Source organism: Antechinus flavipes, chromosome 5, assembly GCF_016432865.1.
Source record: "Antechinus flavipes isolate AdamAnt ecotype Samford, QLD, Australia chromosome 5, AdamAnt_v2, whole genome shotgun sequence".
In the NCBI taxonomy this organism is placed as follows: domain Eukaryota; kingdom Metazoa; phylum Chordata; class Mammalia; order Dasyuromorphia; family Dasyuridae; genus Antechinus; species Antechinus flavipes.
This window is the reverse complement of record NC_067402.1, coordinates 287,020,876-287,092,012: the sequence shown is the minus strand read 5'-3', so window position 1 is coordinate 287,092,012 and position 71,137 is coordinate 287,020,876. Positions and strand designations below refer to the sequence as shown.

The 71,137-nt window shown below is 45.6% G+C and overlaps 2 protein-coding genes and 1 pseudogene across 4 annotated transcripts in view; 2 read left to right on the top strand and 1 right to left on the bottom strand.

Moving 5' to 3' along the window:
- Nucleotides 1-16,531: 16,531 nt before the first annotated feature.
- Nucleotides 16,532-16,614, bottom strand: LOC127539534 (uncharacterized; annotated as a pseudogene).
- A 13,573-nt stretch (nucleotides 16,615-30,187) lies between these two features.
- Nucleotides 30,188-58,981, top strand: CBX7 (chromobox 7). Of its 3 annotated transcripts, none has more exons than XM_051962002.1 (6): nucleotides 30,188-32,184; nucleotides 34,949-34,992; nucleotides 43,167-43,232; nucleotides 51,510-51,576; nucleotides 56,121-56,311; nucleotides 57,882-58,981. In XM_051962002.1, exons 1-6 carry the CDS (start codon nucleotides 31,778-31,780, stop codon nucleotides 58,034-58,036), a joined length of 930 nt encoding a protein of 309 aa, XP_051817962.1. In that variant the 5' UTR covers nucleotides 30,188-31,777; the 3' UTR covers nucleotides 58,037-58,981. The 3 variants fall into 3 exon arrangements, with proteins under 3 accessions (XP_051817962.1, XP_051817964.1, XP_051817963.1); XM_051962004.1 differs by having other exon boundaries at nucleotides 32,034-32,184; nucleotides 55,918-56,311; XM_051962003.1 differs by lacking the exon at nucleotides 30,188-32,184 and having other exon boundaries at nucleotides 34,287-34,992; nucleotides 55,918-56,311.
- Nucleotides 58,982-70,453: 11,472 nt separating this feature from the next.
- The window catches only part of CBX6 (chromobox 6), a 19,575-nt gene continuing 18,891 nt past the window's right edge, over nucleotides 70,454-71,137 (top strand). The window contains exon 1 of the mRNA XM_051962000.1: nucleotides 70,454-71,137. This exon is cut by the window's right edge and continues 643 nt beyond it. The gene's annotated coding sequence lies outside the window, so the exon portion shown is untranslated.

The following is a 71,137-nucleotide window of genomic DNA, read 5'->3' as shown; positions in this document are numbered from 1 at the left end:
TCCCCTCTCAAGGTGATGGGAATTGAAGGGAACTGTTTGGAGACCTTCCCTCTGCCTAATCAGTTTGGTGACTTATTATTCAAATACTCTTTTCTTATCATCTCCCCCAGTCCTGCCCCTTTGTTGGAGCGTGACTTTTTGGTGAAATTGAGGAACCCAACTTTCTTTTCTCAGAGTATTTTTGGCTGGAGCTGCTTAATTGCAGCCTCATTATCTGCAGCCTAATCCAAGAGTTTTCTCTGGCTGCAGCTATAAAAACCCTAAACTTTCCAGGCTCCCGAGGTTATAGAGTTTATCCCTTTTTCATGTCTTGCATGTTCATGGACCTATATGGAAAAAAAAAAAGATTTTTGACAGCCAAACATTCCCCCTTTAGGAATGCAGGGAAACAAGCTGTCCATGGGCCTAGAAAGGTTTCTGAGGTGTTTTGGCCATGAGAAACTTCAGGCCTGCAGATGCAGCCGCCCGTGCTACCGCCCAGGTGCCCCCGAGGGCACCTCTGATTCCCCACTTCCCCGACTCCAAAACTCCCTCATACAGCTCCCAGGAACAGGTCTTTGCTAAAGAAAGGGGAGACACCCTTTCTCCTTCTGGGTGCTTTCAAACACCCTCAGGCCAGTTTCTAATCCCAGAGCCCAGCTAGTGGAAACTTCTTTTTAGTCTACACCAAGCTACTCACGTGGGAAAGAATGCCCTCCAATCCCTTGGGAAACCTATTTTCATTGGTCACAAACTGGGAGAAACAATGAGGCAAGTCTGCCTCATTCCAGCTTTCTTTTTTATTATTAGTGTAAAACTCCATTTTCTTCAAGATAATCGTTTTCTCCCCTATCTTCCAGGCCATGAACTTCCCTACCTGAATATCACCCACTACTTAATCCTAAAACTCAACACCCCCTGGAGACTGCTGCTAGATCCCCCTAATTTCAGTAGCCTAATTTCTTCTTGCTTCTGCCCCTTTGCTAACTCCTTCGGAACTTTAGTAGGCTGTCAAGAAGCAGAATAAATCTTTGCCCCTTATCTTGGAAACTGAGGATGCTAATTTTTTCACCAAACCATGACATCAATGGGTAATTACCCATCAATGGGTAATTGTGTCTTTCTCCTCCACAAAAGCAGTAATAACTGGATTCTGTCCTTCCTGTCCCCCTGCAGCACCATTTCCCCCTCTCCAAAGCCTCACTACCCCCTTACTCTGGAATAGAGTCTTTCAGCAATAATGAAATTCAATGAAATGAGGGCTACTTCTTCAAAGTTCCTGTTGGAGCACCATCCTTCCTCCTTTCCCAGCCCGAGACCCCCTCCCTTAGAGTCACTCATCAGGATTAGGCAGCAAAAGTGAGGAGATTCGTATAATTATCTTAGAATTAGGTGCTAATGTGCTGATCTGTGTAGGCAATAATGAAGTCACTTAAGAACTTAACTGTGTTCCTGGAAGAGCACTTGAAGAGAGTCCCCATTGCCTGAGCTCACACCCCTCCTGGGAAAGCCACCCATTTTCAACTGAGGCCTTCTGGACACAAGAGCCTAACTTATTTTAAGAGCTTTGTGAAAAGTTTTTATTATTTTTGGCAGAGAAAATTGGTGAGATGCATGTACAAGTTGTTTTGTGATATTCCTGGATAATAAACCTACACAGATCAGCACATTAGCACCTGATTCTAAGATAATTATATGAATCCCCTCACTTTTTCTGCTTAATCCTGATGAGTGACTCTAAGTGAGGGGGTCTCGGGCTGGGAAAGGAGGAAGGATGGTGCTCCAACAGGAACTCTGAAGAAGTAACCCTCATTTCACTGAGGAGGTGGCTGTCCTCTCCCTCTCCAGAGACACTGCCTTTGGCTTCTCCTCAATCCAAATAGGATATCACAGTTAGGTGGCCTTCTTCACTTAGACCTGTGCAAACTAATCCCAAATTATATGTTGAGAGACCCCAACTCAATAGAAGCAAGAAAATAGAGCTTTTCTACTAGATTGTCTGGTAAGGACGAGAGCTCCCCATCGAGGGAGTATCCAAGCAGGACCTGGCTGATAAGTGTCAAGGAAAACGGGGCCGTGACAGAACAACTTCCCTTCTAACTCTAACAGTGAGATTTTAAAATTCTAAGATATGGAGCTTTCATGAATCTAAATTTTTGTGATTCTGAAATTCTAGGAAACTGTAAGACTCCAACCCTCTGCGAAGGCGCTGTTTCTCACCGGGATGCCAGCCAGACTCGGCTCAGGTCTCTCTGCTCACCCCAGGTGAGTCTCATCCCACACAGAGAGACTTTCCCTGCCACTCTGAAAGGGTCCATGGCTGCGCCCATCCCCCTCCGCCATTACTAAGTTTTCCCATAAATTAGAATGGACTTGGGTCACTTTGTATTGGGAATATCCTGTCCTCTCTTGGACTGGGAGGAGCTTAGAGGGGAAAGGGGGGGGGGCTGGAGAGAGGAAGAGTGAAGGGGAGGACACAACAGAGACACATTCCTGGGATTCTTGGCAGCCTGCCCATCCAGCTGCCTTGGCGCTGCCTGGGGCACCTGGCCTGGCGCCTTTCCCCACTCTCCACGAGGGGAAGGCCCCCCCTCTCCTCCTTGGTTTAGGGGTGCCGGTGCTCCCTCCCCTCTGGTCTCCCCCAAACCTTAAATAGAGGCTCAGTTAGGTCCTGTGAGTTTAGCTGGAGGGAGAGGCTCTATGATTTCAGCCCAGCTTTGTCGGAGTGGTCCCCTGTGTACCATGTCCCTACCAACCTTGGACAATCTTTTTCTCATGGAGGTACCGGGATTGATCCCATTTCTCCAGCCTTTGAAGCGATTTCCTCCTGATAGTCCTGGGGGCAGGAGGGTGGACAGATGGGTTAATGAGTCCCATTTTACAGATTAGGAGACAGGACCAAAAAAAAGAACTAAGAATTAAGCCAAGGATTTTTCCATGACTCCAAGGAAATGGATCGATTGGGAGTCTCCATCATCCATGGAGAGGAACAGGGTCCAGTGGACTCCGGTTCCATGGAGTCACTGCCTTCTTGGAGCTTCCTACTTATACAAGGAGAGAAGACACAAATACAGAAACTAGAAGATGCAATAATAATATTAGCAGACCCTTTAATGTTTAGTCAGTCAACTGGCAGGTATTAAGTGCTTCCTGTGTGCACTGTGCAGAGCTCTAAAGGGCAGGACTCCTTGCCCTCAGGGAGCTCACGTTCTAATTCAGGAGACAACTGACATCTAGACTAGAATCCATAGGGTTCCAGGATCAAGAAAGATGGAGAAAGTGGATTTCTAGGTGCTATGAATAGAGAATTCTGGAAAGACCTGAGTTCCTCAGACACTTAATAACTGTGTGATCCTGGGCAATTGCTAGCCAAAAAAAAAAAAAAAAAAAAAAAAAAGGGAAAAAAATAAGAAGGGGGGATTTTTTCTGGGACTTGAAGGAAGCCAGGAAAGCCAGGAGGCTGAGCTGAGGAAGGCGGCCAGCCAGTGAAAAGGCTCTATTTGGTCCAGCCCTCTGTGTCATACCCGAGAAGTGTTCAGTGGATTTGTGCCGGATGGGAAGTTGACTAACATTTTGTTGTTTGTTGTTTGTTTTAAAATTTGAGAATAATCTCACATAAAAGGAGACAACTGAAACGAGTACGATCTGTACAAATCCACATTTGTCATAATAAAGATGGCAAAGGACAAAGTCAAAAGCTCTCGCCACTTTTATGAAGTAAGCCTGTCTCCTGGATCACAGGCACTGTCTCCCGGCTTCCTGGAAATCTGTCTCTCTGGTCCTTCCACTCATTGTTCTTACGTTTGCCCTATGGGACAGCCCAGTGAACTGAGGGCTCACCTACTACTTCCTGCTAAGTGCACTGAGATCCTCAGAGGAAAAACCCCTGGGGAAGTCCTGGCATTTGTGCTTGGGGGGGGGAGGGGACGTCCAGCCCGAGACAGGGAGGGATTTCATCTGTTTGTTTCCAAGAATGTCAAGAGGGTAGCAGAGAGCCTCAGTCCCTCCTTTTTACATCTCACCTGGACACATCCCGGAGTATCCATCAGAGCATCAGAGTCCTTCAGATTGAAACCCCAGCTCTGTTCTTTACTGGCTGTGTGACCTGGGCAAGTCACTTAACCCTGTTTGCCTCAGTTTCTTCATATGTAAAATGAGCTGGAGAAAATGACAAGCCAGTATCTATATCAAGATGCAATAATATCTATTCTATTATTATAGATAATAGTATCTATATCAAGAAAACCTCACATGGGTTAGAAGAGTTAGACATGACTGAAATGACTAACATATTCCAGTCTCCATGCTAAGTCTTGGGGATACAAATGAAGAAAAAGTAAAAACAATGTTTCTCCCCAAGGAACAGTTTATTCTAACAGAGACAATATAGATATGTTGATAGTCAGATGAATGAATGGATGGATGGATGGAGGGAGGGAGGGAGGGATAGAGGGAGAGAAGGATGGAGGGATAGACAGACAGATAGATAAATAGACAGATGGATCGGTGGCCACCCGAAACTCCTCCTTCCCCACTCCCGCTTGGGTTTTTAGCTCCAGTGATCACATCAACAAACACCCCCATTGCAGCCTAGGACATGTCTGCCATTGGCAGATACTGAGATGGCCCAGCGGCGGCGGCTTGGTGGGTCTGGGCCTGCTAGTTAGGGAGAACTCAAGGACCCAGGGTGGGAGCTGGCAAGCCTGGTGGAAGGTCCCGAGATGTAGCGCGAAGGTGTCCAGAGCCAGCTCTTAGCCAGTTCTCTCATCTGTAGAAAATGTCGGGCAAGCAGAGTCTCTATAAATTCTGCTGTGTGATATGTATTTAACACATGGGTAGCTAGATGGTGCAGGGGATAGAGCACCAGCTCCGGGCTCAGGAACAGCAGGGTTCAAATCCAGCCTCAGCTGGGTTAACCCCGGGTAAGTCAATTAACCCTGTTTACCTCAGTTTCCTCCCTTGTAAAATGATCTGGAGAAGGAAATGGCAAACCACTCCAGTATCTTTACCCAGAAAATCCAAAATGGAGTTATAAAGAGTCAGTCATGGCTGAAACGACTGAATAATATCAACAACATTGATACTATATGGCGATTAAGTTCAATATCCCATCCTCAGAGTTCCCACCGGCTGTGTTCGCTCCATCTATCTCGTCCCCGTCCCAGCAGGCCCTCTGCTCATGGTCCTCACACGCTGTTAGCTCCCCTCCTATCTCTCCTTTTTCCAAATTTCCATTCCCAATGGCTCCTCTGGGTCACTTCAGAGCCAGCCCACATCGCTTGACTCCTCCCTCCCTCCCTCCCCGGACCGTGGTCACCTCTCCCCCATTCCCCTTCCTGGGTGTTTTCCCTCTGTCCTTCAGACTGTCTACCCATCCAGCTGTCTGTCTGGGACAGTCAGAGGAAAAAGGGCAGGCCCCCGCCCACCTCCCTGTCGGTCCTGGTGCTGAGGGAGTACACTAGGTCATTGTTCACTCTCAGCTAGGAAATCTTTACCATTGTGTGTTTCTGTGCCCCCGGGGCTGTCTGTTTTCATGACTGTATGTGTCAAACATTTTTCTATTGTTAGCCTTGGGGTGATTGTGGATTCTGGAAAGAGATATTCCCCTGGGAGAGCCGCAGAAGGATGAGTCATCCAGAGCACCTGGGAATGGGGGTGAAGGGAGCTGGTTCAGGGACCGCCATCATTCACAGCCCTCAAGCAGCCGCTGTCCCCTCAGTCCTGTCCATTTTCATCAGTGTTACCTAGTGACCCCTTCCCATAATCTCCTTCCCATCAGCAGGACCAGACAACATTTGAACTGGGATGAGAAGAAAGGAGAGATGTCCTTAAAACATCACAGGATCTTTGGGATCATCGTTAGGGCTTCGGGTAGTTCAGCTAAGCTCCAGCTAGGGACAGGAGCAGTGAAAGGGACAGTGACAGATGTGAGGTAAGAAATCCTTAACCCTCAAGCAGCCCCAAGCTGGTGGGACTGCCCTGGAAGCAGGCAGGGAGCCTTCTGTCCCCTCAGGGGCTTGTGAGTTGGAGATCGCTAGTCAGAGGCCCTGCACAAGAGCTGGCACTCGGACGGGGTTGGACGGAATCGGTTCCAAGTTCTGCGTAGTGTCTGTGCCGAGGAGCAGGGACCCTGCCCATCGTACCAGGCTGTGCCAACGGGGTCAACTGCGGCAACGTCAGCCCCCGGAAATCTTAGATTATATGGTCTTAGATGTTCTTTTAGGGTGTTTTCTTCACTGGGACATAGGGAAGGTCAAGCTGGAGATGAGAGAATCGTGAGATATCAGGGTCAAGAGGGGCTTAGAACAGGGGATATCAGGGCTGGGAGGGAGCTTAGAACAAGAGATGTCAGGGCTGGGAGGGAGTTTAGAATAGGGGATGTCAGAGCTGGGAGGGAGCTTAGAACAGGGGATGTCAGAGCTGAGAGAGGCTTAGAACAAGGAAGGTCATAGTCGAGAGGAGCCTTAGAAAGTTAGAGCCGGGAAGATACTTAGAACATACGTTTATGAGATAATTTTACATGACCCCATGTGGGGTCTTGACCTGAAGTAAAGAAGCTTTTTAATAGATGAAGAAACTGAAACATCACACTCAGGTAGGTGATTTGCCCAAGATCACCTAACTAGTAAGGGTCTGAAGTGAGATTTGCACCCAGGGCTTTCTAATTCCAAGGCCAGTGCTCTGTTCACTACATTATGCAGCTGCAATAAATATTCTAGATACATCCTTCATTTCTCCACCTGTCGGTTCTTATTCAAACTGCTCTTTAGTCAGAAATTCCCTCCTTCCCCATCTCCATCTGTTGAAATCAGATTCATCCTTATTGATCAAATTCAAATACCTCCTCCTCCAAAAAGCATGCATGAATGAATGAATGAGGGCCTTATTGAATAAGTGAATGAGTGAGTGAGTGAATGAATGAATGAAAACTTAAGTTCTTACTATGAACCATAAATATAAAGTTCAAGAAGAGAGAGTACCAGCCCTGAAGTCAAAAGGACCTGAGTTCAAATCTGCCCTCAGACACTTAACACTTCCTAGCTGTGTGACCCTGGGCAAGTCACTTAACCCCAATTGCCTCAGCAAAAAAAAAGAAAGAAAGAAAGAAAATGAAGAAGAAGAAGAAGAAGAAGAAGAAGAAGAAGGAAGAAGAAGGAAGAAGAAGAAGAAGGAAGAAGAAGAAGAAGAAGGAATAGAAGAAGAAGAAGAAGAAGAAGAAGAAGAAGAAGAAGAAGAAGAAGAAGAAGAAGAAGGAATAGAAGAAGAAGAAGAAGAAAGAAGAAGAAGAAGAAGAAGAAGAAGAAGAAGAAGAAGAAGAAGAAGAAGAAGAAGAAGAAGAAGAAGAAGAAGAAGAAGAAGAAGAAGAAGAAGAAGAAGAAGAAGAAGAAGATGATAATGAAAGAAGAGGAGATTTGGCTCAGGGGTTCAGGCTGCTATAATGTTTAAGTTCTTGATCTGTTTTGCAGCATGGATCCTTTGGGCAGTCTAATGAAATCTATGCACCCTTCTCAAGGCAATAGGTTGTTGCCTATATTCATAATTAAGGAAAATGCTATAATTTTAGTTAGATGTTACTGAATATAGAGATGCTATTTCCCCCCATCTGAGTTCGCAGATGCCCCTGAAATCTGTTCCCAGACTTCAGATTAAGAGCCTCTGGTACATCAAAGACAGCATTAGCCTGGAACCACAGAGTCTGAGTTCAAATGCTGGCTCTGACATTTATTACCAGTTGATGCTGAAGTCTTTCTCCGAACATCACTTTTCTTTCTTTTTTTCCCACTTTTATTTAAGCTTTTTTATTTTTCAAAACATATGTGTGGACAGTTCTTCAACATTAGCCCTTGCAAAACCTTGTGTTCCAATTGCTCTCCTCCTTCCCCCACACCCTCCCTAGATGGCAAATAGTCCAACATATGTTAAACATGGTACAAATATATATTAAGTCAAATATATGCATACATATTATACAATTATCTTGCCGCACAAGAAAAAGCAAATCAAAACCAGAAAAAAAAGAGAAACAAAATAAATGCAAGCAACAATAAAAAGAGTGAAAAGAACATCACTTTTGTAATCTATAAAATGAAAGTCTATACTTTCTCAGTCCTTTCCAGCTCTAATTGAGGCAGGGATTTAAAGCAAAGACTCTCAAATGGCCCCTGAGGCTCACTGGCTGTACCCAGCCCTTTTATTTTTACTCTCCTCACACCTCTCTTTTATTTGCATGAAAATCCCCGGTCCAGAGCATTTGAGGGAAGAGTGACTCACTGGCCCTGACTCATGCCTTGGGGCAGCTAGATGATAGCCCAGAACAGTTCAGCACATATCCAGCAGAGAGCAGCAGAGAGCAGGACCCATATTCCCAGAGGACACTGGCTGTCCCTCAGTTTTGGAGGTGTTCCTGCCCTCCTGGGTCCTGGCCACACTTTGTCTCTACATGGATGCTACTCATGCATGCAACCAGACCACCCGTATTCTCTGTGTGACACTTCCCCTATGGGCTCTGGCCAGGCTGTCTTGTATGTTCCTCGGTCACCTATATGACTCATGGGTCTAAAACAATTCTGTCTTGTCACTTTAATATTTGGCTCTATATCATTTGCTTTGAACTACTATGTCCTTTCTGATTGAGTTTTTTGAAAAATCCAACATCTATCCAATAATATAATAATATTTTTGTTATAACATAATAATACAATATTATTATTGTATTGTAATAATCATAGCTTACATTTCCCAGGCTCTTGCTAAATATCAGGCACTTGCTAAATGCTTTAACAATTATTATCTCATTTGATCCTCATTGGATCACAACAACCCTGGGAGATAAGTACTATTATTATGCCCATGTTACAGATGAGAAAACTGAGGCAAACTAAGTGACTTACCCAGGATCATGCAGCTAACATATATATGTATCATGGAAAGAGGGACTGGTGCATACCCATGGTGAGAGTGAGGGATTTAGACAACCACAGCACCCCACTGCTACTTTCACAGAATTAGGATAGTTTGAATAAGGCCTCCAGCATCTTTGGTGAATTTATGGGAAGACAAAGAAAAATGGACAGTCAGGGATAGATTGCTATCTGCATCTCCAGAGGGAACTTATGAGATTGCAGAACCCCTGGAGGATTTCGGTATGTGTCCAATGCTTAGTCCAGGGCCTGGAGCATGGTAAATGCTTAATAAATCCTTGTTGATTGTCACTCAATACTGTGTGACCCCGGTCAAATCTCTTCTCCTCCCTAGGATGCCATATCCTCCTCCATAAAATTCAGGGATTGGACTAAATGGGATTTGAAGGAAATCTTTTCTTTTAAAGTTAATTTTAATTTTTTTCAAGTAAAAACCTATTTTCTCTCTCTCCTATCACCCCCCACACACACACACACATTGAGAAGAAAAAAAGAAAAGCAAAAACAAAACCTTTGTAATAAATATCCATAGTCAAGCAAAATTAATTCCCACATTTTGTCTGAATCTCCAGCTAAAGATTACCACTAAAGAATTGTGTGAAGGTAAGAGATGGAATGGATATTGATATGACAAGAGTGAGAAAAATATATATAAAAATAAAGAAAAAAGAATAAATAAATAAATATATGTGTGTGTACACAAATATATATACATATATATGAATAAAACCAAAATACAGTGTGTGTATGTGCATATGTGTGACTGCATCCTGAGTCCATCAGCTCTTTCTGAGCATGTTTCCCCCTTGGTTCTGTGAAATCATGGCTAGTCATTGCTTTGATGATAATTCTTAAGTCTTTCACAGCTGTTACTTTCAATATTGTCGTTACTGTTGCAAACATTGTTCTTCTAGTTCTGTTTACTTCCCTCTATATCGATTTCCCGGGTTTCTATGAAACTATCCCCTCCATCACTTCTTACAGCACACTAGTATTTCATCACATTCATACATCCATAATTAGTTCAGTCATTTCCCAATTAAGGGACGTCCCTCTCAGTTTCTAATTCTTTGCCACCACATAAAGGACTTCTTCTTCTTTCTTTGAACTCTTTGGCATATAAGCTAGTGGTGGCTTTACTAGGTCAAAAGGGATGTGTGAGTCAGTGGCTCAGGGGGCAAAGTTTGAAAGTATTTTTCTAGAATAGGTAGATTGGAGCTTATCTTTCAGAGACAAAGGAACCCAGGCTATTTCCACAAAGTGAGAAAGGTATCATTTGTATGTTGATCTCTCGTATTAGAGAGATTAATAAATCCTTGTTGATTGTCACTCAATACTGTGTGACCCGGGTCAAATCTCTTCTCCTCCTTAGGATGCCATATCCTCCTCCATAAAATTCAGGGATTGGACTAAATGGGATTTGAAGGAAATCTTTTCTTTTAAAGTTAATTTTAATTTTTTATTAAAATATAAGTACTATTATTATTAATATAATAATAAGTATAATTAATATAACTAATTGTATGAGTTTCATAAAGGTAAGGACTATTTTTGTCTTTTTTTTTGTATCCCCATCATTTGGCACACAGTAGGCATTTAATAAATGCTCAATCACTGAGCTTAGTGATTGATTGATGAAACTCAGTGAGACCTATAGGGAGGTGAAATAGTTTCAACATTGGAAGAAGAAAAGAGAGTTGGTAGGAAAGGAAATAGGAAGCAAAAGTTATAATAAGCAAGAGCCAAGGCCAAAGAGATGTTTATTTGGTAGGCCTGGGCTTAGAGGCAGGAAAGCAAATGGCTCCTCAGCTGTGACCCACCCCTGGACACCTGGGTTATATCCTGTGTCCAGATATATAAGGCCTTCCTTCAACCCAAGGGAATTCAGAGAAATCCCTTTGTAGAGTTCATTCCTGTCACTCCTCTCCTACTGTCCCCACTCCGCTTTCTCCCACATTCTGCCCTCACCTCCTCTATCCTATTCTCTGTAATGTAGTCTCATTGGAACTATTTATTTTTCTTATTGTAGTTAGCTAAAATGTTAAAAAAAAACTATATGAAACATTGCTCCAAGTGAAAATAAGACAAATGCAAATCAAAACTACCATAATGTTTCATTTCAAAAGTAGTTAATTGGCAAATATGACCAAAAATGGGAATAGACAATATTAAAACTGTTGTGGAATGATGGGCACGCTAATACATTATTGGTGGAACTGTGAATTAGGCCAATCCTTTTGGGAAACAGTTTCTAGTAATTAAAAGAAAATAGCTAAAATGTCCATACCTTTTAATCCAGAGAGTAAGTATATATTCCTAGGAAATCAATAAAATAGGAGGAGTTTCCTATATATAGCATCACTTTTTTTTTTTTTAAGTAGCAAAGCACTGGAAACCTGGTAGAAATTGATTTGAAGAAAAATTCTATACTTCGTGATATTTTATTAAAATGCAAAATGATTGAACTGTAAGAACCAATGAAGATGGGGAATATATAGAATATATAGAAGATCAAGAGAAGATTTGTATGAACTAATGGCAAGTGGAGTAAACAGTGAAAGAAAACTGTACACAATGAATACAATGTTAGAAACTGGGGGTTGGAAACAGAGGGTTGTGAAATAATAATGAGCAAGCCTGGTCTCAAAGGAGATGGATGAGAAGGTACATTATACAGTGCTAGGCTATTGAATGTTTAACAACCAGCCTAGGGGGAGGGGGAGGGTACATATGACACGCTTATAAATTTAATCTGCATTATTAACATTTTCCTCAGCATTTTCTCAACTCTAGATATCAACAAAACAATAAATCAAGTCCTGATTTGGAATTGACTGATTTCCAAAGTATCAATACCCACATTAAAAATTCAACAATCAGTTTCCCAAACTGTTTAGAGCTGTTCCAACAAATCTCTGAATTCTCATCCCTCTTCTCTGCAAAGAGGTAGGTAGCTATGGATATGGAAACAATGACCATAGAATCAGAGTGTTTTTTTTTTCCCCAATCTTTTGGTTACTTTTGCTGCATTGGGTTTTATTTTTTGCTCCTTTCTGTATTCTTTGTTATATGGATAGAGAAATAAGGATGAAGTATAAATAAAAAAGTCAATAAAAATATATTGATATCAGCAAAAGTTATTTTTTTAAAAAGGAAACAAGAAATCTTGGAAGAGTGGATGAGTGGGGAAAGCATTAGGTCTGTATTTAGGTTCTATTGGCAGAGGTGCTTAATAAGTGCTTGTGGGTCAACAAAAGTATGACTTTTCCCTTCTCTTAGCTTTAGTGTCTCCTTTAAAATGAAAGATTTAGCATAGACCATGTCTAAGCTCTTTTCTAGCTCAGACTGTCTATTTTTTGGAAATATTCCTTGGAATATTCTGACATATGCTTTGAGAAAAGGACATGCGTGGTACAAATATTTTGATTTGTTTTTACTCGTTTAATTCCATTTCTATCCAAGCATGGAATGGTTTTCCTGAGGGACATTTCATTTTATGACATGTATATATAAAGACGTGACTCCTGATCCTCTGAGTTGACAATGCTGCCTATCTGAGTATAGGACAGATACTATAGAGAAGGAGTTTCAGAGACATGAGCTGTGAGAGTAAAGTGAAGATTTTTGAATGGTTGACGGAGATTCTCTTGGAGCTACAGTCAGGAAACTGATTTTCTTAGCCTACAGGCTGCTAAGAATGGATTCTCCCTATGAAATTATTATCCCCTTGGTTGAACTGAAGTATTGTCTCATTCCCAAGTCAAAGAGTGTTTTATTCTGTTCGGTCCCATTGTCTATCCTAATATGTAGAACTTCTCTGATTTCTGCTTACTTTAATAAAGATGGGTAGTCGCTAAAAATACACACACGTATATGTGGAAGTGTGATGTATATACAGCTATAGATATGAATTTCCTCTCCCAAAAACATACTGACTATCCCTGACAGTTGTCTGTATGGAAGGAATTATGAAATTTTCTCAACTTTTTTTTTATAAGGCAGAAAAGACAATAGAAAAAGAAAAATCTTTTCCTGAGTGGGGAAAGACAGGCTTATGGTCTTTGGGGACTGGCTCCTTTTATCTTTACTATCTTGGTTTAGCCAGAGCTCCAAAAAGAGTTGGGTAATTTCTCTATTCCTTTCATAGGAAGACACTCATTTCCCTCTCTGCTCACCAGTCCTAAAGTTGTTGAGGCCAGAGAATGTGTAAGTACATTTCTGTCTCATAAATTAGCCCCAGAAAACCCACTTTGAGGGTCTGGAGGAAGAATGTGGAGACAATAGGGAGAAGGAAAAGATGCTCTGGATCTAGGAACAAAACTCAGGCACCATCAGTATAGGCAGATAGATAGACAAACAGACAGATAAGTAGATAAATAGAGAGACAGGTAGCTAGATCGATCGATAGATAGATGGATGAATGGATAGAGAAAGATGAATGGATAGATAGAAAGATAGAGAAAGATAGACAGATGGATGGATGGATAGATCAATAGATAGGTGGATGAATGGATAGAGAAAGATGAATGGATAGATAGAAAGATAGAGAAAGATAGACAGATAGATGGATGGATAGATCGATAGATAGATGGATGAATAGATAGAGAAAGATGAATGGATAGATAGAAAGATAGAGAAAGATAGACAGATAGACAGATGGATGGATGGATAGATAGAAAGATAGAGAAAGATAGACAGATGGATGGATGGATAGATCAATAGATAGGTGGATGAATGGATAGAGAAAGATGAATGGATAGATAGAAAGATAGACAGATGGATGGATGGATAGATAGAAAGATAGACAGATAGACAGATGGATGGATGGATAGATAGAAAGATAGACAGATGGATGGATGGATAGATAGAAAGATAGAGAAAGATAGACAGATAGACAGATGGATGGATGGATAGATAGATAGATAGATGGGTGGATAGATAGATAGGTAGATTTGTCTGTCAACAGACAAATGAATAGACAAGTAGGTAGATACATGGACAGACAGGTAGGTAGGTAGTTAAGTGTGTAGATAATTAAATAGAAAAATAGATAGGAAAATAGACACAGAAAGACAGATAGGTAGGTAGGTAGGTAGGTAGGTAGATGGACAAATAGAGAAAGAGATAGACAAGTAAACAGACAGACAGATGAATGGATGAATAGATAGACAGACAGCTATATAGATAGGTAGATAGATAGATAAAGCATTTATTCCATATGCCAGATACTAAACTAAAGAAGCAAAATGCTTCCTGCCTCCAAGGAAGGTACATTCTAATAGGGGGAAACAATCCAGTCAGAGGCATTTGGAAGGGGTAACCGGTATCCCACTAAGGGGGCCAGGTGACTAGTGAGGAGACGCGTAAAAAATGGGCCAAATCACATGGGCACTGAACATGGCTGGATGAACCCAGTGACATAAGTGATTTGAATGTACACCCTCTGATTTCAACATCAGAGCCAGAGGGGTTGGGAAGCTTTTTGAACCCTGGGAAGCCAAGCAGATTCATGGCCTTGAATTGTCCTTTAGGGATCAGCACAAACTCGGGAAGGAGTAGAATGCCCAGGGGCCAAGCGCCAAGGTCTCTGGGATTGGTTCTAAGGAGAATTTGATGCCCTTTCCCTCACTCAGCTGGGACTAAGTCCCAATTCTTCTCAAGTTCTGATAATGAAGGGTTCTCACTTTTAATCTAATACTGTCAGAAAATGAGAAATAAACTTAGGATTCAATAGTAGAATCTCTTTGAGATCCCAAAGTACTTATCATTCATGGCTATTAAACAGGTGCCAAAAATCATGCTCAGGACTCTGAACAAGAGGGGCCCTAATGAGCAAGGCGATAGTGAGAAGGTAAATAAGAGATGTTTTGCTAGAGAACTGTTCTTGTGAAAAAGATCTTGGTGTCTCAGTGTACCACAAATCAAACCATATTACAGGCAGCCAAGCAAGTCAGTGTCATCTTAGACTGCATTCATTGAGACATAGTAGCCTGAAAAAGGGAAGTACTTATCTAATGATGTTCTTCCCTGATGAAACTACATCTGAAATATGATTATTAGTCATCATTCATTGTTTTAGGAATGAATGACAATGGCAAGTTGGAGAGTGTTCAGAGCAGGAGGATCAGAATGATTGGAAGCCTCAAGACCAGGACATTAAGAGGATCCAGGATTATTTAGTTGGAAGAAGTTGATTGAAAGTGGATTTGGTTGTCTTGGAGAAAGGTAGAGAGTTCATCAATTTCTGGGGGAATTCAAAAGGAGGCTGAATGACCTCTTCTTAGAGATAATATGGAAGGGATTTGGGTTTGGGTAAAATTGCCCTCAATGGCCTCTGAGGTTCTTTCTAACCAAGGGAGTTTTAGTAGATGTTTAACAACCAGCTTTTTAAAATGTGCTCAGGACACATCTTTAAATGTAATTTACATTATTAAAATTCTCTGCATCACTTTTTTATTGTTTTATTTTTTCTGTTTATACATGTATATTAACTTTTTAAAATACACATTTCTTTATGAATCAAATTGGGAGAGAAAAATCAGAGCTAAAGAAAAAAAAAACATGAGAGAGGAAAAAAAAACAGAAAAAAGTGAACATAGTATATGTTTATTTACATTCTATTTTCATAGTTCTTTTTCTGGATGCAAATGGCATTTTCTATCCAAAGTTTATCAGGATTGCCTTGGATCTTTCACTTTTAAAGGTCTAGACAGTCACTAAAACAATCAAGCTCTGATTGGAGTCATTTCCATTTCCAAAGTGTAAAAGTCCATATTGAAAATTGAAAACCTACTTCCACCTCTTAAGGTTCTGTGAAGAGAGGAGAATCTGAGGTCTGATTAATCCATCCATTTTATATCTAGCTCCCAGACAATTGAAAGAACATTATATCCACCCCCTTCTCTCTTTCCCTTGCTAAAACCATTGCCTTTCAGTCATGAGAACTTCAGCGGCAAAGAGAGAATCTTGCTGGCAGCCAAGAAGAAAAAGTAAACATTTGACCCAGGCTATAATACTCAATAGCAATAATAAATAAAAGAAAAGTTGGAATACGTTAAACCAAAGGAAATCAGTGCTTCAAAAGAGCTCCATTATCCTTCAGGTAGGTAAAAAGCCAGATTGACCAGAAACGCACTTTTAGTAAGTCTTCCTGAAAAAAAAAAAAAAAAAAAAACAAATCTGAGTTGAGTGGGACCTTTGACCTATAAAATTATCAAAGCTCAGAAACTCAAGAAGATTAAAAAAAAATTCTGTAACAAGCAGTGAGTATGGACTCGCTCTATGTTTACATACTACAGGAAGAGAAGCTAACTGTCTCATAGAAGTTCCTGCTTAGCAAAGGGTCATTAATGAAACAAAGGAACGGTCTCTTGAGAACAGGTACAATTGTGTTTTGGGATTTTTGTCTTTTTGTCTTCTGTACATAGGTCAAAAACTCTCACAAAGGAAGAATTTGATGGATGTTTATTGCATTGTTTTGTGCTGAATTGTAAGACTAGGAATTTGAGGTTCTATATCACAAATGAGAAACGATTAGAAATACGTCACCTGGAGGGGGGAAAGGAAAATATGGGGGAAGAAATTATTGTCATTTATTTTTTTCCCTTTATTTTTTTTCTTTTTTTAATATATTTTCTTGGGAAAAGTTTTCAATTAGCAATAATCGCGCCTCGGATAAACCTCATTGGCTACGATACTGCCACTGCACAAAGCTAATATATTTTCTTTTATTTTATAATAACTTTATATTGACAGAATGCATGCCAGGGTAATTTTTTTTACAACATTATCCCTTGCACTCGCTTCTGTTCCGATTTTTCCCCTCCCTCCCTCCACCCCCTCCCCCAGATGGCAAGCAGTCCTATATATGTTAGATATGTTGCAGTATATCCTAGATACAATATATTATCATTTCTTGAAAGGGGAAGTGAGAGGATGGAGGAAGAAGGGCATCTGAACTGCACTCTTGTCCGGAGTTGGCAAGGAAAATCTATATGAGTGTGTCACATAATTTTACTTATTTATCTATTCGTTTGTTTGTTTATTTATTTATTGCTGAGGCATTGGGGTTGAGTGACTTGCCCGGGGGTCACCCAGCTAGGAAGGGTTAAGCATCTGAGGGTAGATTTGAACTCAGGTCCTCCTGACTTCAGGGCTGGTGCTTTTTCCACTGCGCCACCTAGCGGTCCCTATGTTATCTATTCTTATGGCTGCATCCCTGGCTTTGAACCCAATGGGTGCGCAGTGAATGTTGATGTCCTTCAACTGAGCTGAGTTGGTCTCCCCTACAGAAGGGACAGGATGTTTCTCTGGTGGGGGAAGGGAAAGGGATCCCAGAAAAGAATCGCAGCCCAGATGCTCCATCCTCCTTCCACCCCAGGGAAGGATTTGGCTCAGCCTAAGGACTAGTTATTTCTTGCCCAGCGGGAAGAGGTGGGAGGAGGCTGGAGAGGGACATTCTGTGCTGGACAAGAGGATGTCTACAACCATCTTCGGCACTGAGCCTGGAGAGCGGCAGCCTGGGGATGTATCCTCTCTCCTCCCTACCCCCCCACCCCCATTTATGGTAGAGTGTAAGATAGAATATGAAGGGGTTTGACTGTCCTGCAGAAGAACTAGTATATTCTCCTAAAGCTAAAAGGGCCCCCCAGGAGCCCTAAACCTAGAAATCATGGAACGCCATGATCCAGGAGCTGTTAAGCTTGCTGGTGACTCAGTGCAATATTGCATTGTATATTATTGTTGTATATTGTTGTGTGTGTGTATGTATGTATGTGTGTGTATACACACACACACATACATACACACACACACATATGATATATATATATATATATATAATCTATAGATAGGTAGATAGATGATAGATAGATATCCAGGAACTGTCAAGATTGCTGGTGACTCAAGAGGCAAGACAAAGATTCTTAGATGATACAAACAGGTTACGGAGCCAAACAGGGATTAGGATTTGAGGAGAGTAAGAAAAATCATCCAATGAGCGTATGAGGTAGACCAGCCAGAGTAACATCCCAAGCCCTGCCTTGTGTCCAAGATCCAAAGGAAGGTCCCTCCCTTCTTGGCAGGACTAGTAGAAGACCATAAACAAAATGGGGAACAGAAGAAGTACAAGGGTTAGAAGCTCATGTACCCCCCAGAAACAAAGCCCCCCTGAGGAAATCGGAAATTCAGTAGAGTGAATTTGAATCGAGAAGTCTCAAGCTAAAGGAATGAATTTATAATGGTGGAATATCAATTAAAGAATCTGAAAAGTCTCAAAGGAATGAATTTATAAAAATGCAATATCAGGTAAAGAATTGGAAGTGAGAAACTTCAAGCTAAAGAAATGCATTTATAATAGTGGAATAAAAATCAAAGTTGTTATCGGGGTAGAAATAAGGGTTACCAGGGAGCCCTTATATTTCTATGTGTCTTCTCAAACAGCTACATGTCCACCCCCACTCCCAAGGGATAAGTGGAATTCTGCTCAGGAAGCTTTTCTGCCTGGACAACTCCTCTGGAAGTCCCCCAGCAGTTCCACGAGGTTGGTTGAGTCCTGACCCACCAAAATACCCAAACAAACCTCTAGGACCTGGTCTTAGACCTGCCAACCCAAGTGGACTTTGAGCGCCATCTTGTGGTCACAATAAGGCAAGTGTCCCAGGCCTGAGCCCAAGACTTCAGTTATAGTCCAGGCTCTTTATCTCACTTCCCCTGGGCTGGCCAAGGAGAGCACCTGAGCCTGCCTGGCTACTGAGGCTGGGCCAGCAGCAGCTCTACCTTCAGCCCAACTGGAGGTCACTCTTGAGTCAAGGAGGATAATTTTTGTATCAACTTCCTTTTTTTTTTTTTTTTTTTTAAACCAAGGAAGCCTCTAGTCATTTAATTCCCCATTACTATTCTGTAGGACCCCAGAATGTCAGAGCTGGAAGGAACTTCTAGCCTCCCCCAGACCTGAAGTAGACATCATACCTATACCATATCCCGTGAGCTTCCTCTTGGAGTCCTTTGGTGATGGAGAACTTGCTGTCTGCCATTCCACTTTTGGACAGCTCTGATAGTGGGGACATTTAGTTTTGACCTGAAATCTGCCTCTTAGAAGCTTTCATCCATTGCTCCTAATGATGGATAAGCATATTCTAATTTGAGACCAAACAATAGATGGCATACAGTAGGTGCTTAATAAAAGTTTATTGACTGTCTTTTATATATTTGAAAACACAGATGATATCCCTCCTATTTCTGTTTTCTCTTCTATATCCTTGACCCTGTAACCAATCTTCCTTTGGAATGGTTTATAGTGATTTCCCTGTCATGGCTGCCTTTTCTCTAGCTTTTTGACATCCTTCCTAAAATATGGCAATCAAAGACACACATAAAACTCTGGATCTGGGACACAGATGCTCATCTGTGAATGAGCACAGCCAATGATCAGCATTTTGGGTTGGCCCCCAAAGCTAATTCTCTCTGGATTCATATTGAATTAATATTGGTTCATTCATTGTATTTGTAACCCGAATGCCTGATACACAAAAGAAGATTAAAAATGGTTTGTTGATTGAGAGGAAATTTTTCCTCATGAACTTTTTTTTTTTTTTGGCCACGTCTTTCACATTCTTTATATGTACAGTTGATTTCTTTTTTTCCCTTTTTTTCCTTTTTTGCAGAGGCAAGGTAGTTGGGGTTAAGCCCAGGTCATATAGCTAATAAGTGAGGCCATATTTTCCATAAATAATTTTTAAAACAATTAGTTCTCATTTTAAGAAATACAAGTCTCTTTTAATCTAATTCACAATTAACTTTAGCTTTTTTCTTTTATTCATAATAATCAAAAGTATAAAGCTATTACACAGGTAAAACTTTTTATAATTATAAAATTGGAAGGCCTCTTTGAGGGTTTACAAAAGTTCACAGAAGAAAATAAAAGCATAATACAATACAAGTAATGAATACATGCCAAAATGTAGATGAATGATGATATTCTGAATAAGTGTGCTGAAGTACAAATTCTCCAAAAAATGGATAATTATGGAGATAAGAGTGATGGAGGTGAGCAAACATATCAAAATTCAGGAGATGCAGCTTCTGTTTGCTCAGTTCTAATTTTTAAGGAATGATTTTCTTCAATTAGCTTTTGTACATCTCTTTCATACCAAAATTCAGGCGATGCAGCTTTTACTTGCTCAGTTCTAATTTTTAAGGAATGATTTTCTTCAATTTGTTTTTGTACATCTCTTTCCATTTGGCCAATTCTGTTTTTATGTAGTTATTTTTATCATGAATTTTGGTACTATTTTCCCTTCTATTTGGCCAGGTCTATTTTCTTCCTATCTTTTTAATGAGTTGTTCACTTCCTAAATTCATTTTCTCTTTCAAATCCTCTCATTTCAGTTGACAATTGAGATATAGACCCCCAACTGTGGTCCCAAAGCCTTCATTTTTCTAGATTCCTTTAAATGGCAGCATTTGCCCAAACATGAATCAATAGAAGTGGGTAGGGCTCACCAGCCTTAATAAATTTCAGAAAGTTCTTCCTGCCTTGGCTACACGCACTGAGGAAATAGCATTCTTCTCAACTGTTTGTGCCAGGCACGAACGTATGACCTCCCTGACGTGCCTCAGCAAGGAACTGCCAACCAGCGCTTCTCAGATCTTCCTGTAATAAGGACCGTCGCCATTCCTCAGAGCTTAGCAATTTGTTTGCTCCTGAAGTAGGGGAAAGGAGAGGGGCGAGGGCTCTCGGTGCACATGTACAGAAAGAGCTTGGTACTTCTCATGTAGAACCAAAGGTTCTTTTGCATCCCAGTACTCTAACCCTCAACTTCCCTCATGATTTAGGAGTCTTCTTGGGACTTTTGGATTCCTTTTTTCCTCTTGATTCTTGGTTCTTGGTTCAGTCTATCAAAAAAAAATGCTCTTTTCTCCATAATTTAGTGAACCCAGGATAATTTTTCTCACCTTTCCCTTTCTTCTCTAGGACAGAGACCATCTCCTACTTTATGCACGTATATATTCTCCAGTTGTCTTGATCTATATCTGGCCACTGGACTCAGATGGCTTTGAAGGGGAAAGTGAGGCAGGTGACCTTGCAAAGCCCTCCCTCCCTCAGATCCAGCTCAATTGCACATCATGGCATCAACGCCCTGATATCGTGGTCCTCTTCGAGAACGAAGGACAAAAAACAACAACGTATATAGCTGTTATCTGGATATTGTTACTCGACTCTAGCAGGAACATGAACACACTGTCTGAAAGTTGCAACAAAATGCCCTAAGAGCTGCACATCTGCCACAGCTTTTGTGACCATTCTGCCTCCTTTGTTCCTGTATTTGTTTATAATTTCTCCACTTGTCTCTCCATGCGACCTTGCTCTTTGACTCCAACTTAGAACTATAAGGTGACTGCCAACATCCCAATTCATCAACAAGCATTTATTCTATGCCTACTGTGTGCCAGTTTTGTGCAAAAGAGAAGCTGTCTTCATTTTATTGGATGCTAGAAAGTCATATTGACATTTAGCTTGCAACTCCTTCTTATTTGTTCCTTTCCCTACTTTCCCTACCTTTGCCAAAAGGAGTATAAAATTTGATAACTGAAAAATCTGTAGATACCTTAGAATTTATAGGCTGGATTTTTTTTTTAAAGGGTATGTCTTAAGCCCAAATCACTCTGGCTCTCATTGATTGGCCAACTATAGATCCCAGCCAAAACCTCACTGGGCCATCATGTGGACCCAGACTGACTCAGGGTGAATGTAAATAGCAATAGTTTTTGTTTTGACCAGAAATCCTCAGAATCTTTCACTCCAAGATTTATTTTTTTTTTTGGAGGGGGAAAGTTGTTTGTTTTGGGTTTTTTTGCCTCATTTCTTACCTACTCTTAATAACTGCATAGCATTATTTCAGTCAAATTGAGACCTGCTAAAAGCCTTAGCTTAAAAGGGTCAAGGTCTTCCACTGCACCCAGGGCTTTCTTCAGTGGTCCTGATCTATATCTGGCCACTGGGTCCAAATGGCTCTGGAGGAGAGAGACTGGTGACCTTGCACAGCCCTCCCTCCCTTAAAGTCAATTCACTTGCACATCACAGCATCCCCTTCCTGATGTCATGATATCTTTGAGATGAATGAAGGACAAACAATGAATGAGCAAATCTCTACACACTTAGTTAGGACCTCTTGGACCCAGAGGCAAGGAAGGTTGAGATCTACAGCATTTATTTATTCCTTTAACAATTAGAGTGTCTACAATATAGAAGTGAGGATCAAGAAGGACCTTCGAAGAGGGAATGACAGGGGGAAGCTAGGGGATGCACTGGATAAAATAAGTCTTTAAATTAGGAGCATCTGAGTTCAAATCCCACATTAGACACTTACTAGCTGGTTACCCTGGTTATCAATTAATCCCAGTTGGAGAGAGAGAGAGAGAGAGAGAGAGAGAGAGAGAGAGAGAGAGAGAGAGAGACACAGAGACAGAGAGAGAGGAGAGAGACAGAGAAAGGAGAGAGGAGAGAAACAGAGAGAGAGGAGAGAGGAGAAAGGAGAGAGATAGAGAGAGAGGAGACAGAGAGAGAGGAGAGAGATAGAGAGAGACAGAAAGACAAAGAGAGAGAGAGAGGAGACAGAGAGACACAGAGAGACAGAGAGAGAGGAGAGAGGAGAGAGATAGAGAGACAGAAAGACAGAGAGAGAGAAGAGAGAAACAGACAGAGGAGACAGAGACAGAGAGACACAGAGACACAGAGAGACAGAGAGAGAGGAGAGAGACAGAGAGAGAGGAGAGAGGAGAGAGACAGAGAAGAAGAGAGAGAAGAGGAGAGAGAAAAGAGAGTCAGAGAGAGAGGAGACAGAGACAGAGAGACAGAGAGAGAGGAGACAGAGACAGAGAGACAGAGAGAGAGAGAAGAGAGAGACAGAGGAGACAGAGACAGAGAGATAGAGAGAGAGAGGAGAGAGACAGAGAGAGAGAAGAGAGGAGAGAGACAGAGAGAGAGAGGAGAGAGGAGAGAGATAGAGAGAGAGGAGAGAGAAGAGAGGAGAGAGATAGAGACAGAAAGACAAAGAGAGAGAGAGAGAGAGAGAGAGGAGACAGAAAGACACAGAGACACAGAGAGACAGAGAGAGAGGAGAGAGGAGAGAGATAGAGAGACAGAAAGACAGAGAGAGAGAAGAGAGAGACAGACAGAGGAGACAGAGACAGAGAGACACAGAGACACAGAGAGACAGAGAGAGAGGAGAGAGGAGAGAGACACAGAGAAAGACAGAGACAGAGACAGAGAGACACAGAGAGACAGAGAGAGGAGAGAGACAGAGAAGAAGAGAGAGGAGAGAGAAAAGGAGAGAGAGAAGAGAGAGAGGAGAGAAAAGAGAGAGGAGAGAGACAGAGAGACAGAGACAGAGAGAGAAGAGAGAGACAGAGAGAGAGGAGACAGAGACAGAGACAGAGAGAGGAAGAGAGAGAGGAGAGAGACAGAGAAGAAGAGAAAAGGAGAGAGAAAAGGAGAGAGAGAAGAGAGAGGAGAGAGAGACAGAGACAGAGAGAGACAGAGAGAGGAGAGAGACAGAGAGAGAGGAAAGACAGACAGAGACAGAGAGAGACAGAGACAGACACAGAGAGAGAGAGACACAGAGAGAGGAGAGATACAGAGAAAGAGGAGAGAGGAGAGAGACAGAGAAGAAGAGAGAGGAGAGAGAAAAGGAGAGAGAGAAGAGAGAGGAGAGAGAAAGAGAGAGAGAAAGAGAGAGAGGAGAGAGAGAGAGAGAGAGAGAGAGAGAGAGAGAGAGAGAGAGAGAGATTGATTTTAAAGTTGGGAGCAGAATAAAATGTCAAAGCTGGACAAGAGCTTAGAACAGGGAATATCAGATTTCTGAGGGAACTGAAAACCAAAAATTTCAAGCCAGTATACGTCCAGGGAAGGATTTGAATCCAAGTTCCCTGAGTCCAGCTTTCTACCTGATAGGCCACCTTGCCTCTCAAAGCCTTTGAGAAATCATAGATCTTACTTAGGAGGCTCTCCTGGGTTCCCAGGCATTTTTGGAATCTGCAGAATGCCATTTGCAAGCAGGATCATCTGGAGGATGTCACCATCAATTTATTATGAATACAAACCATGCAAATTAATAACAACTTTGACATAGCAATCGCAACAGATTATAACTACAACTTATAAAAGAAAAGGAGCTCAGAAAGGAACAGGGAAGCAAACAGGATGTTTTTGCTACTCTTTTAAAAGTTATCTTAATTTTATTGAAACATTTTATTTGTATAGCACCACCATTTCCACATATATATCCATTTTCTTCTCCTTTACAACAAAGAAAGAAAAAAAGCCATTTAGGAAAACTCACCAAGACTTCTCACTGTATGCAGTACTTCATACCTGTAGTATCCCACCTCTTCTCCAGCTAGGGGACACTAGAGTGCCTAGAGAAAGACCTGAGTTCAAATCCAACCTCAAATGCTGACTAGCCCCTGAACATCTCTGTGACTCAGTTTCTTCATCTGTAAAATGGGGATAATAATAGCGCCTACCTCTTAAATGAGATTATAATAGTAAAATACTTAGCATACTGCCTGTCACACAGTAGGTACTTAATAAGTACTTGTCCCCTTTCCCTTACTTGCCTTATTGTGATTGGCTACTTGCAAACTAGGGTCCAGCTCAGAAACCAGTCTCAAAGCTCTTCCTCACCAAGCAATAAGACCAAAAATAGTCACAAAATATCTGTGTATGCTCTGAAATCCACCTGGATGTACAGTAAGCCGAGCACACTGAGCATGCTCATAAAGATGGCTTACATTGGCCAGTCCCCTCCCCCAATAAATACATATGTATTTAAAATGCTATAACAGAAATTTACAGTTCTATGACACAACCCATACTTTCACCTTTCTTTTTATGTCAAAAAGTTTATGTTTGTTGATGGTCATTAAGTTTATCAGCCCTAGCATGATTATTATAAGATGAGGAGGATAATAGTCTTCAAGGTCAGTCATTATCTTACAGAGGGAAAAATGATTTTTTTTTTTTTTTTACTTCCAATGTTTCCTGTTGAAAATACCAATGCTGGCCAGGAGCTTTGGAACACAAACACAGCCAACAAGGGCAAAATCAAGCAAAGCGTACAAATCTGACGGGCCTAAATAATGAGCAAGCGTTTATCTCTTAAGAAGAGGAAAAAAGACAATTGTCTCTTCAAAATCCTACCATCTTCAAGGGTCAAAGAAAAGGCAAAGAGGGAGAAACTCAAGGATAGTATGGGGAGGGGGATAGAAAAACACAATAAAATAGGTCACAAAGAGACTAAAGGATTGGAGATATGGAGATACGTAAAGACTCATTGATTCAAAGTGGGTTATCTCCCACTAAGAAACCCTAGCTTGGAGCTCACAATAACTGGGTTCAATCCTGAAGGAACCTAACATTTATAGGTAGGAAATTAAGTTTTTTTTGTTTTTTTTTTTAAGCCCTTGGCCCTTATGTCTTCATCCTTGATTCCCAGGGAATATCATCCAAAGCTTAGATACAGATCAAGTGTAGGATCTCTTCTAGAAAATTACTCAACATAGAAAGATCAAGTATAGGACAGCTACTCATTTCTTCCATCAAAAAAGAAACAAAAAACAGCTAAAACACTGATGCTCATAAGAATGCCTGACATAGATCTAAAACATTGAACTCCAAGGACTAAATTCTACTATACTTTCCCAAATTGGTGATACATAAAAATACAAGTTATTTGTGACACTGCTTAAGAGCCATTTATCCTCTTTCTTGACTCTGCCTTCACTGAGCACTTTCCTCAAGGTCTTGTGACCATCCAGGGCACGGCCTGGGGTCAGTCTCCTCTCTGGGGCCATCTTATCTTTTTTTTCTTCTTCTAAACATATTTCTGTATCGTCATGCTGCACAAATAAAATCAAATCACAAAAAAAAAAAATGAGAAAGGAAAAAACAAACAAGCAAACAAACAACAACGGTAACAAAAAGTAAAAATACTATGTTTTGATTCACATCCAGTCTCTGGATATGGACAGTACTTTCCATCCCATTGTTTCCAGCCCACTCTATTGGAATTACCTTGACTCATCTCATTGTTGAAAAGACCAAGTTTATCCCAGTTGGTCATCACATAATCCTGTTATTGCTATGTACAATGTTTTCTCAGTTTTGCTCAGTTCATTTAAGTCTTTCCAGCCTTTTCTGAAATTAGTGGGGCCATCTTTTCTTAAAAATCTTTTTATTTTCCAAATACATACATAGATAGTTTTCAACATTCACCTTACAAAACCTTGCGTTCCAAATGTTTTTTCTCCCTCCCTTCCTCCCACCCCCTCCCTTAGACGACAGGTAATCCAATATAGGTTACACATGTGCAATTCTTCTGAACATATTTCCACATTTATCATGCTGCACAAGAAAAGTCAGATCAAAAAGGGAAAAAGTGAGAAAAAACCAAGCAAGCAAACAACAAGGAAAAAGGTGAAATTACTATGTTGTGATCCACACTCAATCCCCACAATCCTCTCCCTGGATACAAATGGCACTTTCCAACCCAAGTCTATTGGAATTGGTCTGAATCATCTCATTGTTGAAAAGAGCCAAATCCATCAGAATTAATCATCATATAATGTTGAAGTTGCTGTATGCAATGATCTCTTGGTTCTACTCACTTCACTTAGCCTCGGTTCTTGTCTCTCCAGGCCTCTCTGAAACCATCCTGCTGATTGTTTCTTACAGAACAATAATATTCCATAAGACATATATCAAAACTTATTCAACCATTCTCCATCTGATGGGCAGCTACTCAGTTTCTAGTTCCCTGGGGCCATCTTTTCATAAGAGATACATTGTAATAGAAGGAGGAAGCATTTTCCATCACAAGTCTATTGAAATTTTCTTGAATCACCTCATGATTGATCAACACCGCTGATCATTGCATAATCCTGTTTTTAATCCTTGGTTCTGTTCAATTCATTTAGCATCAGCTTATGTAAGTCTTTCCAGGTTTTTCTGAAATCAGTGGGGCCATCTTTTCTTTTTCTTTTTTTTTTTTTCTGAAGCAATTGGGGGTTAAGTAACTTGCCCAGGGTCCCACAGCTAGGAAGTGTTAAGTGTCTGAGACCAGATTTGAACTCAGGTCTTCCTGACTTCTGGGCTGGTGCTCTATCCACTGCTCCACCTAGCTGCCCCGAGGCCATCTTTTCTTAAGAGATAGCACTTCTTGCTCTCAGTAACCTAGACTTTCCAACTGCTCTAGACCTCACGAGTCCATGGAGTAGCTACCAAAAGCTGTAAGTGTCCTTTTCAGGATTGAGGACAGAAACACAAATAAAAAGTAGTTCCAGTATCAGATCACTTAGAGAGCACCTGCTCTCCCTGCTCTCTGGGCAAGCAGCTGCCACAGCTGTTGGGGAAGGGAGGAAGTGGACCCTCTCCCCCACTATAAGAAGTTCAAGAGAGAATTATCTCAGTCCTGAGCCACATATTCAGATGAAAGGAAGAAGAGAGCAAGAACAACAACTCTCCCCCTAAAATCTATTGAGTGGGTAGTTCTTGATACTTGATACTGTGTCCTGTCCTCTTTGACATAGTCCCTTGTCACGGGGGATGGGGTAGATGGCATATGGGGATCAAAGAGAAACCTCTGGTTGTGTATATTTTTTTATAGCGGGATAAAGAAATAGGGCAAACTGGGTCCAGAAGGGACCCAGTTTCAGGGACAATACATATGGCACCAGAAGAGGGCAGGCTCCAGGAATTCGTCCCAGAAAGGAGGATCACTGTGACAGAAATAGTCACAAGCAAAACAGCCTTTAGCTATAAAGAACTGATTATGTAGGAGGATTAAAAGGAGATAAAGAAAAGATAAGACTCTGAGGCTGTTTGGGGTGATGCGGGGCGGTATAGTGTGAAGAGGGAAAGGAAAGAAGAAGAGGATTGGACTTTTAGACCCCTCCAACTATAGACTACAAGGATTTATTTCATTCCCTTTCTTTTCTTTCCCTACCGGTTTTTCCTTATAAAAAGAGAGTTGGGGGTGGGAGGAGTGTACAAAGAGAAGAAAAACTATAATAGGATATGATGGGAGGTTGGGAGGAACATAAACAGAGCTATTGTAATTGATAGATGAAGAAGGGTAGCAGATTAGATGATTAAGGAGAGCCCAATATATTGCTTGCAAAAAACATCCTTTAAAAACAACTTCCACAAGTCAAAACGAGGGGTTGGAATTCAATCTATGATGCCTCAGATGAAGGCAAAAAGAACAAGGGTATCAATTATTAATCCTCCAAAAGCATAACAAAGAGACCAAAAAATAATATTAGGGTTAAAGGCATTATATATACAAAGGAAACAATACCAATACTAAATGATATTCAATTATTGGCAAAACATCTAGATAATTAAAGGAAAGAATAATCCAACTACAAGAAGAAATGGATAATGAGACAATTATTATTGGTGATATAAAAATGTGTTCTTTCAGACTTAGGTAAATGTAACAGAAGGATAAATGAGAAAGAAGTGAAGGCCTGGGATAGAATTTTAGAAAATTCAGATATTGTAGCTCTCTGACAATGACTGAATGAGAACAGTAAGGAGCATGTATATTTTTCTTTTGGGAAAATCTTTTTAAAATTTGACCATGTTTTAGAGCATAAATAACTCGTAAGCAAATGCAGAAAAGGAGATATATTAAAATATCCTTTTTGGACCACAGCACAATGAAAATTATAATCAATAAGGGGAATCTAAAGAATTTTGACTTCGTGACTAAGTAAAAAAGTGCCTAAAGAATAAACAAAATAGAGAGCAAATCAAACAGACAAAAACAAACAAAATAACAATGAGACAATATACCAAAAATGTAGGGGACATGGCCAAAGACTTCACTGGAGAATGTTCTCTTTAAAATTTTTTCATAAGAAAAGAGAGAAAGAAAATATTAATTAATTGCTCATGCAAGTAACAAACTCTTTAAAAATCAACAAATTTAAAACTTCTAATAAACAGGAAAATTGAAAATTTGAAAATCAAAGAGGAACAAAATTAAAAACAAAAATCTTTTGAATTGGAAAAATTAAAAACTATTTAAAAGATCCATTTATTGATCAATTTTGTTTTACATTGCCTAGATTTTCCCTTCTATTTCTCATGCTTCTCTCTCCCAGATTACCCTTCTTTACCAAAAAGATGAAAAGAAAGAGAAAAAAGGTATTGAAATCAATGAAGTTTAAAAAAAAAGCAGACATTATATGCAATGATTCACACCTGTGGACTAGATAGCTGCAAAAGAAAGTGAAAGGGAGAGATGGGAAAACTTTTAAAGAATATAGTAGAGCATACCAATCATTAGTTAATTTGATAGAAGAGAGGGAGACAGAGGAAGAAGAGAGAAGAGGAAAAGAGAGACAGACACATAGGGACAGAAACAGAGGTTAGGAGAAAGGCAGAGAAAGAAGCCAAATCATTAAAATAAAAAATAAAAAGGGGGAATTTAACTACAGAGATGAAGTAACAACTGAAACTATTGGAAACTATTGTATTTAAGTACATACCAACAATAGCTGACTATTCACAAAAATATAAAAAGTCTCCCCTTCCCAGCTCTGTCAGCTAATATTCTAACATTCCTTCCTGGAATAGGCAGGGAATGGCATTTATTTATCTATTTCTATTTTTGTAAATATTCAACTCATTAGCTTTCAGTTTTGTTGTTATATTATTATTGTTCCCATTTTTCAGTTGAGGAAACTGAGGCAGTGATAGTAAGAATCTGAGGCTCAGATCTCCCTCTCTTGAGGCTCAATGTTCCAACCATTACACCACCTAACTTCCTTCCTAAGCTGTACCGACTTAGAGCAGAAGTACACGGTGTTGCTAGATATAGGCTTACATATAAAATAAGAAGAGTTCCAGCATTGTTTTTTATTCCAACTTCTTAAATAGAGGGGAAGGGATTTTGATACTGGGCAGCAGTATCTTGGGATCTAGTTGTCCTGGAAGAAATGGTTCCAAGATCAGACACGACCCACGTGAGTCCAAAATCCAACCGTGGGTTATACTAACAAAACCCAGAAAGAAGTGATAAAATAAAAAAAGAAAATACGTTCAAAGTAACTACAAAATATATCAAATATCTGGGAATCAACCCACAAAGACAATCTACAAAAATATCCCTTTGCAGATATAAAGAAACACAAATTAGAGAGAGAGAGAGGAGTGATTGGAGAGAGAATAAACACGGCAATTGTTCTTAAATTAATTTACAAATTTAGTGCCATAGCAATCAAATTACCAAGGGGTTACTTTGTGGAATTAAACAAAATAACAAAATTCATCTGGGGAGAGGCAAACTCTCAAAGGAGATAATCTATCAACAAGCGTGTGTGTGTTAAGTACCAAGCACGGGGACAGCAGGGGACCCAGACCAAAATGAAGGGGTCCCTCTCTTTTCTGGAGAGCCTAGCCTACATTCTAGCGGAGGACGCAGCATCCACGTGTATAAGGGCATGTAGAATAAACAGGTAGACATGGAGGGAGATGATCAGCGGTTGCTGAGATGGAGAAAGGCTTCAGGGAGATGGTGTCTGAGCTGAATTCGTCGTGGGTTCTAGATGCAGAGACGGAGGGAAGGCAATCCAGGCGGGAGAGGTGGCTTGGGGTAAAGAAATAGAAAAGGGAAACGGCTTTTCCTCTGGGAAGAACGGAGAAGTCAGTTTGGAAGCACCGTAGAGCGCAGGAAGGGGAATAAAGTAATGGAGCCGGAAAGGTAGCGCGGGACCGGGCTGGGAAGGGCCCCAAAGAGGAAGTTTCGAATTTATCTTGAGCAACGGGGAGCCAGAGGAGTTCATTGAGAAGGGGAGTGAGAGGGTAGCTCAACAGTGAAGGAAAATCCCTTCGGCGGTTAGGTAGAAAATAGAGCGAAATGGAGGGTGATTTTAAGTAGGGAAACTAAAGGAGTCCCGCAGTAGTCATCAGTCTGAAAGGTGAGAGAGGGCTGAGGCGGAGGAGACGAGAGAAGGAAGTGCGTGGAGAGATGGGCTGGAGGTCCGAGAGAGAAAATGTGGCAACCGACGGGGCTGCGAAGCGCTCCGAGGCGGGAGAAAGCGAAGGCGGCTAAGCCGGGGGACTGGCAAAGGGCGGGGGGAGTGCGGGGCTTGGAGGAAAGAGGGAGAGTCCGAGGAGGGAGAGGCAAGGGTAACGAGCTCGGTTTTGTACGTGTGGAAATCGAGACCTTCAAGGGGCACTTCAAAATGGATGTCCCGTAGTCAGTAATGATGAGGGAATAGAGTCCGACAGAGCGACAGGGAGGGGGAGAGGGGGAGAGGGGGAGAGGGAGAAAACAAGAGGGGGAAGAGGAGAGAGACAGAGAGGAAGAAGGAGGAGAGAGAGAAAGAGAAAGAGACAGAGAAACAAAGACAGACGGAGACGGAGAGAGACAGAGAGAAGGGCTTTTCACATAAAGATGATAAACCCAGAAACGCTAAGGTCCGCGGGAGAATAGAGAGCACACCTACAAGAAGGAGGCGGGCTGGGGATGACAAGCCAGGTGGGACGTTCTAGACTCTATTCCCCGCCAGACCTTCGGAGGGCAGGTGCCTCCCCGGCCGAGGGCCCGCGAGAGCCCCCTAGTCCCGGTCCTCTCTAGGTCGCCCGGTTCCCTGGGATGCCTTTGCCGCATCCCCCAGCCTCCGCTCCCGGCCGGAGCTGGCGGGGATGCGGCCCCCCCTCCCCTGTCTCCCCCCACCGGGAGAGGAGGGTAGTCGGGCTCGGGGCGGGCACCGGGAAGCCGGGCCCCCAGTGGCGGCTGGGGGCTCGAGGCTCCGCCCCTCCTCGCCCCGCCCTGGCCTAGGGCAGTTCCGATAAGGGGTAACCGATGTCACTGGGCGCGGGGGGCGGGGCCTGGGGCAAGGGGGCGGGGCGGGGCGGCTCGCGGACGCGCGTGCGTCCCGGGGAAAATGTTGCGCAGGTTCTAAAATGGAACGTCGGCGGCGGCGGCGTGAGTGAGCGCGAGGGGGTGTGTGGCCGTGACCGTGGCCGTGGCTGTGGCTCTGCGGGCTGTGGGTGCGTGTTTGTGTGCGAGTGTGCGCGCCTGCCCGGGACCCCGCGCACCCTCGAGTGGCAGCGGCAGCCCCAGCCGCCGCCGCCGCCGCCGCCGCCGCCCGCTCCCGAACTCCGGGGTTTTCTGGCCGGCCGCCCCCGCCGCCCTCCCGCATGGAGCTGTCTGCTATCGGGGAGCAGGTGTTCGCCGTGGAGAGTATCCGGAAGAAGCGCGTGCGCAAGGTGAGCCTGGGCAGGGGGCGGCGGCCTCTGCTTCCCGCTTCTGGCCGAGGCAACCCGCGGCCCGCCGCCAGTGGCGAGGCTCGGCGAGGGCCCGCCAACGGTCTCGGTGCGAGGGGGAGCTGGGAGGAGCGGGCACTTTCTCCGGCCGCGGGTCTGGGCTCTCCTCCCTGCCCCTTTGCCTCGCTTGCAGAGCTGGCATCAGGGAGTCCGAGGAGGGGAGCTGGGCTCCCCTTGGGCCGGGGATCTTGGAACTTCCCAAAGGCTGGCTCAGCGATCTCAGCCGAGTACCCGCCTCAGTTTCCCGCCTTGAAGAATTGGGAGGAGAAAGCGTTTGTCCTGTGTGGCCAGTAGTGGGCTTTGAGATCTTCAGCTCCGGAGTAACCCCTAAGTTCTCAAGTTGGGGGTAGAACTTTGCGGGAGGAAAAAAAGTACTAGTCTTGCGTGCCTCCTCCCCCCATGTCTGCTGCAGGTGAACTTGACCGTGATTCCTCGGGCACCACTTCCTCCTCTCCCCCCATCACTCCCCTCACCCTTCCCCATCCTTCCCCACCCCCCTCGTGTCCTGAGACCGCATGTCCCAAGACCGCGTGTTCAGACTTCCCTGGAGGATCCCAGCTCGCCAGGGCCAACTCTTTGGAGCTCTTCTAGGTCCTGGGCCGGCCCCCAAACCCCGCCCTCTCGAAGAGCCCGGCCTCTGGGTGAAGAGGGTTGGGCCTCTCAGGTCCCGGGCTGACCGCGAGAGGGGGGGGGGGGCGGAGCTGGGCTCTGGTACCCCGTCCTTTGGCCGCCCCTGATCCTGGACAGAGCGAACCTGCTTAGTAAGGGCCTCTTTAGGAAGCTTGGAGAGCCCGAGTAAAGTCTTCAAACTCCCCTGGCTTCCAGTGGCGCATCTCATCCCGTCCCATCTCCTCGAATCCCTACGCATCCCATTGCATCCCTTTCCTTCCCTTCCTTTTCTTCGCTTCCCTTCCCATCCCTTCCCCTTCCATCCCTTCCCTCCTGCTGCCATTCCAGCCATTCTTTCCCCTCCTTCCCGGGGCCCAACAGGGAAATGGATGGATTCTGATCTCCTGGGCAAGGAGGTCCAAAGATGAGGGCTTCACTCTAGTCCTACTTTCCTTCATTTTCCATTTGGAGAAAGTGAGCCTTGGGAGGGGTGGGGGGGTGGGGGGTTTGTTTTATCTTCCACTTCACCTTGGTTCCAGGTTGACCAGAATAAACAGCAAGACAGGCAATCAGGGAGCATTCATTCCTTCATCTAGGGCATGCAAACAGAGGCCACCAAGACGCCCGTCTCCTAGCAGAATCCCCTGGCCCTTTAGGATCAGATTTAGAGCTAACAGGCCAGAGGCCATCTAGTCCAATCTCCTGATTTGGCCCAGAAGTCCGAGAGGTTAAGCCAAAGGTCGATCCCCATCTAAGTTCCCTAGTTCCGTCTTAAAGAAAGAGACTCACTGTAATTTAGCTCTTAAGGACACCCTGTGATTGTCTGTTGTTTCTCCACTTCCTTGGAGCCACTGAAAGCCTTTCCTTTTGTGATTTCAATTTCATGGGGAACTCCCAGAGTGGACATCACCTTCATGGGAGCCATCACCATCCATCTGTAACTTAGTATTTCAGACTTGCCTAGGGACTTGCTTTCAAGTGACTTGTCAAGATCGTGAAATCTATAAAGGTGGGATTGGCCACCAGTCTTGTGACTCAGAGACTGGTTCACTTGCCACCATAAGCTACAGTCCCTCCCTTTCTAATGAATATACAACCGTGTAGTAACTAGATTTGGATCTGGGTTCAAATCCTAGCTCAACTATTTATTTCTTATGTGACATTGGACAGATCGTTTAATTTCTCTGGCCCTCAGTTTCCTTGTCTATAAAAATGAGGAGGGTTGGATTAAATGGCTTCTGAAGCAACTCCTGCTCAAGAGCTTAAAACCCAAGTAACTTAACCTCCTTGTGCCTCAGTTTCCCCATCTGTAAAATGAAGGAATTGGACTAGATGGTCCCTGAAGTCCCTTCCAGTCCAGTGAATAACTCACAATATGTATGGCTTTACAGTTGCCAAAGCACTTTCAGAAATCTCATCTCCATGTTCAGGTATGACTGCGGTTTTATTTATGGTTAAGAAAACTGAAGTGTCCCCAAAAACTAAGTGATTATTCTGTGTCACTCAGCTACTGAATGTCATTGCTAGGACTCAACTGGGGCCCTTCAGATGCCAAGCCTGAGGTTCTTTCCACTGTACCACACTTCCTCTTATACAAGAATAAGGAATTGAGTTCCAAACCACAGTCTGAGTCCCCAAAGTCTCCAACGTTCAAGGTCCCCAACTCCTTAGCCTGTCACTTCTCCAAGAGCTGAGTTTGGTGTTGATGAGATCCCAAGAAGAAGTTTTTTCCTGTTAGAACTTTAAAAAAAAGTTTTTTTACAAGTAGTTTTGAGGTGCCGGAGGATAGATGCTTTCATCCCAAAGCTGTTTCCTGGTCAAGAGAAGCATAAGGAGGGTGGCATAGGGTGCCATTGTTCCCTTGGTATGGGAGTCTGGGAAGGACTGGAGGGAGCTCCACACCTTCTGTGAGCCGTTTGAGGGAGGGCATGTTGGCGATCAGCCGGCACACTCCCACCACTTTTGATCCAGGAGCCTGGGTCCAACCCTCCCTCAGCACGAACCACCTGTTTGGCCAAGGATGTGTGGCTCCAATTCAGGGCTCACTGTGTTCTCTCTGCCTCCCCTCTTGTTTCTCTCTCTCTCTCTTTCTTCCCAGGGTAAAGTGGAATACTTGGTCAAGTGGAAAGGATGGCCCCCAAAGTAAGATATGTTTGCGTGTATGTGTCTGTCCTTGCGTCTGTCTGTCACAGTAACAATAACAGCGTATCCCAGACTTAGCCCTAAACTCCAAGACCTCCCCTCAATCCATCCTTCCTTTTCTTCCCTTCCCCGCCCCGCCTCGTATAGAGTCAGTTACTTATGGATCACCTAGCAAACTTCAAGGCACTGTGGGTAAAAGAGGAATAAGGCCTTGTTCTACCCTCAGGGAGCTAACAGCCTAATCCAGCTGGTCTGCAGGTATGAACAGGATCCAAGCAAAGGGGCAAGGAATCATGGAATGCTTCGTGGAGGAGTTAGGCCTTCAGCAACAACAAAAGGCTTTCCAATAACAATAATAACACTTCTGATTAACATTAATTCTTCATTTTAATTTGAAGAAGATATTTCTTAATATGCTTTATGATTTACAAAGTAGTATATAAATATTATCTCATTTGATCCCCACAATTGCCCTGGAAGGTTGATGCTATTATCAACATCCCCATTTTAAAGATGAGGAGATTTGAGGCAAAATTGAGATTAAGTGACTTGCCTTGCGTTACCGTTAAGAATTGTCTGAAGTATATAATAAAGATGACAATACTCCCTAAACTAATCTGTTTATTTAGCGCTATGCCAATCAGACTCCCAAGAAACTATTTTACTGACCTAGAAAAAATAATAACAAAATTCATCTGGAAGCACAAAAGGTCAAGAATTTCAAGGGAACTAATGAAGAATTGTCTGAAGTAGGATTTGAATTCAAATCTTCCCAACAACAACAATCTTGAAGGAAATTTTAAAGATTTTTTTTTAATTGACTTGTTTGTGCATCCCTTTTCTTTCCCATTATATTCCTACCCCAAACAACTAGGTGGTTCAATGGCTAGTCAGGAAACCTGTGTTCAGATTTAGCTTCAGATGATTATTAGCTGTGTGTCCCAGCAAATCACTTAGTTTGCCTCAGTTTCCTCAGATGTAAAATAGGGATAATGACAGCATATCCCTCTGAGGGTTGTTGTGAGAATCAAGTGAGATAATATTTGTTAAGTGCCTAGAACATAATAGGTGCCTAATAAATGCTTCTTCCCTTCTTCCTTTCCCACTATCCCCAGTAAAGAGTCAAATGTTGAATAAAGAATTAAAAAGAGGGGCAGCTGGGTGGCGCAGTGAATAGAGCACCAGACCTGAAGTCAGGAGGACCTGAGTCCAAATCTGGCCTCAGATACTTCCTAGCTGTGTGACCCTGGGAAAGTGACTTAACCCCAATTGCCTCAGCAAAAATAAATAAATAAGAAAGAGAGAGGAGAAAAGGTAATTCTGCAAAAACTAACCCACACTCCATCTAGAGCTGACAAGGTATACCACATTCTGTTCCCATAGGCCCCCACCTCCACAAAGCCGTTGCATTCTTATTCCCAGGGCAAGCCCCTCACACTCAATCCATCCCAATATCTCCTTTACCAAACCTTTATTAAATATATACCATGCTCTGGAGGAAAGAGGACCAGCTTAGGGCTCAGGAAGGCTTGGGTATCCATCATGGCCATGTGACCCCGTTATCACTATATTTTTTGCCTCGGGCAATTTTCTGGAACTAAGCTGAGGAGGTGCCATTGGTAGAAGGAGATTCCACATCCAGGCTTAGTCCCTATGCTGGTGCAAATACATGTCTAAGCCCAACCTTCTCATTTTACAGAGCAGGAAACTGAGGCCCGGGCAGGTTAAATGGTTTACCCAAGGTCATACATCCTGGGCAGTCAGTGTCAAAAATGGGGTTTCCCTGTCCCAGACCTTCATTCCTGTCCAGGAGCTTCCAATCCCTACAAAGCTAAATGATTACATAGTATAGACACTTCCTTGGGGAGGGCCAGATTCAGTGTAGCCACAGCTAAGTAAACACAAAGTGTATACAAAGTAGTTTCCAGGGGAAAGAGAATGGTAACAAGTAAGGAGGAAGGGGCGAGAAAATGGGTTTCTCCTCCTCCTTCTTCTCCTTTTCTCCGCCCCCTCTCCCCTCTTTGCCACTTGCCTTGGTCATCTCAGAGGTCTAGGGCCTGGGCTGCCCAGGGTGATGAACTCAAGGACCAGAAATCTTTGAGGAGGAGCTGGGATTCAAGAATAGAGTTATTCCAAACTATTCCTTTGGAGAGAGAGCAGAGACTGGACCTGCCCCTCCAAGTCCAGGGGGAGTCCTGGATTTCCTGGAGAGCCTAGGGAAGGATGGGTAGGCAGGCCAGGCCCAAGCCTTCATCGTAGCTAACATTCACCAAAAATGTATTAAGCACCTACTATGTGCCAGGCTTACAGCTAAAAGCCACAATGTGTTCAGTGTTGCCCCTGCAGTCTGGAATCTTCCAGAGTCTGCATCTTCCTGAGTTCAAATCTACCTTCAGTCACTTCCTAGCTGTGCGATCCTAGGTGAGCCCCTTCATCCTGTTGGCCTTAGATTCCTAGTCTGTAAAATGGACTGGAGAAAGAAATGGCAAATGACTCCAGTATCTCTGCCAAGAAAACCCCCAATGGGGTCGTGAAGAGTCAGCCAGGATTGAACAATAATAACACGTGCAAGGTCTTGCAAGGGTCAGTGTTGAAAAAGTTATCCTTGCATATGTTTTGAAAATAAAAAGCTCCAATAAAAAAAAAAATAACACGTGTCAGGCACTGTGCCAAATTCTGAGAATATAAAGAATGATAAAAATCAGTCCCGGCCCTCAAGGAGCTTACCTGGCTTCATAGGATTTTTTTTTTTAGGTTTTAGTTTTGTGTTCATTTTTTAACCAGTCATTTAATCAGTGAGAAGTAGGACCTTCTCTTCTCCTTACCCGTTCCCCACTTTAATGAACTTTCCCTTATGAGAGAAGCAGTTAAAACCAAATCCCATTTCCCCTTCTAATATTCCACACCCATGATCTAACCCCTTTCCATCTGGAAAGAACCTTGGAGATAAAACTAATACAGCCTTCCCCATTGTACAGAGGAGGAAACTGAGGTCCAGGAGATGTGGATTAACTCCCAGGTCTTTTGACTAGAAATCCAGTGTGTTTCTTCACTCCATAGGCCCCGGTAATAAATCCTCTAAAGGGAGAGATTATTTTTCGATTGTTTCAGCCTAAAACATAGTAAGTACTTAATAAATATCAGTTAGATTGGATTGCTTTCTGCTGAAACCAACTTGGCAGGGCTAGCCCTTTATCCTCACGTGTCTTAACTCCCAAGCAGCTGGAGCCCCTGCCATAAGGAAAATTGTGTTGTTGAAAGGGCCAGGAAGAGATTAAGCATTTATTAAACACCTACTGTGTGCTTAGGTCAGGAGGCACTGAAGGGTAGTGGTAGCAAACTCAAATAAACCAACTGCATTTTATAGACTTAGAAAATCACAAACTAACATCATCTGTGTTTTGTTGCATTTTTATTCATTTGGTTAAACATTTTTCCAGTGACATTTTAATGTGTTTTGGGCAGCTGGGGAGTTTTGGTGGAGGCAAGTTTGATACCTCTGCTGAAGGGGATAAACAGGACCCATGCTAAGGATTTCCAAGGGAAAAAGCACTTATTAATTTATTAATTATAATTATTATTGCTTAAGCATTTATTGAGCACCTGCTATGTGTAGGTACTTTGCTAAGTGCTTTACAGATGGTCTCTACTTGATTCTCACAACAGTATCAGGAGGTGGATATTATTCTGATTCCCATTTTACAGTTGAGAAAACTGAGGCAGAAGGGGGTTCATTGACTGGCCCGGGATCACACAGCTAGTACGTGGATGAGGCGGAATTTGATCTTGGGGCTTCCAGCCTCCAGGGCCAGGTGCACACGGCCCGGCTGGGCAGCAGCCACAGGAGCCTGGGGATACCTGGGGCCAGGAGGAGACAAGGACTGTCTCCTAGAGGTGACAGCATCAGGGGTAGCTATCCTGGAGGCGCCCCCTGGTGGGATAAAAGGGGATTGACATCCCCTCCTTGAGATGGGGCTGCCCCGGGAACTTGTCCTTAGCTGGCCTCAGCCTTCTTGTATGGCTTAGATACCCATTCTGGCTGTGTGACCCCGGCATCCTCCCGACAGCCAGGGAGCAGGGAGGCAGGCCCTCCTGGGCAGCAGGTCCTGCCTTTGGCCACTTACTACCCACTCCCTCCTCTCCTCAGTTTCCTTGTCTGTAAAATGTGGGCTGTGGACTCAGTGGCCTCTGAGGACCCCAACTCTCAAGCTAAATCTCTTTGAGTATGAGGAAGGGTCTCTAGAACTTGACCTTGAACGATTTTAACAAGTGGAAGACCAGGCCAGGGTACAGAAGGCACTCCGGGAGGAGGGCACCTCAGTGAGCAAAATCTCGGAGGTGAGAAAGGGAAGGCAGGAGTTGAGGGAGGAGAGCACCAACATGGACATGTGGGTAATTAGCCCTTCACCAGGATGATGAGGCTCCTAGAAACTCTTCACCTGAAGGAGGGGGTATTTGGAAGGCTAGGGGCAGGAAGGGATGTGATCTCTTTCTTCCAGTATCTGAAGGGCAGACTTAGGCCCTTGGGGTGGAGGTGGGAAGCCACGGGAGGCAAATTTAAGTTTGTGATAACATGCCTGAATCTCCTGTCCATTTCCCAGGGAGACTTCAATGAGAGTTGTCTCAAAGTGGGATAGGCGACCTCGTGAGGTAGTGAGCTTCCCATCTCTGACAGTCTTCAAATAATGGCTAGATGACCTCTGGTCAGCGAAGGTCTAGCAGGTGTTTCTGTTGAGTAATGGCTGGGCTAGGTGACCTCCAAGGTTCCCATTGCCCCCACCTCCTGGAGCACGTGAAGGGAAGCTAGAAAGCTAAGAAGGGGGCATTTTTGTGCAGGGCCTTGACTGCTAGGATAAGAAGCAGGATGTTAGCTCGGGACCTGGAAGAGACCTTTAGTATCTCATCCAAATCTCTTGTTTTTCTAATGAGTAAACTGAGGCAAAGAGAGGGGAAGGATCTGAGGTTACACAGTAAGGAAGCATCAGAGGCAGTCTCTGAAGGGAGGCTTGTAGGCTCTTCCATCTTCCCCAGTGACAAGGGGACAGACATGGGGCCCAGTGGAAAGGTGGCCAGACCCCTCTGCACAGAGATGTCCCGCTCTATCCTGGGTTTGACTTGGGATAAATCAGTGGATGTCTCTGCCCTTTGGCAAAGGGAATATGAAGGATGGTCCTTGATGACCCCAGTGTGTCCCCACTCCAAAGGGCACTGAAGGCTGTCCTGCCCCCATCCGCACCCCCTGGAGCTGCACTGGAGTGCGCCCCCTCCCCTTAGCGCCCGGGCCTCCTCCCCCTCCCTCCCTGTGAGTTGGCACTCATGCCAGGCTGGGCTCTGAGTCAGCTCCTAGCACGCTTGTTTACGAGTTCCTACCAGAGGTGGGGAGGGGGAGGAGGAGGAGCCCGGAGGGAGCCCAAGTCACGTGGCCTACTGTTTTCCGGCTGCTCAGCTTCTCCCACGCCCTCCATCTATCACTGAGCCTGATGTAGCCTCCCCCACCCCAGCCCGTCCCCCTGCTCAGATTGGTCACACAGGGTGATGCTCCATGGGATCCTGGGCTTTGTGTTAGGGAGGCTGCCCCACCCCATGCCTCAGAGAGGCTTTGACCTGGAATGTCAGAACTGGGAGAGCCGTTAGAACATGGGGTGTCAGAGCTGGAAGAAGCTTTAGAACAAAGGATGGCAGAGCTGGGAGAGACTTTAGAACATGGGATGGCAGAGTTGGGAGAGCCATTAGAATATGGGATGGCAGAGCTGGAAGAGGCTTTAGAACATGGGATGGCAGAGCTGGAAGAGGCTTTAGAACAAAGGAGGGCAGAACTGAGAGAGACTTTAGAACATGGGATGGCAGAGCTGGAAGAGGCTTTAGAACATGGGATTCCTGACCTGAGAGGATCTTTAGAACATGGGATTCCTGACCTGAGAGGATCTTTAGAACATGGGATGCCTGACCTGAGAGGATCTTTAAAACATGGGATGCCTGACCTGAGAGGATCTTTAGAATATGGGATGTCAGACCTGGGAGAGGCTTTAGAACATGATATCAGACCTAGAAGAGGCCTTAGAACATTAGAGGTGGGGAAGGGGTCTTAGAATAGAAGATGCATATACTGAGAGACCTTAGAGATTATCTAGTCCAACTTCCTTACTTCATAGACAGAGAAACTGAGACCTAGAGAGGAAGAATAACTCGCCCACAGTCACACATCATGTCACTGGCAGAAGCAGAGCTTGTAGCCAGGTGTACGGGGATCCTTCCCCTCCCTGCTCTGCAAGTCCCCAGATCACCAGTCCCCGTCCCCCTGACCTTTGTCCTCCCCTCCCCCAGCTCCTCGCCTAGAGCTTGGTCAATGTTTTGCTGAATTGCCGCCTGGTCTCCCAAGCTCACCGAATCCTGCCTTTCTTGACCCAAAGGGAGCACATATGATGTGCCAGGCACTGTGCTAAGTGTTTAACAAACTTAATCCTCCATCCCCCAGGGCTGCTTTCTCAGCCTCTGGAGGAAGAGAATGTCCTGCCTGGAATGATCTCCTTCCTTGGGGGCTGGAGGGGAGGGCCATGGATGAAAAGATCCGGAAGAGAGGTGGGGGATGGAGGAAAGCCAAGTCCAGGACAGCTGACTCATTCCCGCTTGTCTCAGCCCATCGCCTCCTTCACAGAACTTGGAAGAAGTTTCCAGTTTCTGCTCTGGTTAACCTTCGGGATGCTTCCCTTTGGGCAACTCAGGAGCCCCTGTTGGCCTAGGATCCTCCTTTGCAAAAGGGTTGGATGATTAGGAGGACTAAGAACCTCTTGTCCAGCTCTGACATCCCCTGTTCTAAGCTCCCTCCCAGCTCTGACATGCCTTGTTCTATGCTCCCTCCCAGCATTCTAAGATCTCTCCCAGCTATCTCATCCACTGTTCTAAGGCCCCTCGCAGCCCTGACCCTCCCTCTTCTGAGACCTTGCCTGGCATTTTTCTGGAAGCCAGTTCAGATCAGGAACACTAGGGGTCCCTCCCAACTTCTCCCAGGTAGCATCTTCCGGGCCCTGATCTGTCTCGCGATTGCCTGGGACAAAGGAGGACGGGCAGAGGCAGTCACGTCCCCCAGAGAGGGGCATAGATCTCCCTACCTATAAACAGAGAATTGGTCCCAGTGACCCCTGGTATCCTGTTTGTCTCTATCCTGCATGATTCTGAGGACCCAGAGGCCCAGGAGTGGACTCAGGCAGACCTGACATCCAATCCTTTCTTAGACCCTCCCCTGATATGGGAATGTGAGCCAATCACCTTAATTCTCTGAACCCTAGTTTGGGCCTCGGTACAAGTTTATAAAGATCTTTTTAAAAATCTTATCGATCTTTTGTTTTTCATCAGCTGCGTCTCCCACTGGGTCTTTCAGTCCCTTCCAGGGAGGCAGCCCTGATAAGAAAGAAATTTAAAAGTTAAAAAAAAAAAAACAAGCAAAACTAACATTGAAAGAGTAAAACCTCTTGAAATCTTATTTTATTTTCAGTTAACAAACTTTTATTTTTCCCTCCCTGTCATTGGGGAAAAATCAAATGTGCATTAGAACAAAACAAATTCCAGTGCCATCCCTGTCCACAACTTTGTCTCCTTCTGTTCCAAGTCTCATCCCTGGAACGGGAGCCAACTGGGAAGGATCTCAGAACAGGGAATGTCAGAGCAAAGAGAGGTGCCTTAGAACAGGGAATTTTGGGAAGGGGAAGGACTTTGCTCATCACCTATTCCAACCCCTTCTTTGTGTGGAGATTTCCCAGAGTGACAAAATTGACTTGGCCAGAGTTCTATGCCCACTACTAACCCTCAGGAAGCTTCAGTCTAGGAGGGCGATAAGACTGTAACTCACTCCACGGGCAATCTTGATACAAATAGAGGCCATAAAAAATAACTCCAGGGAGCTAGGGAGTGTTCTGACATTACTCCCATCCTGGACATGTTCTAAGAATGAAGTGGGGCTTCATTGAAGAGTTAGATTTCTAGGTGGGCCTTGAAGGCTGCTGCCGCTGAATTGGCAAACACATTCTTAGATAGGAGAGGGCCAGTGAAAGAAGGTATATCTGGGTAGGGGAACCACCAGATCACAGCCATCCCCACCATGGCCAGGGCACTTCCTCCCCCACATTGGCCAGCTATTGATGCTACTGACGGTCACCATCTTTCACATCTTTCCCCAGGTACAGTACATGGGAGCCAGAGGAACATATCCTGGACCCTCGCCTTGTCATGGCGTATGAGGAGAAGTAAGCGGGTCCTTTGTTTTCCCTGCTGGGGTGGGCGGTGGGCATCTCGATGACCTGGCACAGGGATGCCCATGCCATTGTTCCTGAGCATTTCCTCTGTCCTTATGCTCAGTCTGACCTGAATCACAAACAAGGTCCCTGCCTTCATCGAGCCCAGAGCTGAATCACGTGTACACACATTTATGAAGTGCCTTCTATGTGCTCGGCCCTGGGGGATACTGAGTGAAAAATAGTATAAGCTCTGCCCTCAATCATTTACTCTTTTTTTGGGGGGGGAATAATGGCCCAAATGGGGCCAAATGAGCTGGGCATCAGAGGGACAGAGGTCCCAGGCCACTGAGGGTCAGGGTGGAATTCAGGCAGGCTTCATGGAGGAGATGGCATCCAAGTGGGACTATAAAGGAAGGTCATGATTTCAACAAATTGGGAGACAAGAGAGTTATACTTCAGTCTTCTGGGGCATATAACTTATACTCATGAAATATAAGCAGCAGAACAAGGGATATCCTACAATTTAGGAGTTAACCATAACCCAAACAACTTATGTCCATTTTAGGGAGGAGACATACTGGAGTATTCTGCCTTCCTATTTCCTGTAAATTTGCCTCAGTTTACCTCTGTAGACTAGGGACATTCTCTTATCAGGGAGAGATCACTCCACTATCACTCCCCGTGGCCATGAGCACTTGCCTAGATGTCAGAAGACTTTTGGCTGAACCTAAGAAAGTTTCTTCTCTGAAACATCTTACAATCATCTAATTAGAGATGATCCCCGTGAATGTCATTTTCCAGATCCCCGACCCATTATATTGCATTGGTCCAGACACCTGGTGTCCCTGTGCCTCAGTTTCCCTGCAGGGGAAAGTGACGTAAACACGATAATGACAATTTTTTTAGTCATTAAAAGAATAAAAGTCAAGAATATTGTGATCTTTAGAAACAAGAAGCAGCAGTCAAAGAGTAATGAAGTTCAGTCTGGATGTGTGACTTGGGCAGGTTGCCTTCTCCCTAAGCTTCATTCTTTTCATGTGTAAAATGGGGAGCTTGGACAACTTAACCTCTAGAGTCCCTCCTAGCTTACAGACGAACAGGTTGGCAGAGCTGGAATTGTACTGCTGCCCTGGTCATTCTCCTCCCTGTCCGACTGCGGCTCCTCAGCCTTTATTGGATTTTCATCCAGGTTGCTCCTGAAACCTGTGGGAATTCTCCCCTAAGGTTCTTTCTTGTGCCCTCTTCTCCCTTTATACTATTTTGCTGGGTCATTTCATCAGTTTCTGTGGATTCAAGTATAGAATATCTGGATCGGGAGAAAGCTTAGAACTGAAGTTCAAGTTGGGAGCAGTCATAGAACACAGAACATTAAAACTATGAAAGAGTGCTGAATTTGGAAGCACAGAACCTAGGTTCAAGCTTTAAAAGTCTGTTTTTCCTATCTGGACAAGTCCCTTCACTTCTCTGAGTCTCAATTTCCCTCTCTGTAAAAGGAGGGAGGTGGATGGATCATTCTTAAGATCTTAGTTCAAAAGTTAGAATCCTATGACTTGGTTCTACTCTGTTATACAGAATGGGAAACTGAAGAGGCTCAGGTAGCTGAAATCCCAGGCTTGTAACCCCAAGGTAGGCCGGCGCCTTTGGAATCATCCTGGCCATCTCACGGGGCAGGATTCCCTCTCTGAGCCAGTTTTTGCTCGAAGATCTCCGGCAAGGGAGAACTCCCTTCTATGGCCCATCTGTGATGAGGGAACTCTAGGTTCTTCCCTAGGTTACCTTCCCCATCATTTTCATGACCCCGGCAGCTTTGACCCCTTCTTGTGCCAGGTGACCAGGAGTAAAGGGAGAAAGAGTCCTGTATCCAAAATCCTGGTTCTGACCCTGACCAGACCTTAGTCAAATCCCCATTTCTCTGAACCTCAGTTTCCCCCTTTGTAAAATGAATAGTTTGCATTGAGTGACTTCTGAAAGAGATAAGGTTATCAACAAGCATGATGAAGTCTTCACGGTCACCGGGGAGACCGAGACGAAAGCGAGACCCCCTCTGCCTTTAGGGAGCTGCCAGTCATCCAATGAGGAGTGTTCTCTGTGAGTGAATTTTCCCAGCTCCCTCTTATACCCTTGCCTTGATCTATATACTCACTGACCCTGTGCCCCGGCTTCCCTGCAAGGAACCTTTCAAATGACTTTTTATCAAGATATGTTCATTTTGACATTTGACATTTCGCTTGAAAAGAACAAAGTTTCACTCTCATTCACAAACATTTCCCCAACTGCCAGATGATCAACACTGAGGGAATAAATACAGGAAAGGAGGTTAATAGGGAGCCTGGCCATACACACATACATGCACATACACGCATGCACTTACATAATACATAATCCCATGCTCTTACACACACTCACATGTTTACATACTTATACTCATGCACTCACATACATGTACACACTCACACATATATACTCCCCCCCACACATACATACACACTTGTTTACTCATACATGCACATTCACATTCATACACATGCATGCACATACTATTTCACATATATGTGCTCATATATTCATGCTCATAGTCTTATACATGCATACACATTCATTCACACCCACATGTACCTGCACACATATACATACATATATACACAAACTCATGCTCTTAGACATGCACATGTATGCTTACACACTCATATTCACAACACATAAACTCATTCACATATACCACCACACACACACACACACGTGCCTGTGTGCACATACATATACTCACCTTCCTCACACTCTTACACAATACATTTCCATATTCACACACACACATATATATATACACATATTTATGCACACATACTCCTAGTTTTTCATATACACACACACATATATATACTCATTCATTTATACATATACATTGCGTGCATTCATGTACACACATATACTCATAGATTCATATTCTTACATAGTCACACACACACATGCACATTCATTCATACATACTCCTGCCCTCACATATATACACTCACACACTCTCATACATTTACGCAATTCATATTCACATACATATAAATGCATGTACACATATACACTCAGAAACTCATATTCTTATACATGTGCTTAATACACTCATATATTAACACACCCTATATATTTATATACACATATTTCACTATTTCACACACACACACGTGTGTGTGTCTATATGTATGTGTGTGTGTGTATACACACACACTCTCATTTATTCATACATACATGCACACTCACACACACACCTACATCCACATATCCACAAAGGCCAGGAGAACAGACAAACGGTGCCCAGATGTTCATTGGCGGGCCTCATCTGTAGCAGACGATCCAGAAAATGGGGTATAAATCAAACCTAATGTTTCATTACAGAGTTTAATTTTCATTTTTAATTCATTTTCTCATTACTTTATATTATTTTAATTAGTATCTTTTGATATTATGTCAGCTTTATTTTCAACGTATTCATCTGTCCCTAGAAATCTAAAAGGCAGTCAGGAGGGGGAAAGTAGCTCGGGGAAACTGGCTGAGACATCATTTGAGTGATGTATGCCGTGTTCCGTAGCCGTAGACCCCCACCTCTGCAAGGAGAGAAAGGAAAGACCTTTTCTTCTCCACTCTTTGGAGCCAAGTCACCGTAATTACACAACATGTTGGGCCAGTTTTCAGCAGAGTCTGTTTCTGGATCCCTCCACCCTATCCTCTGCCAAGTTGTTGATGGCCCATTAAAAGCCACAAAAGAAGCCCGAGGCAACGTGGAGGTGCCGAGCCACCCCCCAGGGCTGTCTCTTTTTGTGAAATGTTCTTTCTGATTTCTGAGTTTGGACTTGAGTTGGCAAATGTTCTTGATTCGGCTCATTTAAAACATGTATTAAAGTGTTCCTGAGTTACCTGTCTAGGTGATCAGACAGAACATGCCCTGGGCAGAAGGGAGGTCCAGGACCAACTTGAGGAGAAAGATGTCCCTTCTGAGTGGGTACATGGTAGAAGACTTCCTGAAGGGAACAGCATCTTGGGAGCAGAGGGACGTACGTCTGAGAGGTTCCCTTATCCAATCCCTTCATTTGGTAGAGGAGGAAACTGAGGTTTCTCCAAGTGTTTGAATGATTTGCCCAGAGTCACAGGGGGAGGAATCGGCAGGCCCAGGCTTTGAATTGTGCTGTGAGGTACCTTTTTGTAATAGAAGCATAATGAGGGAGACCTAGGTTATTTTACAGGTGAGGAAACTGAGGCCCAGGGTAAGGAGATAACTACCTAAGGTCATAGAGGCAGGACCCTAGGTCTAGATCTGGAAGGGACCCAAGGGGCCATCTGTTTGAAGTCTCTCCCTTTACAGAGAAGGAAGTGGAGGTGCAGACATTCAGGAGCCAGGCTGTGAGCCCACATGCTGACTCCAAACCCAGAATTCTTTCTGTTGCAGCCCCTGCCCGGCCTTCACTGAGCTGAGCCTCAAAGGGAGGAAGGGCTTATGGCCGATGGAAGTAGGAATAGTGCTGGGGACATGGACCCAGGGTCAGGGCTAAGTTCCAAACCCTGGCTTCAGCGCACACACACACATACACATACACACACACAAATACACAATACACAGACACATATACCTACAATAAACTCACATACATAGACGCTCATACACATATACTCACACAAATACACATACACACTCGTATACATGCTTATACATATATACACTTCCAATTCACTCACACACTCATATACAGTACACATTCTCTAATACTTATACACCCACACACAACGCACACAGTGCAACCTACATTTACAGTCTCACACACACACACACACACACACGCCTTTGCACACACCTTCCACGAGTACTCAGGCACGGACACACCCTCCTACACTCACACACACACACAAGAGGGCAGGCTGAGAACGAGGCAGCCCGGCTTGTCTGCGTCAGCTAGAACACTGAGTACGTGACAGGCGGGGGACAGCCCTGTGCTGATGGGGCCCAGCCGGCCACGGGGTACATGCAGCTTATTTACCTAAGGAGCCTCAGCGAGGGGCCGGGGCTGAGGGGCCGGGGCTGAGGAGCCAGGGCTGAGGGGCAATGGTTCAGGGGCCAGGGCTGAGGGGCTATGTTTCAGGGGCCAGGGCTGAGGGGCCATGGCTGAGGGGCCAGGGCTGAGGAGCCAGGGCTGAGGAGCCAGGGCTGAGGGGCAATGGTTCAGGGGCCAGGGCTGAGGGGCCAGGGCTGAGGAGCCAGGGCTGAGGGGCCAGGGCTGAGGGGCCATGTTTCAAGCCCAAGGCTGAGGACAGTTGCTTGGGAGCTTCTCCCTCCTGGCCTCCGGCACCGTGGCCATGCCCTACAGCCCCATGGGGGACTCTCAGCCCCCTGGTGGGCTGGAGCTGGAGCAGATGCTCAGCAGGCATACAGCTGGGACATGTCTGTCTGGGAACGTGCTAAGCCTTTGGCGGCTCAAGTTTCTGGCATCGGGGGCTTTTTTGAAGCCAGGCCTCAGATTGAGGTTGACAAACAGCAGCTTAGATCCCTTCTTCTATGGCCCAAAGCCATCCCCCTTCACCAGCCCAGGGCATCACCAGCAACCTTGAACTTGACCTTGGGCTGCCCTCACCCACTTTGTGGACTTGGGACTCCCTACTCCTTTCTTTCTCCCCTTTCTCCAGCCCCAGGGCTGGTCCCAGAGTGCTCTGCTCCTGTCGGTGTGTTCTCACGTCTTTTTCTCCACTCACACAATTTCTGAGAGTTTAGGAAGACTGGGAATTATCTCCATTTTATAGGTGAGGAAAACTGAGGCTAAGTGGTTTATCCAAAGTCATAGATCACAGATCTGGAGCTGGAAGGCCCTCAGAAGCCACCTGGTCTAACCCCCTGCCCTCATTTTACAGAGGAGGAAACTGAGGCCTGGAGAGGTTATGTGACTTGTCCCAGATCACACGGCTAGTGAATAACTGAGGCAGGATTAAGTCTAGGTCTTCTCATTCCAAATCCAGGATTTATTCTATTGTACCAAGGATGGAATAGAGAAGATTCACACTTGATAACATCCTAGGATTAGTGACCATCTGGGCCAGTCCATTTTACAGAGGAGGAAACTGAGGCCTGAGGTCCCACAAGTAGTATGTAGCAATCAAGACTTGAACTAAGTTCCTTGGACTCCTTGCATTTTTAAGTTTCTACATTAGAATCATTTTTAAACCCCCTCACCCTTTGAACTTATAACAAACAAAAACAGTTATGCAAAAACAACAAATAACAGCAGCAGTATGTGAAGAGGTATGGAACATTCTGTATCCATAATTCCCCATGTCTCCAGTGAAATGCTCCTTGGTCTGGGGCCAGAAGGGACCTCAGGCCGCTCCAATTCCAACCCCTCGAAGGCGTTTTCTAGCTCAGATGTTTTTGGTCCATTCCGATCGGTTTAGAAACTCTGACTTGAGGATAGATTTTCTTTTTCAAGGTTACCTTATGAGTCCATACAGATCTGGGACTAGAACCCAGGTTTCCCAATAGCGCTGGCCTGTGCCTGACTATAGGACAGAATGTTCCCAGTTCCCCTGATGGGCCCCTTCCCTCCGTTCCCCTTCAAGGCCCCCCCCATCCCAGGCCCTCCAGTTTCCATTCGCTTTCCTCAAACAGCTGCCAGGCGACTGTTGTGCAGTTGTGGGTTCGCCCCTTTCCCGGCCCCCGGGGCTCTGTCGGCTCCCGGTTCATCCATGGCTGAGAGGTCCCAGCCTGCGGCAGGGCTGAGTCTGTTCTCCATTATCACGAGGACGGACAGGATGCTCTGTCTGGGATCTCTGGATACACTGGCTGGTCACGATCACAAGCTCCCCGCGGGCAGCAGCCGGGTGTGTCCTCCTGCAGCTTCAGGAAGAGGGGATTTAAGCAGAGTCTGGATTTCTTAAAATTGATAAATGTTTGGGTGGGGGGGCAGTGAAGCAGAGAGAAAGAAAGCTAGAGAGATCCAGGGAGGGAGGAGGAAGGGGAGAGAGAGAGAAGGAGAGAAATGGGAGAGACAGAGAAGGAAGGGAAAAGAGAGAGAGAAAGCGAGAAGAGAAAAGGAAGGGGAGGGAGAGAGAAGGAGGGAAAGAAAAAGAGAGGAGAGAGAAGAGAAAAGGAAGGAAGGAGAAAGAGTCACCAAGAGAAAGAGAGAGTAAGAAAAGGAGGGAGAGAGAAGAAGGGAAGGAGAGGAGAGAAAAGGAAGGGGGGAAGAGAGAAACAAAAAAGAGAAGAAAAGAGAGGAAAAGAAGAGGAGGGAGACAGAAAGAGGGAAGAAGAGAGAGATGAGAGAGAAGGAAAAAGAGGGAAAAGGAGAGACTGGGGAAAGGAGAAAGAAAAAGAACAGAAGAAAAGAGGAAGGGGAAAGAGAAAGGAGAAAGGGCTCTCTTTTGAGAGAAAAAAGAAGGAAGGAGGAAAGAGGAAGAAAAGGAAGAAGAAGAAAAGAAAAGAAGAGCGGGAAAAAGAGAAAGAGAGAAAGAACGAGGGAGAGAAAGAGAGAGAAGAGAAAAAGGAAGTTTACAGATAGATTCACCGTAAGATTCCTAGAACTTCTGTGATGGAAGGGACCCAAGCCTACCTAGCCCAACCCAATAACATAGAAATTATTTGATATTTACCTTTGTGCCCTTAGTACCAGGCGCATAGTAGGTGCTTATTAAATGTTTGTTGAATGAACAAGAACTCCCCAATAGTGCCCCAAAGTTTTAGCATTTTGTTTGGAGATCCCCAGTAACGAGAACTTACCACTCCCAGAACTGCCCGTTCCAAGCTGGGAAGGTTTTCCTTACCTATAGTATCTTCCCTCCATCCGAGAACAGGGGATGAAGTGAAATCCCTCCCTTGGGGCTTTTAAGACCAATTTAATTTACAAGTATTCCATTTATTCACAACATTTCTGAGCTTTCCCTAAAGTGAAATTCACACCTAGTTTTCTAAATCCCCCAATGGGACTGGCAGCTCTGGTATGGGGGGCCCAGTGAGGAGGGGGCCTGTGACAGTGAGATGTCACCAGATGAGAAAATCCTTGGCTTGGTGCCTGAGGACCCGAGTTTTAATCCCAGTTCTGCCATCAATCACTGGGCATGGAACTTTCCTCCTCCCTCAGTTTCCCTTTCTGTAAATTGAAGGGGGTTGGATGAGGTAGCCTTAATTCTAGGACCCTCCGCCAGTTGTCCCAGGGATCGCCCTGCAGAGTCGTCTCAGGGGACACACACGTGCCCGGCTGTCCTTGCCTTGTCCATCACTGGTTTTTCCTTTTCTCCCTCCATCCGCCTCATGCCCCCCAGGGAAGAGAAAGATCGTGCATCCGGGTGTAGGAAAAGAGGCCCGAAGCCCAAACGGCTGCTGCTGCAGGTAACCTCGGGCCCCTGCCCTCCCTCCCCCGACTCTGGCCTTGGGCACTGGTTGGATGGATGGGGCTCCCCGTGGTCCCCTCTCAGCCCCACAGATTAGCCCAGGTCATCATGGGAGGGGGGAGAGCCCCAAAGGGCTCCCCCAGCAGCTTGTCCAGCAGCCCTCGGAGTCAGAGTCGCTCTTCTGGGCTCCCCCAGCAGTATCAAAAGGCGAACAGAGTATGGGAGGCCTTCCATGGATGAGAGGGGACAAAACTCAGCATGTAGTCAGCGGATCATAGGGAGGGCAGGAGCCTGGAGGATGTGAAGGGAAAGTAAAGGGAACTAAGGTTGGTATGGGCATTGAATGCCAGGACCAGAACACCAACCATATCTTGTGGGCAGCGGAAGCCACTGGGAGTTTCCGAGCAGAGAAGCCGGCGTTTGTAGGGACCAATTTGACAGAAGATATCTCATGTTCTAATCGAGCAGGACTCGGAGAGAAAAGGACATAGGTTTGGTGACCAATATCTGAAATATCCTGATGGGGTGCTGTAACTCAAGTGGACAAGTTATTTCTCTCTCTAGTCCAGTTTCCTCCTCTGTAAAAAGAAGGGGGTCAGATGTTCTCCAGGGACCAGCTCTAAATCTGTGGCCTTCTGGACAACCTGAGAATGGTAGCGCTCGAATTTTAAATCCCTCCGTGCTTAGATTGGTTCAGGGAGAAAGGCATGAGACTCTTGGAGCCCCGAGACCTGGATTCACTCGCCATGGGCCTCAGTGTTCCCATGTATAAAATGGGCACATGCTCCTTGTCAGGCAGAATGGAAGAGGGTCCAGTTGGAGTGATTGACAAGGACTCCTGATTTCCTGGTCAAGGGTATTGGGCATGGAAGCCACACTCCATATAACTAGGATCACGGGAGAGCTGGGGAACATTGGCTTCTGATTTCTTCATGTTCCGGCTCTGGATGTCTCGGAGCCTCCATCTATGTAACCGAGTCCCTCCGGGTTGTTTGTAAGCTCAGGGTGAAGACAGGAAGATGGTTCTTTGTCAGTCTCTGTCCCGAGGGTTTGGGAAAGTGGGTTGAATTGGTCTACAGAAGTGGTGTGGCTAAGCGGTTTGAGTGCTAGGAGTTTGTAAGTTATTTATTGTTAATACACATTGCTTTATGAGTCATGTTGGGAGAGAAAAATCAGAGCAAAAGGGAAAACCATGGGAGAGATAAAAAAACAGAAACAAGAAGGGAACCCAGCATGTGATGATTTCCACTCAGTCTCCTCAGTTCTTTCTCTGGTTGCATTTTCTGTCCAAAGTCTATTGGGATTGCTTTGGATCATTGAACCACTTAAAAGAACTGAGTCTTCCGTAGTTGATCATCACTAGGTCCCAGTGTTTGAATCTTTGTTTTGCTGTTTCCTCATCTGCCAAATGAGCAGACAAGGACCGTCCAGGTCCCTTTTAGCTATAGAACTGTAGTCCTGTACCCTGTGAAGGGGCTTGAGAATCTTAGATTCACAGAATCTCCATTGGTGTTGGGAAGGTAGACCAGACGTCCTCTCACCTCCCTGACTAAAGGGGAAAACAATGGGAGAGGTTAAATGACAGAAAAAAGAAGTGAACCTGGCATGTGTTGATTTACATTCAGCCTCCTAAGTTTGAGGACCAGCAGCTTCCTTTGAAATCCAGGAAACATCCTCTCCTCCAGGCCCCTCACACCAACCGGCCCATCTTTCTGTCTCCCCTCGGTTTCTGAAATGGCCAGAGTTGAGGCTCTCAGAGCCATTGCAGAGTCCCACACCAAGGCCCAGAGCGGGAAGGCACTTATTCCAGTCCTGTCCTTCTACCACTCCTGAGTGGTAGTCCAGTCCTGAGTGAGCCAGTCAGCTCACTGCTTGGAGACCTCCAGTGAGGGAACCCCCAACCTCCAGCCTCCCCAAGAAGGCCCATTCCACTGGAACGGCTCTGTTAGGAATTATGTCCTGACATTGAGCTGAAATTTCCCTCCTTATAACTTCCACCCACATTTTCTAGTTCTGCCCTCTGGGGCCTAGCTGAACAAGGCTAATCTTTCTTTCATGTGACAGCCCTTGAGATACCTGAAGATAGCTATCATGTGCCCCCCTAAACCTTCTCTTCTCCAGTTGAAATGCCCTGAGGACCTTTACCCAAACCCATGGCCTGGTCTTCCATCCCTCCCCAGCCTGCTGCCCTTCTCTGCATCCGTCTAGCATTTCCTTTTGTGATTGGTCTAGCCTGCTGAGTACCAAGCCAGCACTCAGTTTCTCCTATTTCTGTTTGTTTTTTGGTGAGGTAATCAGGCTTAAGTGACTTGCCAGGATCTCACAGCTAGTATATGTCAAATGTCTGAGGCTGGATTTGAATTCAGGTCCTCCTAACTCCAGAGCCAGTACTCTACTGCGCCACTTATTCAAGTTTCTTTTTTTGTTTTGTTTTGTTTTGTTTTGCTAGGGCAATTGGGGTTATGACTTGCCCAGGGTCACACAGCTAGGAAGTGTTTTATTACAGTTTTAAAACTTGGTTTGACTGTCCCCTGTATCAACTCAATGAGTGTCCTTTCCAGGTGTGGTTATCTACATTTTACAGTTGGGGAAACTGAGTTAAGTGACTTGTCCAGGGTCACACAGCTAGAATTTGTCACTAGTGGGATAGAATACTGATCTCTCCTGACTTAAAGTCAAACTTGAATCCAGCAATGCTTGAGAACTAAATGCATTTTGTCTTCTTCCCCATCTAACTTATATAAAATCCAAATCAGGTAGCAGAAAACTAAGATGATTTTTCATTGGAGACTTGGGATTTTATTTATTTTTTCTTTTCAAAGGAACCTTATTTGGGGACTGAGGTATCTATTTAAGTCATTTTTTGGTCTGCATGTTCCAATTGTTTCTTAAAGAACTTAAAGAACAAAGAATTGTTCCTTAAAGAGAGAGAGTGAGAGAGAAAGAAAGGGAAGGAGGGAGGTCAGAAAGAAGATGAAAGGAAGGAGAAAATGGAGAAAGAAAACAGAAAAAGAAGAAAAGAAAGGAAAAGAAAAAGGAAAGAAGGATAATGGAAGGAAGAAGGAAGGAATCGAAAGGAGAGAAGGAGAACTGCTTGGCTTGTGAGGTCCCATTCCAACTCCTAAATCTTTGATTAAGTATCTGCTTGGCCCCCATGGGAAGAATTGGCCCCAATAGGTGGATCTGTTGGAAGTGGTCAAAGGAAGCAGATTTAGGTAAATATCAGAAAGATTTTCCAACAGTGAAAGCACTACACAAGCAAGATTGGCAGAGGTAATGAAAGTTCGCATAGAAGCTCTAAGGCACTTGCCAGGGATTTCTCAGGGAGGATTTTTTTGGTCCAGACTACTGAGAGATCCCAGAATTCCAATTCTTTCACTCAAGCTCCATGAACAAACTCTTGTCATGTACCAGGTTCTGTGTGAAGTGCTAGGGAGGGGAACCAAGATGTGAAATAGCTCCTGCCTTGAAGCAACTTAGCTTTTGTGGAAGGAGACTTATTGGATGCAATACAAGATAAGTAAATACCAGCTAGTTTGGGAAGCACATACTGTGCCTGGAATGAGAGAAAGGGTCTTCGAGTCTCAAACAATGTAATCTATGAGAGGCGGAGTGTCACTGAGGGCTGGGAAGGCTTTGTCCATTCGCTAAGCAATAATTATGTGCTTACTGTGTGCAGAAGCTTGTTCTGGATATTGTAAGATATAGGAAAAAATGTGTGCAGCCCCTTTGTTTTATAGATGAGGAAACTGAGGCCCAAAGAGATTAAGTTACTGGCTTGAGGTCACACAGTTCAGAAGCAGCAAAGCCAGAATTCGAACCTGAGACATGGATCCTTGATTTGGAGCTGGAAGGAATCCTGCAGGTCACCCTTTCCAACATCCTCACTTCACCAATGAGGAGATTAGCAGTGAAGGGACTTGGCCAAAGTCACACAGATAGTGGCAGAGTTGAGATTTGAACCCGGGTTCTCCAACTCCAAATTGACCCCTTCCAAGCCGATAAGCATTTATTAAGCACTCACTGTGTGCCAAGCACCAGAACTCAAAGACTACAAACCAGCTAGTGCCTGCCCTTAATGAGGGCATCAAATGCCCTTTCCACTCTGCCCCCTCTCTGTCAGCCTGGGCTTCAGGGAAGCGTAGAACCCAGCCATGAAAGGTCAGCCTGATTGGGGGCGGGGGGTCATCGAGGGATCAGAGGGTCCCGGGTAACAAGCTTGCCCAGGTAAAAAGGCAGAGAGCGGGCACCCCCAGCTGGGGCCACCCTTGCCAGCTCCTTGACCCCCTTCCCTCTTCTCCCCTGCTCCCCATGCCGGTCCCCCACCCCTGACCTGCAGAGGCTGTACAGCATGGATTTGCGCAGCGCCCACCAGGTGAAGGGGAAGGAGAAACTGTGCTTCTCCCTGACCCGCCAGTTTGGCGGCAGTGGGGCCGGCGGCGGTGGTGGCGGCGGCGGCGCCCCCGACGGGGTGGGTAGGGCGGGCCCAGCACAGCTGGAGAAGAGCAGCAGCGGCGTACCCACCCTGCCCTTCCCGCTCAGGAAGCAGAGCAAGGCCCAGAAGTACCTGCGGCTGTCCCGAAAGAAGTTCCTGCCCCGCCTGGAGGGCCGTGGCCAGCTTAGAGAGGCCTTCCTGGAGGAGCCCGCCGCCCAAGAGGCCACGCAGGACCCCGGCGAGTGGGACGAGGCCACGGCCACCGCCACCCCTGATGAGCAGCGCCCTGGCAAGGAGGGTAAGCCCTGCCCCGTTTTACCCCTGGGGAAACTGAGGCCCGGGGCCTCGCCTAGTTACTGCAGGTGTCGGAGGTAGGATCTGTCCAGGTGTTCCCAGGCGCCTACTGCACCCGAAAAGTCAGGGAACCTCTAGTCCTACAGGTGAGAGAAGGGCAGGATCCTAGAGGCAGGGCCTGGATTCAGCCTTGGGCCATCTCTGTCCCCTGCGCCACCCTGCCAGTCACGGGAAGGAGACCGTGAAGATGGCAGGCTTGCTCTCCACCTGGAGCACAGAGGAGCAGAGATGAGCCTTGAGGGGCCCGCCCTTGGCCGGGCAGTGCCCAGAGCTGGGCCACCGAGACGTGGCAGCCATTTATCTGTGGAAGAGTCGGAGGCGCTGGTTAGGCTTGGGAGAGAAGCCAGCAGAGCAGCCCCAAATACATGAAGGGCTGTTCTTTGGGAAAGGGCTCAGCCTTGTAGCAACGGGAGGGAGTCAAACTGAGAAAACTGAGCCATGGGCTGCCTCCCAGGGAGCCCTCTCAAGCAGAGGCCGATGGCCCCTGGGCCGTGTGTCTTAGAAGGAATTCTTGTTCAGGGGCGGGCTGGGCAAGATGGCCCCCGAGATCCTTCCCAGACTGACTTCATTCCATGTCACGTGGCCATAAGTTAGGGAATGAATGTCAGAATCTGGAAGACCTGGCTTCAGGCCCCACCGCTGACCCTTGGGGGCTGTGTGACTTAACTCCCGCTGATCCCAGGCAGCTCTCTGAGACTACAGTCTTAGTGGGACAGCAGGTGCAGATCAGCATTGGGGAAGGGAATTTCCCCACCAGAAGTTCTCGATGAAATCCAAAAACAATCGTGAACAAAATCGGGGGTTAGAGCACGGATGGTGGACTTGCCACTTAGCTGACCCTGCTCTCCTTCCCTGCCAGTGCACCGATCAGCTCCATTGTCTCCTTTGTCTGGAAGCGCCCGCAGTCCCATCTTTGTTTCCGAGCCCTTCCCTATCCACTTGGTCTTTTTGTTCCTCCCCCAGACACCCTTTGGCACCAGAGATTTATAACCCCCTTTTTCAGAGGAGTAAACTAAGTGGAAGGGAATGGCTCCCAGTCTTAGTGGGCCCAGCTCCAGCTGCCCCTCACGTTCCAGCTTCTCTCTGCCCAATCCCCATCCCTTATTCTCCTTCTGAGGTCAGTGTGGGGGGAGTATTCACTCCATAAGGGAATCCTCACCCCCAAACCCCATCAAGCAAGGAGCACAACCCCACAGAACATATTACTCCCCGAGCGGGCTGAGGATGATCTCTCCCCTTTCCCAGCCCAGCTACCCAATCAAACCTCCCTGCAGCTGACAGTTGGGGTCCTGGGGCATGAACCATGGATTCAGAGTCAGGGCCCCCGATTGCTGAGCTTTAAGACTTCAGTCAAGTCCCCCAAGCTCTATGGGGCTCGGTTTCCTCATGTGCAGGTTGATGTGAGGAAGGGGGTTCCGGGGCTGTCCCTTTGCTCCCCCCCTTTCCCTGCCATGCCGTTGGTCCAATGAAGCTCTCCCCCATCTGTCTCTGTCTCTCCTCCATGGCTGTGGTAGGTGGTGACCTGACTGAAGGGGGCCCTCCCTGGATCCCCACGCACCCCCCTTCCGAAGTGACGGTGACTGATATCACAGCCAACTCCATCACCGTCACCTTTCGGGAAGCACAGGCCGCCGAAGGCTTCTTCCGGGACCGGAGCGGGCAGCTCTGAACTTCTCCATTCTGACCCCCCCCTTAAAAATGGTTTTCTGTGGGTTTGGGGCTCAGCCCAGAGGAGGTGTGGGAGGAGGGCAATCGTTTTATTTTAAAAGGCAAACTCCTAAAAAAACAAGAGAGAGCTGAAGAGAAATGCTCTCCGTTCTCCAGTCCACCCTCAGTCCTGGGACAATGATGTTTACAGAAGTTTGCTGGGGGAGAGGGTGGGATGGAACGGGAAGATCTTTGGGGATTTTTGTCTATTTCTCAGATGGTCACTAGCCTTGACCTTGAGCTGAACGGCTCAGGTCAGAGAAGCCCAAGCAGGAAAGAGGGAGGAGGGAGAAGACCCAGGACCTGTAGGTGTCAAAAGGCCTTCTCCATCCCGCCATCTTGGGTTGGTTTGCCAGAGTTTATTGCAGTTTTTCTAAGCTTAGGTTTTCCCAGAGACCTTTGGGCCAGGGTGGGCGGCAAGGGGAGCTGGGACCTGGGAGGAAAAAGTGGGAATTTCCCACTCAGCAGATACCCATCCCCCCCAAAACCCTCCCCCTAACAAAGCCCCTCCTTCCCTGCCGTGCAAACAGCTCAGTGTGAATGGGCATTTATCCACTTCCACTCCAGAAGGTGAGGATTCTTCCAGTGTTTATGCTGTAAGGAAGGGGCTTTTCTTTCAAAAAAAAAAAAAATTCTGTGATCCGCATCCACGGGGGAACCCCTAGTATGGAAATTCCCTCCTCTGGATCAGATTGGCACCTCCTCTGAAACTGATAAGCGTTTAGTCTGGGAAGGCCGCCAAGGGCGCTGAAACGCGGACCGTCCTGCCCGGCTAGCACGCGGCCGGGGCCGGACCTGAACCCGTCTTCCTTATTTTAAGGCCAGATCTTCAGCCATGCTGCCTTTTGTAGTTATGTGCTCCCTACTCCCAGCAAACACACACACATACACACACACACACACACACACACACACACACACGCTCACACACACTCACACTCACACACTCATACACACGAAGGCACTTTTCCTCATGGTAGGCAGAGAAGTTACTATATTTTCCCCAATTTTATAGATGGGACATTGAGACCCCAAAGAAGGAAATACAGTGATTTAACTCTCAGAGCCAGAACTTCCAGTCTGGGTGTGGCTTTGGAGTCAGAAGCCCTGGGTTCAGATCTCACCTCCCAAGCTTACGCCTTGCCTGGCCTTGGACACAGCAGATGCCCTCAGACTCTCATTTCTTCCTCTATAACTTCAGGGCTTCATGGAGTCTCAGCGGGGCCTCTTGGCGGGCCTGGAGCCCTGCCTCCAAACCCAGTGAGATTTCCCCCCTTTCCCAGTTGTTATGAACTTTCCACATCAGAATTGTTAGAGAACCAGGAAGTGGACAGTAACACAAGCTCCTTTCATGGGGTTGGTAGGGAGGGCTGAGATAACACAGGTGGGGAGAAGGCTAAGGAGGATGGGGGCAGGGGCAGGCGACTGGAGGAATAGAACCCGCTAGTGAAAGCTGGGGGGATGTGAGCTCCCACAATCCCACGTCTCTCCTTCAGGTTTTTGGGGTCCTCAGGATCAGGGAGAATCCAAGACCCCCCTCCAAGGGGGGCCCCCAAAGCCTGCGGCCCCACCCCCCCAGCCCTGTAAGCACACACCTGTGTACACGCCACACCCTGCCGAGTGGCTGGACTGGGCGTGAAGCCAGGCTCCTCTGGGCTGGGAGGCGGCACCTGCCCGGCCTGCTTGTCCCTGTGGGGCCTCCAGGTGAATAATTCATTCTCCTTTTGGGCCCATATTCTGGGAGAGGGAGGGAGGGGAAACCGTCTCTAAATCCCAAGCTCTAGATACAAGCAATTGTTCTGCCTGCTTGGCGTCTGGGGGACTAGCAAAGGGCTTTCCAAACTTTGGGAAAGCACAAGCGGGCCCATTTTACAGATGAGGCAACCCAGGTCCAGAGATGGGGATGGATTGGCCACTAAGAATCAGAGCCACCTGTCTATAGGAGAGAGTTAGAGGTTGCTTTGGGGAGAGCCAACAGACAAATACTCACTTTAAGGAAACCCACCATTGTTCACAGTGTGAAAGGATGAAAAGATACGGGTCTCAGTTTCCTGATCTCTAAAATTAATCCATTCTCAGTTGTGCGGTAGTAGAAAGAACATTGAGTTCAGAGGGAGCGATCTTTGCCTCTCATAACCTCTGTGACTTTGAGTAAATGTTTTGCCTTTCCCTAGACCTCAGTTTTTCCCCTCTGTAAAATAGGGCCGTTGGAGTAGATGATTCTCAGGTGTTCCTTTCAAAGCTCAGTCCAAGACAATGCAATTTGTGGTTAAGGGAGGATCAGTCCAGAGCCTGTAGCTCATGTGTGGAAAAAGGGGAGTGAATGACAAATGGAGACAGATTCAGAAAGCCTCATCCTGGGGAGCCTGAGCCTCTGGGATTTGGTCCGAGGAAGCATATGAGACCGCCCTGTTTGACCTTGGAGAAAGGGAGCTTTCCAAGTCACAATTTTTTTCTTGTCTCTAACTCGGGTGATTTTTACGATTCATCTAAACCCCCTTTTGTGTTTGGGACAAACCTATATTGTCTCCCCATTTCTACTACAGGGATAAGGTTGGAGCCCGAAGAGAAAGTGTGTTATGAAAGTGCCCAGGGGTCCCCATTCTCAGGGTAGCCTTGTTCCTTTCCCTTACTGGGCAGAAAAGGATGGTGATCAGCTCTCCCGGGCTGACTTCCTAACAAGAGTACTTCTAAAGTAGACTTGAGGCTAGCTTAAAAACTAGTGAATTTCTGTCCCTGGACAGAAGTCCCCTCCAAGTACCGGCTATTATATGTTGTAAAAAGCTGAGCCTCGGGGGTGCAGGATGCTGATGTTCCCTGGTCCAGGCTGGGACACTTAGCAGGGAGGCTAAGATGGGCAGACATTGGACAAAAGGCCAAGCTGAGGTAACCGAATCCCTGCCCTCACCATCTGATGGAGAGAGAGTGGGAGTGAGAATGGGGTGGGGGGAGAATCCTTCCCCTCTGACCCTGCTTCCTTCCATCATGACTTTCCAAATCAAACATTTTCCGAAGAGCATCCAGTCCATTCTCCACCCTGCTACCACCCACAAACACTTCCCTTCCCCCCCTTTTTTTGGGGGGGTGGATCAGGGAAGCCTATGACTACTGCCTCTAGGGACTCAACTTACCTTCTTTCAGTTCCAGGGCATTTTATTCAAAGCCTTTGCCTTCAACTATTACAAGAGCAGTTCATAGGCTTCCCATCATCACCTCCTCTACCCTTGGAAGGTGAGCCGTTCCCACAAGAGAGAGGGAAGGGGGTTGGTTGACTGGAGACCTTGAGAAGATAAATGACATGGCTTATTTTAGGTCTGGCTCCCCGTCCCAAGGTAATAGCAAAGGATTATTCATTATACGTGCATTCACACACATACACAGGTTTTGCATGTAACTGTTGGGGGGTAGGAGAAGATAGGGAGCAATTCTGGCTTCAAATCTCTGTGATGTTTAATAAGTCTCTTGCCTTCCTCTGGACCTCAGTTTTTCCCATCTGTAAAATGAAAAGTTTGGACACCTTGACTTTCTGTTGGCTTCAGACCAGATATTGAGACAGGGTTACCCCAGATTCCCCACCAATATCCCCTTTCTGGACAGTGAGCGAACGGGGAAGCCAGTTCTAGTCCCTTCCTCTCTTCCCCACTGGCAGAGACCCACTCCCTCCTCTCCTATTAGCCAGGGTAACCTGTTCTCAGCTCATCTCAGCCCCAGCAGATAGGAGCGTGGCGTTAGGAGTTGCAGGTAGGGGAGCCAGTGGCCTTCCCGTTTCCATCCAGGCCTGCTGTTTCCCCATGTCCTGGTGGGGTCACCCCTGCGAGGGCTTGCGCTGAGAAACGGGGAAGCTTATAACTTAAGTCTTTCCTCTGGGTCAGACCCCTTCAGCCCAGCTGAGGCAGGAAGATGTCCCGGCAACCAGCCTCAGTGATGGAATGGCTAGCACAGACACTCCCAGAAGCAGATGGGAGGCAAGGATGAATATCTAAGCCAGACTGTTAAGGTGACTTGTGGGTGTGTGTGGGGGGGACAGCAAGGCAGATTTGGAGAAATAGTGTTAGGGATAAGAGGACCTGGAGGATGGGAAAGCACCTCATTGTGCTGGGATCGGGGATGGGAGCATAAGGTAGGAGCTGACAACTCTCTCCTAACCTCCGTTCACCATGGCCCCCTTCCCAGCCCTCCCCACATCTCTTGGGGTCTCTCTCCTGGTTTGGCACAGGGCTTGACCAGAAGGCCACAGTCCCAAACTCCAGTGGAAGGCAGAGTAAGTTCTGAGCCCAGTAGGGCAGTCCAGAGGCAGCTGCCAAATGTGCCAATGAATAAGGAGGCCAGAGCCTGGGGGTCTGGGTAGGACAAGGAAAAATAGCTGCCCGAAATCTTTGGCTTCTCTCTCCTACACATACACACACACACACACACACACACACACACACACACACACACACACACACACAAGCACAAACCATCACACACAAGCACAAACCATCACACACACCCTCTCCTGACTGCTGCAATGCCCTTTTCTTTAGGGCTCCAGATAGAGGCTCAAAGAGGTGACTGCCTCGACTTCCTTTCTGCTCTATAGGCCCTTTCAAAGAGATGATTGTAAATTTAAACTATATATATGTGGGGGGGGGGAGTGACTGCCTTGATATCTGCAATAAACAAGCCTCTGGATTAGCACTTTAAAAGGTCAAATCCTCCTCCCCCATGCCAGCCCCTCCCAAGGGCAGGGGGGTAAGAGTTTGCCCCCTTCCCATAGGCAGGGGGCTTTGCTCATGGTCTTATGGCTGGTCTGAGAGAACCAGCAGCCTAAAGGCCCAGATCATTCCAGCCGGGCAGAAACAACTCGAAGTGGATTTGGAGCCAGCTCTTGTCACTTTTGACGTGCATGAGCGTGAGCAAACCACTGGTTTTCAGTTTCCTCCTTTGTGAAATCGGGCTCCTGAGGGTCCTCCCTGTGACTCACTCCCACGGGTAGCAGAGGTCTCTTGGCAAGCATCCCGAGTCCCCAGCCTGCCCCCCATCACCCTCCGCCCCTGGGGAGGTTCCATTAGGGATTCCACCTGGGCCTGGCCCAGGAAGGGGAGAGGGATGACAAGATTTAGAGGTCAAGCGGAGGGTCAGCTCCCAGCTGGAGAGGATGGGTATCAAGGGGCCGAGCCCAGGCTGTGTCCTCCCCACCCGCCCCACTCTGAGCCCACTCTGGGCATTCCATCAAGGGGCCTGGCGGAGCAGGCAGAGTTAGGGGCACTCCCTCTCATGTCTGGGGCCTGTCGACTTAGCCCGGGGGCCCCCGACTCCAGTGTGAGCAGCACAGAGCTGGCCTTTCTCCTTGCCGCCTCCTCCCCTGCCACACTCACTTCTGAATGTTTTAATCCAGGGCTGGTACTTAGCTTTTTTCTCGTTAAAGTTAAAGGGACAAGGAGCAAACATGTCTACCCCTGGGCGGGTGGCAGGGCCCCATCCCAGCCTGCTTTGGGGGTGTTACTCTTAATAATATTTCTAACAGTGGCCAATTTCCCTCCCCTCTTGTTCCAGGGATGGACAAGGTGGGGTTTTTTCCTCTGGGCAAGTTGAGGATGGATGGAGCGCCTCCCCTCAAGTTGCCCCCAGTCCCCAATCTCAGCCTGGGAAAGCTTTCTTTGCACAGAATGAGCTTATAGCTTTGTACAGACAAATGAATGTATTAGGGAGGGGAGGGAGGGGAGGGAGGGGCGAGGGTCAGGGACAAGGTCACTCCAGGTACATGTGCCTGCTGCAGGTGAGGGAGGGCCGGCCGGGAGCTGGTCAGACTGGGGTGGGAGGGCAGGGCGGGGGGGGGTGTTCAGATGGACACAGAATGTGGTTTTATTTTTGTATTGATATCAGTAAGAGATTGTACCGCATCTATTTATTTAGATGATTTATCTGGTATATATGGCAAAAAAAAATTATTGAAGAGAATATTAAAGATGATTTGGAGAAAAAAGTGTTTCATCTCATTTCCTTCATTGATCTGAGCAACCTCAGAAAGTTTCATTCATCATCCAGGTTCCCCTATTACATGTATGTGACCTTGAGTAAGCGCCTTCCCTAATATGGTGGTCATTTTCCCCTGTGAAACAAACTAGTTGGACTTGACCTCCAGGGAAACAGCCCTCCCCGGTCCAAGGCTGTGATTCCAGCTCACCTGTCTGCCTCAAGGTCTACAAGATCCCTTCAGCTTCCAGACAAGGACCCTGTGAGGCCCATCTGTCTCGCTCAGGATCAGAGAGGGAAAGCAGTTCAGCCAAAGTGAGAGGGAATAGCCACTCCACTAGAATCCAGGCCTTTTGATGCCAGGTTCAGAGAGCTTTCCATTCAATCCATCAACAAGCATTTATTAAGCACTTAGTGTATACCAAGCTCTGAGGACACAATGAAAAACCAAAAATCAGTCCCTGTTCTTAAGCATTTTACATGAGGTAGGGATCTCAGACATTATAATGTAATTCTGGGCAAGACACTTACCCTCTGTGCCTCAGTTTCCTCATTTGTAAAATGCAGAGGTCAGGCTAAATCTCGAAATCTGTGACCTAATGGAGTAGACCTAGGGATGAAGACTACCTTGTGATTTCATTGGTTCTTCAGGAGCTCCCAAGTGGACTCAGGCCCTCCACTAGTACAGGTGGGTACCTTCTTGGTAGCTTTTAGAATTGGAGTTTCTTCCAGTTCGAAGGTCCAGTCACGCAACCAGGATGTATCACAGGTTGAATATGAACCCAGACCTTCTCGGTTTTGACCCCTCCTTGTAGGAAACGCTATGCTACTCACAGAGTAAGTGGACAGAATTTTAGAGGGTACAACCTTTGCAAATGGAGGAGGCGAGAGACCCAGAAAGACCTGTAGCTTTCCCTGTTCAGTGTCTACCTCATCCCAACCTTGAGATAAATGCCAGCCTTGATAAAGAAGCCTCCAAAGATCTCCAAGATGGTCTTCGTGCTAATAGAAGACAGAACAAAACCAGAAAACAAAACCATTCTTCCCACTGGAGCCTAAGAAGGGCTCCCTGAGACCCAGAGAAGGAAAGGCTCCAGAAATCTCCCGGCCCAGTCTCCTCTCTAACTTACCAGGCTACTCATTTCAGAGCCACTCCCAGGGCAGCCTTCTTGCCTCCACTACACCCTTCTGCTCATCCAGATCTGTCTGAAATCAGGAGAAACGGGGTAATGGACTGGTTCGTTAGGAAGGGAGCTGCATGCAGAGGGCAGAGTGCACAGATATGAAATATTACATATAATAAAATATTTTTCTATGTATTTTTGTAGAATAGTTTTTATCCCTCTTTTTAAAAGATTTTTTTGTTATAAGAGATATCCTTTCAGGAGGGTTAGGGGTGTATGCAGCAAAAATATAAGTGATTTAAAAACCAGGAACATCAATAAAGAATTTATAAGTTTTTATTTTTAAATATTTTTATATTTTAATTAAATTTTTATTTAATTTTAAATTTTATTGAAATTTTAAATTTTTATTTAAAAAAAGAAGTGGTTTACATTTCCCTCTTTTTATAGTTATCTCTTTTCTTTGGAGGGGCAAGGCAATTGGGGTTAAATGTTAAATATTAAATGTCTAAGGTTGGATTTGAATTCAGGTCCTCCAGATTCCATGGCTAGTGTTCTTTCCACTTATCCTCTAGCTCCCTACCCTATATTGTTATCTTTTATAAGAGATAGCTCTAGAGAAAATGTAAATGATCCAAAAATGAGATACAAATAAAATATTTTTTAAAAGGAAAAGGACTGGAGACCGAATGTAAATGAACACATGCTATATTCACTCCCCCCCTTTTCTTTTTTTTTTTTCCTCTTGTGGTTTTTCCCTTTTGTTCTGATTTTTCTCTCCCAACATAATTCATAAAGAAATGTGTATTTTAAAAAATTAATGTTCCAAAGCAATCCCAATAGACTTTGGACAGAAAACGCCATCTGCATCCAGAAAAAGAACTGTGGAGATTGAATGTAGATCAGCACATGCTATGTTCATTTATTTTTTCTGTTTTTTTTTTCCTTTCCCATGGTTTTTCCCTTTTGTTCTGATTTTTCTCTCCCGACACGATTCCTAAAACAATGTGTATTAAAAATAAATAAGCAAATTTTTAAAAGATTAATGTACATGTATAACTAGAAAAAAATAAAACATTAAAAAAAAAAGGAAAAGGAATTAAGATTGGAGAAATTCAGTAGGCAATTATTAAGTACCTACTGTGTGCCAGGTGCTGTGCTAAGAGCTGAGCATACAGAAAAAGGCAAAAGAGCTCCGGCTCTCAAAGACCTCACAGACTCAGGAGGAGAAAACAGAAACAGCTAGGTACAAACAAGTTATTTACGGATAAATAGGAAGTAATTAGCAGAGGGAAGAAAGTACAAGAAATAAGAGGGGCTGGGAAGGGCTTCCTGAAGAAGGTGAGATTTTAATTGGGACTCGAAGGAAGCCAGTAAAAAGGATGAGGGAGAGGATGAGGAGGGAGGACTTTCCCAGCATGGGAGATGGCCAGAGAAAATGAAAGATGGAGGGTTTTGTTTGGAACAGGAACACCCTGAAGGGTCGTATCACTGGATTGAAGAGGATGTGTCAGGGAGAAAAAGTGTAAGGGGACTTTGTGGCCTCATGGCCTTTTTCTGACATTACTGACTGTATGACCCTGAACAAGTCACTGACATCCCATTCCATCAGAATCTTTAAGATTCTAAGTCACAAAGCAGGTGCATTGATTGAGGGACTTTCCTCACTAAGATGTCCCTATCAAAGAAATCACAGATCTGGTCCAAAAAAGGGAGGCAGGGGAGGAGGGGGTGAGAGTAGAGGGTAAGATCAGAGCAGGGGAGAGGGAGCATTGCATTTTGAAATAGAAAACCTGAGCTTAGATCAAGCTAGGAACTGCCGCTCACTTCCTGTGTGACCCCGAACAATCACTTCCTTGGGTCTCAATTTACTTTTCTGTAAAATGAGTGGGGTTTGGTTAGATAGTCTCTAAGGTCCCTTAAGTCTCTCGAGCTTCTTAGACTGAGTCAAAATGTTCAGTGAGTTGGCCAGTAAATAGGGAAGGAATGGGAATCCAAGATCCCATATATCAAAGACCAGCATCTTTATAAAGTACCTACTGGGTGCAGAGCATTGTGCTGGGGTCAGGGAAGGAGGGAGAAGTATAATGCCCATTTGGATAAGATAAGAGCCTTACAAATCCAGATGATTCCAATGCAGAGGTGGTCATCAGTGACAAGTACTCTATTACCTGTAGGCAGCCCTGACTGATGTCTTCAACCCTTTTGGAGCAGCATATCCCATTAAGTTGGAAACAGAGAGCAGGAAGATACTCAGAAGAGAGACAGAGACAGAGAGGGGGAGAGAGAGGGAAAAAAAGGCAGAGAGACAGAGAAAGAGACAGAGACACGGGGAGAGAAAGAGAGAAGAGAGAGAGAAAAGGAGAGAGACAGAGATAGAAAGACACAGACAGAGACAGAGACAGAGAGGGAGGGAAGGGGGGAGAAAGAGAGAGAGACAGAGAGAGAGAGAATGTTCATTTTGCAAAGCTAAAAACTGAGGCCTTACAAAAGGGAAGTGAAAGGTCACCATTCCTGAGGCATTTGAACCTGACTGAACCCATTGCCTTTCTGGGGATTGGCGTGATACTTGACTTAGAAAGGTCACTCATTCGATAAACATTTGTTAGATTGGCTTGACTAGAACCTGGAAGTTTATCAAGTCCAGTTGGTGCATTTGACTTTCATTCATTCACCAAGCATTTATTAAGCACCGACTATGTACCAGAGAGCGTGATGGATGTGAGGGCTTTAAAACCGAAAGTGAATAGAATGTCACTTTCTGCTCTCAAAGCGCTGACATTTCCAGCTGATGTGAGTTCTTTTCCTCTGCTGTTTACCTCCAATTTATTCTGTTTCTATCTGGTTTGGACCCGGTCGTTTGCTCGCTGTCTCCACTGGGAGAAGGTAAACTTCTCAAAGGTGGGAAGTTCTTTTGCCTTTCTTTGCAACTCCAGCACTTAGCCCGGTGCCTGCCGGGAGCAGGTGGCGGCTAAATGTTTCTTGGCTGATGGCTGGGGGAAACAATGTATCTGAGGAACTATAGAATGTATACAAAGTATTCAGAAGGGGCCGAGTCCCGAGTCAGATCTGGCCTTCCCCTCCCCATTAGCCCAGACTCTGCAGACCAAACAGCCCGAGGGAGTTCGGGAAGGGGGGGGGGGCTGTAAGTTTCACGCCTAGGTCAATGCCAAGGGCTCCCATCAAAGCCAGGGTGGAGGCCTTCCTCGCTGGGCCTCCCACAGAGCCAGCAGATGGCCTGCTTAACCTAAACCATGCTTCCTTTTTGACAGATTTCACATAAATATTATTGTTATACATTCACGATTTTTTCTTTTTCTTTCTTTTTAAACAATTTGGCAACACACCAGCCTGCTGATTCCTCTTCTTCTCAAATAGGAGGAGGGCCTTCTGACTGGGAGGCAGTGGGGGAGGGGGCATAGAAAGAACTCTGGCCCTAGATGGGGGATGTCACATCTAGGAGGGGCCTAATCCTAAAGACCCTCCAAGCGCTAACATACTAGTTCTAAGCTTCTGCTCAGCTCTGAGACTATCTGCCTGAATACCCTTACCTCTTTAGGTTCTTATGACCCTGTTCTCTCCTGCTTCTCCTAACTACTCCTTTGTTCTTTTCTTGAATTTGGAATCAAATCTTGCCTCCAACACCAACTGGCTGTGTGACCTGGGCAAGTCGCTGCCTCAGTTTCCCTAGCTGTAAAATCTGTAAAATAAAGCTAACAGCTACAGTAGCTACTCTCCCTTCCCTTCTGTTGTTGTGTGGTTAAAATGAGATAAGATTTATAAAACACCTTGCAGACCATAGATTTGCTTTATATAAAAACTAGCTAATAAAATGAACAATTATCACATTATATTTACTAACTAACTGTGAGAGCGGTCTTGCCATCTCTCTCTCTCTCTCTCTCTCTCTCTCTCTCTCTCTCGCTCCCGCTCTCTCTCTCGCTCCCGCTCTCGCTCTCTCTCTCTCTCTCTCTGTTATCTCTTAGAAATCTCACTAGTTTCCACGATTACTTCTGCAGGCCAATTCTCAGATTTATCCAACCAAACTCTTTCCTCATCTAGCCCAATCACTCCTGATTTCTGAGCCAACATCATCACTAGCTTTTTCAAATTCAGCATGAAAAAAAAATGAAAGAAAAAGAAGATGAACAGCTAGTTAATTACAAACAAACAAACAAATTCAGCTTGACCCAAACAGAGCTCAGTATCTTTCTTCCAAAACCCTCCCCTCTTCAGAACTTCCTCATTGTGACTAGGACATTATCCAGGCCTTCCAGTTCCCTAGGCTGCTCAGTATCATCCTTGATTCAAATCTAAGCTAAGGCTCTTTTCTACACCCACAGCCACCCCTAAGGTACAGGCCCTCACCTCTGTTATCTTTCTTCTGATTGGTCTCCCTGAGTTACAGCTTCCTGAGCTTCAAATCATCCTCCAAGTGATATCACAAAAGCACAGATCTAGGCACATCACTCTACTCCTTACTCAAGAAACTGCCTTTTTTTTTTTTTTTTTTAACAATCGGGACCCTTCCTACCTTTCCAGCCTTGTTCCAATCTGCCTCTCTCCTCCTCCAAAAACTCTACAATCTGTTCACGCTTGCCTTTTTTACTCTTTCTGGACTCTTTACTCTTTTTTTACTCTTTCTGGACTCTCATCTGCCTGTATTTGCAGCAGCTGTTCGTCTGAATCCAAGACTCTCCTCAAATCCCAACTTCTCCAGGAGGTCTTTCCAAGTCCCTTTGAGGTTGTCATACTCAGTATTATGTACGTCTCATATGTGTTCCTTGAAGGCACGGCCTGTGTTCTGGCCTTTTTTTGTAACCCTAGCACTTAGACCATTACTTAGCTCACACAGTAAGAACTTAATAATTGCCTTCTAGGCTCTAACCTTTTCTTGTTGTGGAACCTCTGTTGGCAATCTGGTGAAGCTCATAAATAATGCCTTTGGATGCACACAAAAAGCACATAGGCTTATAAAAAGCAACCAATTATAATGAAATAAAGATGTAATTTTTCCCAGCCAAGTTGATGAACCCTCTGAAATTTATTCACCAACCTGCAGGTTCAGATGCCCTGCTGTAAGCTTAAATCCTAATTAGGTCCTCACTATGACTCCAATTAGCTTCCTCTTCTCTGTGGAACTGATCCAGGGGAGAGGATGCTGGTTCGGAAGTCAAAAGCCCCGGCTCCATCATTAGGGGACCCTGAGCAAGTCATCGTGGCTGAGCCTCAGTTTCCCTACCCCTGTCTCCCTCAGTTGTTTTTATCAGGTTCCCTGGTGAAAAAAGAAGAGAAAATCTGGGCTGGGATTGCCAGGGTGGGTCCGTTGAGCTCCAGCGACTAGATCTGTCTGCTACTGGCAGGGCGCTCCAGTGGATTCCCAGCACCCAAAGGGTTAAGGTGCAGAAATAACATGTCCTCCAGTCTTCCCAGCTAAGCGGCCTCTTCCTACTCCCTTCCCTCCCGGGAGAGTGGGCTTTTCCTTGGGGTGTAGAGCACGGATTTGCTCGGGTGTCTTTTGAATGCATCTGAACTGGCCGCAACGCCCTTCTCCCCAGTACATAAATAAATGCAGATGTTAAACAGCCAGCGGCAGGCATTTTGGCTGCCTCACTTGTCACCGTTTGCAAACGTGGGCTGGAGGAGAGCCTCCTTTTCCAGCCCCGTGGAGGGGCCCAGAGACCCCGCTGCCTTTCCAGCCTCCGTGGCGAGCCCAGTGGCCGTCTGGCCGGGGCCCCGGCTGTTTAAATGGAGGGTGGACCAAGGAGGAGGTTTGCAGTCTGGGGAGGGGGTGGGGGACTGTTTATACTGCAGCAGAGCATCCCCGTGGTGCTTTGCAAAAGCTAGAGTCCCAGCTCTTCCTCCCCCTCCTTCCTTCTCCTCTCCACCTTCCTCTGGCTTCTTCCTTCTCTCCCTCCTTCCCTCTTCTTCCTCTCCCCTCTTTCCCTCCCTCCTCCTCTTCTCTCTCCTACCCCTTCCTC

Excerpts from the sequence above, each read along its gene's own strand:
- CBX7 (XM_051962002.1), top strand. The coding sequence starts at position 31,778 with ATGTCACTGGGCGCGGGGGGCGGGGCCTGGGGCAAGGGGGCGGGGCGG. Across the intron at positions 34,993-43,166 it reads TGGAAAGGATGGCCCCCAAA|GTACAGTACATGGGAGCCAG; the intron begins GTAAGATATGTT and ends ATCTTTCCCCAG. Across the intron at positions 43,233-51,509 it reads GTCATGGCGTATGAGGAGAA|GGAAGAGAAAGATCGTGCAT; the intron begins GTAAGCGGGTCC and ends CATGCCCCCCAG.